The sequence below is a fragment of the Quercus robur genome, chromosome 5, assembly GCF_932294415.1.
Source record: "Quercus robur chromosome 5, dhQueRobu3.1, whole genome shotgun sequence".
NCBI classification, from domain to species: domain Eukaryota; kingdom Viridiplantae; phylum Streptophyta; class Magnoliopsida; order Fagales; family Fagaceae; genus Quercus; species Quercus robur.
Genome location: NC_065538.1, coordinates 4,930,789 through 5,001,648, shown reverse-complemented (window position 1 = coordinate 5,001,648; position 70,860 = coordinate 4,930,789). Strand labels below are relative to the sequence as shown.

The window sequence follows — 70,860 nt, the reverse complement described above, 5'->3', positions numbered from 1 at the left end:
GTCCAAAACTTGTATGATTCTTTTTAAGTAGTTGGTTTCCCCAGAGGCTTGGGTCCGAGGACCATGCAAGGCCTTGGTTCTGTCCAAAACTTGTATGATTCTTTTTAAGTAGTTGGTTTCCCCAGAGGCTTGGGTCCGAGGACCATGCAAGGCCTTGGTTCTGTCCAAAACTTGTATGATTCTTTTTAAGTAGTTGGTTTCCCCAGAGGCTTGGGTCCGAGGACCATCCAAGGCCTTGGTTCTGTCCAAAACTTGTATGATTCTTTTTAAGTAGTTGGTTTCCCCAGAGGCTTGGGTCCGAGGACCATGCAAGGCCTTGGTTCTGTCCAAAACTTGTATGATTCTTTTTAAGTAGTTGGTTTCCCCAGAGGCTTGGGTCCGAGGACCAGGCAAGGCCTTGGTTCTGTCCAAAACTTGTATGATTCTTTTTAAGTAGTTGGTTTCCCCAGAGGCTTGGGTCCGAGGACCATGCAAGGCCTTGGTTCTGTCCAAAACTTGTATGATTCTTTTTAAGTAGTTGGTTTCCCCAGAGGCTTGGGTCCGAGGACCATGCAAGGCCTTGGTTCTGTCCAAAACTTGTATGATTCTTTTTAAGTAGTTGGTTTCCCCAGAGGCTTGGGTCCGAGGACCATGCAAGGCCTTGGTTCTGTCCAAAACTTGTATGATTCTTTTTAAGTAGTTGGTTTCCCCAGAGGCTTGGGTCCGAGGACCATCCAAGGCCTTGGTTCTGTCCAAAACTTGTATGATTCTTTTTAAGTAGTTGGTTTCCCCAGAGGCTTGGGTCCGAGGACCATGCAAGGCCTTGGTTCTGTCCAAAACTTGTATGATTCTTTTTAAGTAGTTGGTTTCCCCAGAGGCTTGGGTCCGAGGACCATGCAAGGCCTTGGTTCTGTCCAAAACTTGTATGATTCTTTTTAAGTAGTTGGTTTCCCCAGAGGCTTGGGTCCGAGGACCATGCAAGGCCTTGGTTCTGTCCAAAACTTGTATGATTCTTTTTAAGTAGTTGGTTTCCCCAGTGGCTTGGGTCCGAGGACCATGCAAGGCCTTGGTTCTGTCCAAAACTTGTATGATTCTTTTTAAGTAGTTGGTTTCCCCAGAGGCTTGGGTCCGAGGACCATGCAAGGCCTTGGTTCTGTCCAAAACTTGTATGATTCTTTTTAAGTAGTTGGTTTCCCCAGAGGCTTGGGTCCGAGGACCATGCAAGGCCTTGGTTCTGTCCAAAACTTGTATGATTCTTTTTAAGTAGTTGGTTTCCCCAGAGGCTTGGGTCCGAGGACCAACCAAGGCCTTGGTTCTGTCCAAAACTTGTATGATTCTTTTTAAGTAGTTGGTTTCCCCAGAGGCTTGGGTCCGAGGACCATGCAAGGCCTTGGTTCTGTCCAAAACTTGTATGATTCTTTTTAAGTAGTTGGTTTCCCCAGAGGCTTGGGTCCGAGGACCATGCAAGGCCTTGGTTCTGTCCGAAACTTGTATGATTCTTTTTAAGTAGTTGGTTTCCCCAGAGGCTTGGGTCCGAGGACCATGCAACGCCTTGGTTCTGTCCAAAACTTGTATGATTCTTTTTAAGTAGTTGGTTTCCCCAGAGGCTTGGGTCCGAGGACCATGCAAGGCCTTGGTTCTGTCCAAAACTTGTATGATTCTTTTTAAGTAGTTGGTTTCTCCAGAGGCTTGGGTCCGAGGACCATGCAAGGCCTTGGTTCTGTACAAAACTTGTATGATTCTTTTTAAGTAGTTGGTTTCCCCAGAGGCTTGGGTCCGAGGACCATGCAAGGCCTTGGTTCTGTCCAAAACTTGTATGATTCTTTTTAAGTAGTTGGTTTCCCCAGAGGCTTGGGTCCGAGGACCATGCAAGGCCTTGGTTCTGTCCAAAACTTGTATGATTCTTTTTAAGTAGTTGGTTTCCCCAGAGGCTTGGGTCCGAGGACCATGCAAGGCCTTGGTTTTGTCCAAAACTTGTATGATTCTTTTTAAGTCGCTGGTTTCCCAAGAGGCTTGGGTCCGAGGACCAAGCAAGGCCTTGGTTCTGTCCAAAACTTGTATGATTCTTTTTAAGTAGTTGGTTTCCCCAGAGGCTTGGGTCCGAGGACCATGCAAGGCCTTGGTTCTGTCCAAAACTTGTATGATTCTTTTTAAGTAGTTGGTTTCCCCAGAGGCTTGGGTCCGAGGACCATCCAAGGCCTTGGTTCTGTCCAAAACTTGTATGATTCTTTTTAAGTAGTTGGTTTCCCCAGAGGCTTGGGTCCGAGGACCATGCAAGGCCTTGGTTCTGTCCAAAACTTGTATGATTCTTTTTAAGTAGTTGGTTTCCCCAGAGGCTTGGGTCCGAGGACCAGGCAAGGCCTTGGTTCTGTCCAAAACTTGTATGATTCTTTTTAAGTAGTTGGTTTCCCCAGAGGCTTGGGTCCGAGGACCATCCAAGGCCTTGGTTCTGTCCAAAACTTGTATGATTCTTTTTAAGTAGTTGGTTTCCCCAGAGGCTTGGGTCCGAGGACCATGCAAGGCCTTGGTTCTGTCCAAAACTTGTATGATTCTTTTTAAGTAGTTGGTTTCCCCAAAGGCTTGGGTCCGAGGACCATGCAAGGCCTTGGTTCTGTCCAAAACTTGTATGATTCTTTTTAAGTAGTTGGTTTCCCCAGAGGCTTGGGTCCGAGGACCATGCAAGGCCTTGGTTCTGTCCAAAACTTGTATGATTCTTTTTAAGTAGTTGGTTTCCCCAGAGGCTTGGGTCCGAGGACCATGCAAGGCCTTAGTTCTGTCCAAAACTTGTATGATTCTTTTTAAGTAGTTGGTTTCCCCAGAGGCTTGGGTCCGAGGACCATGCAAGGCCTTGGTTCTGTCCAAAACTTGTATGATTCTTTTTAAGTAGTTGGTTTCCCCAGAGGCTTGGGTCCGAGGACCATGCAAGGCCTTGGTTCTGTCCAAAACTTGTATGATTCTTTTTAAGTAGTTGGTTTCTCCAGAGGCTTGGGTCCGAGGACCATGCAAGGCCTTGGTTCTGTCCAAAACTTGTATGATTCTTTTTAAGTAGTTGGTTTCCCCAGAGGCTTGGGTCCGAGGACCATGCAAGGCCTTGGTTCTGTCCAAAACTTGTATGATTCTTTTTAAGTAGTTGGTTTCCCCAGAGGCTTGGGTCCGAGGACCATGCAAGGCCTTGGTTCTGTCCAAAACTTGTATGATTCTTTTTAAGTAGTTGGTTTCCCCAGAGGCTTGGGTCCGAGGACCATCCAAGGCCTTGGTTCTGTCCAAAACTTGTATGATTCTTTTTAAGTAGTTGGTTTCCCCAGAGGCTTGGGTCCGAGGACCATGCAAGGCCTTGGTTCTGTCCAAAACTTGTATGATTCTTTTTAAGTAGTTGGTTTCCCCAGAGGCTTGGGTCCGAGGACCAGGCAAGGCCTTGGTTCTGTCCAAAACTTGTATGATTCTTTTTAAGTAGTTGGTTTCCCCAGAGGCTTGGGTCCGAGGACCATGCAAGGCCTTGGTTCTGTCCAAAACTTGTATGATTCTTTTTAAGTAGTTGGTTTCCCCAGAGGCTTGGGTCCGAGGACCATGCAAGGCCTTGGTTCTGTCCAAAACTTGTATGATTCTTTTTAAGTAGTTGGTTTCCCCAGAGGCTTGGGTCCGAGGACCATGCAAGGCCTTGGTTCTGTCCAAAACTTGTATGATTCTTTTTAAGTAGTTGGTTTCCCCAGAGGCTTGGGTCCGAGGACCATCCAAGGCCTTGGTTCTGTCCAAAACTTGTATGATTCTTTTTAAGTAGTTGGTTTCCCCAGAGGCTTGGGTCCGAGGACCATGCAAGGCCTTGGTTCTGTCCAAAACTTGTATGATTCTTTTTAAGTAGTTGGTTTCCCCAGAGGCTTGGGTCCGAGGACCATCCAAGGCCTTGGTTCTGTCCAAAACTTGTATGATTCTTTTTAAGTAGTTGGTTTCCCCAGAGGCTTGGGTCCGAGGACCATGCAAGGCCTTGGTTCTGTCCAAAACTTGTATGATTCTTTTTAAGTAGTTGGTTTCCCCAGAGGCTTGGGTCCGAGGACCATGCAAGGCCTTGGTTCTTTCCAAAACTTGTATGATTCTTTTTAAGTAGTTGGTTTCCCCAGAGGCTTGGGTCCGAGGACCATGCAAAGCCTTGGTTCTGTCCAAAACTTGTATGATTCTTTTTAAGTAGTTGGTTTCCCCAGAGGCTTGGGTCCGAGGACCATGCAAGGCCTTGGTTCTGTCCAAAACTTGTATGATTCTTTTTAAGTAGTTGGTTTCCCCAGAGGCTTGGGTCCGAGGACCATCCAAGGCCTTGGTTCTGTCCAAAACTTGTATGATTCTTTTTAAGTAGTTGGTTTCCCCAAAGGCTTGGGTCCGAGGACCATGCAAGGCCTTGGTTCTGTCCAAAACTTGTATGATTCTTTTTAAGTAGTTGGTTTCCCCAGAGGCTTGGGTCCGAGGACCATGCAAGGCCTTGGTTCTGTCCAAAACTTGTATGATTCTTTTTAAGTAGTTGGTTTCCCCAGAGGCTTGGGTCCGAGGACCATGCAAGGCCTTAGTTCTGTCCAAAACTTGTATGATTCTTTTTAAGTAGTTGGTTTCCCCAGAGGCTTGGGTCCGAGGACCATGCAAGGCCTTGGTTCTGTCCAAAACTTGTATGATTCTTTTTAAGTAGTTGGTTTCCCCAGAGGCTTGGGTCCGAGGACCATGCAAGGCCTTGGTTCTGTCCAAAACTTGTATGATTCTTTTTAAGTAGTTGGTTTCTCCAGAGGCTTGGGTCCGAGGACCATGCAAGGCCTTGGTTCTGTCCAAAACTTGTATGATTCTTTTTAAGTAGTTGGTTTCCCCAGAGGCTTGGGTCCGAGGACCATGCAAGGCCTTGGTTCTGTCCAAAACTTGTATGATTCTTTTTAAGTAGTTGGTTTCCCCAGAGGCTTGGGTCCGAGGACCATGCAAGGCCTTGGTTCTGTCCAAAACTTGTATGATTCTTTTTAAGTAGTTGGTTTCCCCAGAGGATTGGGTCCGAGGACCATCCAAGGCCTTGGTTCTGTCCAAAACTTGTATGATTCTTTTTAAGTAGTTGGTTTCCCCAGAGGCTTGGGTCCGAGGACCATGCAAGGCCTTGGTTCTGTCCAAAACTTGTATGATTCTTTTTAAGTAGTTGGTTTCCCCAGAGGCTTGGGTCCGAGGACCAGGCAAGGCCTTGGTTCTGTCCAAAACTTGTATGATTCTTTTTAAGTAGTTGGTTTCCCCAGAGGCTTGGGTCCGAGGACCATGCAAGGCCTTGGTTCTGTCCAAAACTTGTATGATTCTTTTTAAGTAGTTGGTTTCCCCAGAGGCTTGGGTCCGAGGACCATGCAAGGCCTTGGTTCTGTCCAAAACTTGTATGATTCTTTTTAAGTAGTTGGTTTCCCCAGAGGCTTGGGTCCGAGGACCATGCAAGGCCTTGGTTCTGTCCAAAACTTGTATGATTCTTTTTAAGTAGTTGGTTTCCCCAGAGGCTTGGGTCCGAGGACCATCCAAGGCCTTGGTTCTGTCCAAAACTTGTATGATTCTTTTTAAGTAGTTGGTTTCCCCAGAGGCTTGGGTCCGAGGACCATGCAAGGCCTTGGTTCTGTCCAAAACTTGTATGATTCTTTTTAAGTAGTTGGTTTCCCCAGAGGCTTGGGTCCGAGGACCATGCAAGGCCTTGGTTCTGTCCAAAACTTGTATGATTCTTTTTAAGTAGTTGGTTTCCCCAGAGGCTTGGGTCCGAGGACCATGCAAGGCCTTGGTTCTGTCCAAAACTTGTATGATTCTTTTTAAGTAGTTGGTTTCCCCAGTGGCTTGGGTCCGAGGACCATGCAAGGCCTTGGTTCTGTCCAAAACTTGTATGATTCTTTTTAAGTAGTTGGTTTCCCCAGAGGCTTGGGTCCGAGGACCATGCAAGGCCTTGGTTCTGTCCAAAACTTGTATGATTCTTTTTAAGTAGTTGGTTTCCCCAGAGGCTTGGGTCCGAGGACCATGCAAGGCCTTGGTTCTGTCCAAAACTTGTATGATTCTTTTTAAGTAGTTGGTTTCCCCAGAGGCTTGGGTCCGAGGACCATCCAAGGCCTTGGTTCTGTCCAAAACTTGTATGATTCTTTTTAAGTAGTTGGTTTCCCCAGAGGCTTGGGTCCGAGGACCATGCAAGGCCTTGGTTCTGTCCAAAACTTGTATGATTCTTTTTAAGTAGTTGGTTTCCCCAGAGGCTTGGGTCCGAGGACCATGCAAGGCCTTGGTTCTGTCCGAAACTTGTATGATTCTTTTTAAGTAGTTGGTTTCCCCAGAGGCTTGGGTCCGAGGACCATGCAACGCCTTGGTTCTGTCCAAAACTTGTATGATTCTTTTTAAGTAGTTGGTTTCCCCAGAGGCTTGGGTCCGAGGACCATGCAAGGCCTTGGTTCTGTCCAAAACTTGTATGATTCTTTTTAAGTAGTTGGTTTCTCCAGAGGCTTGGGTCCGAGGACCATGCAAGGCCTTGGTTCTGTACAAAACTTGTATGATTCTTTTTAAGTAGTTGGTTTCCCCAGAGGCTTGGGTCCGAGGACCATGCAAGGCCTTGGTTCTGTCCAAAACTTGTATGATTCTTTTTAAGTAGTTGGTTTCCCCAGAGGCTTGGGTCCGAGGACCATGCAAGGCCTTGGTTCTGTCCAAAACTTGTATGATTCTTTTTAAGTAGTTGGTTTCCCCAGAGGCTTGGGTCCGAGGACCATGCAAGGCCTTGGTTTTGTCCAAAACTTGTATGATTCTTTTTAAGTCGCTGGTTTCCCAAGAGGCTTGGGTCCGAGGACCAAGCAAGGCCTTGGTTCTGTCCAAAACTTGTATGATTCTTTTTAAGTAGTTGGTTTCCCCAGAGGCTTGGGTCTGAGGACCATGCAAGGCCTTGGTTCTGTCCAAAACTTGTATGATTCTTTTTAAGTAGTTGGTTTCCCCAGAGGCTTGGGTCCGAGGACCATGCAAGGCCTTGGTTCTGTCCAAAACTTGTATGATTCTTTTTAAGTAGTTGGTTTCCCCAGAGGCTTGGGTCCGAGGACCATGCAAGGCCTTGGTTCTGTCCAAAACTTGTATGATTCTTTTTAAGTAGTTGGTTTCCCCAGAGGCTTGGGTCCGAGGACCATGCAAGGCCTTGGTTCTGTCCAAAACTTGTATGATTCTTTTTAAGTAGTTGGTTTCCCCAGAGGCTTGGGTCCGAGGACCATGCAAGGCCTTGGTTCTGTCCAAAACTTGTATGTTTCTTTTTAAGTAGTTGGTTTCCCCAGAGGCTTGGGTCCGAGGACCATGCAAGGCCTTAGTTCTGTCCAAAACTTGTATGATTCTTTTTAAGTAGTTGGTTTCCCCAGAGGCTTGGGTCCGAGGACCATGCAAGGCCTTGGTTCTGTCCAAAACTTGTATGATTCTTTTTAAGTAGTTGGTTTCCCCAGAGGCTTGGGTCCGAGGACCATGCAAGGCCTTGGTTCTGTCCAAAACTTGTATGATTCTTTTTAAGTAGTTGGTTTCCCCAGAGGCTTGGGTCCGAGGACCATGCAAGGCCTTGGTTCTGTCCAAAACTTGTATGATTCTTTTTAAGTAGTTGGTTTCCCCAGAAGCTTGGGTCCGAGGACCATGCAAGGCCTTGGTTCTATGCAAAACTTGTATGATTCTTTTTAAGTAGTTGGTTTCCCCAGAGGCTTGGGTCCGAGGACCATGCAAGGCCTTGGTTCTGTCCAAAACTTGTATGATTCTTTTTAAGTAGTTGGTTTCCCCAGAGGCTTGGGTCCGAGGACCATGCAAGGCCTTAGTTCTGTCCAAAACTTGTATGATTCGTTTTAAGTAGTTGGTTTCCCCAGAGGCTTGGGTCCGAGGACCATGCAAGGCCTTGGTTCTGTCCAAAACTTGTATGATTCTTTTTAAGTAGTTGGTTTCCCCAGAGGCTTGGGTCCGAGGACCATGCAAGGCCTTGGTTCTGTCCAAACCTTGTATGATTCTTTTTAAGTAGTTGGTTTCCCCAGAGGCTTGGGTCCGAGGACCATGCAAGGCCTTGGTTCTGTCCAAAACTTGTATGATTCTTTTTAAGTAGTTGGTTTCCCCAGAGGCTTGGGTCCGAGGACCATGCAAGGCCTTGGTTCTGTCCAAAACTTGTATGATTCTTTTTAAGTAGTTGGTTTCCCCAGAGGCTTGGGTCCGAGGACTATGCAAGGCCTTGGTTCTGTCCAAAACTTGTATGATTCTTTTTAAGTAGTTGGTTTCCCCAGAGGCTTGGGTCCGAGGACCATGCAAGGCCTTGGTTCTGTCCAAAACTTGTATGATTCTTTTTAAGTAGTTGGTTTCCCCAGAGGCTTGGGTCCGAGGACCATGCAAGGCCTTGGTTCTGTCCAAAACTTGTATGATTCTTTTTAAGTAGTTGGTTTCCCCAGAGGCTTGGGTCCGAGGACCATGCAAGGCCTTGGTTCTGTCCAAAACTTGTATGATTCTTTTTAAGTAGTTGGTTTCCCCAGAGGCTTGGGTCCGAGGACCATGCAAGGCCTTGGTTCTGTCCAAAACTTGTATGATTCTTTTTAAGTAGTTGGTTTCCCCAGAGGCTTGGGTCCGAGGACCATGCAAGGCCTTGGTTCTGTCCAAAACTTGTATGATTCTTTTTAAGTAGTTGGTTTCCCCAGAGGCTTGGGTCCGAGGACCATGCAAGGCCTTGGTTCTGTCCAAAACTTGTATGATTCTTTTTAAGTAGTTGGTTTCCCCAGAGGCTTGGGTCCGAGGACCATGCAAGGCCTTGGTTCTGTCCAAAACTTGTATGATTCTTTTTAAGTAGTTGGTTTCCCCAGAGGCTTGGGTCCGAGGACCATGCAAGGCCTTGGTTCTGTCCAAAACTTGTATGATTCTTTTTAAGTAGTTGGTTTCCCCAGAGGCTTGGGTCCGAGGACCATGCAAGGCCTTAGTTCTGTCCAAAACTTGTATGATTCTTTTTAAGTAGTTGGTTTCCCCAGAGGCTTGGGTCCGAGGACCATGCAAGGCCTTGGTTCTGTCCAAAACTTGTATGATTCTTTTTAAGTAGTTGGTTTCCCCAGAGGCTTGGGTCCGAGGACCATGCAAGGCCTTGGTTCTGTCCAAAACTTGTATGATTCTTTTTAAGTAGTTGGTTTCCCCAGAGGCTTGGGTCCGAGGACCATGCAAGGCCTTGGTTCTGTCCAAAACTTGTATGATTCTTTTTAAGTAGTTGGTTTCCCCAGAGGCTTGGGTCCGAGGACCATGCAAGGCCTTGGTTCTGTCCAAAACTTGTATGATTCTTTTTAAGTAGTTGGTTTCCCCAGAGGCTTGGGTCCGAGGACCATGCAAGGCCTTAGTTCTGTCCAAAACTTGTATGATTCTTTTTAAGTAGTTGGTTTCCCCAGAGGCTTGGGTCCGAGGACCATGCAAGGCTTTGGTTCTGTCCAAAACTTGTATGATTCTTTTTAAGTAGTTGGTTTCCCCAGAGGCTTGGGTCCGAGGACCATGCAAGGCCTTGGTTCTGTCCAAAACTTGTATGATTCTTTTTAAGTAGTTGGTTTCCCCAGAGGCTTGGGTCCGAGGACCATGCAAGGCCTTGGTTCTGTCCAAAACTTGTATGATTCTTTTTAAGTAGTTGGTTTCCCCAGAAGCTTGGGTCCGAGGACCATGCAAGGCCTTGGTTCTATCCAAAACTTGTATGATTCTTTTTAAGTAGTTGGTTTCCCCAGAGGCTTGGGTCCGAGGACCATGCAAGGCCTTGGTTCTGTCCAAAACTTGTATGATTCTTTTTAAGTAGTTGGTTTCCCCAGAGGCTTGGGTCCGAGGACCATGCAAGGCCTTGGTTCTGTCCAAAACTTGTATGATTCTTTTTAAGTAGTTGGTTTCCCCAGAGGCTTGGGTCCGAGGACCATGCAAGGCCTTGGTTCTGTCCAAAACATGTATGATTCTTTTTAAGTAGTTGGTTTCCCCAGAGGCTTGGGTCCGAGGACCATGCAAGGCCTTGGTTCTGTCCAAAACTTGTATGATTCTTTTTAAGTAGTTGGTTTCCCCAGAGGCTTGGGTCCGAGGACCATGCAAGGCCTTGGTTCTGTCCAAACCTTGTATGATTCTTTTTAAGTAGTTGGTTTCCCCAGAGGCTTGGGTCCGAGGATCATGCAAGGCCTTGGTTCTGTCCAAAACTTGTATGATTCTTTTTAAGTAGTTGGTTTCCCCAGAGGCTTGGGTCCGAGGACCATGCAAGGCCTTGGTTCTGTCCAAAACTTGTATGATTCTTTTTAAGTAGTTGGTTTCCCCAGAGGCTTGGGTCCGAGGACTATGCAAGGCCTTGGTTTTGTCCAAAACTTGTATGATTCTTTTTAAGTAGTTGGTTTCCCCAGAGGCTTGGGTCCGAGGACCATGCAAGGCCTTGGTTCTGTCCAAAACTTGTATGATTCTTTTTAAGTAGTTGGTTTCCCCAGAGGCTTGGGTCCGAGGACCATGCAAGGCCTTGGTTCTGTCCAAAACTTGTATGATTCTTTTTAAGTAGTTGGTTTCCCCAGAGGCTTGGGTCCGAGGACCATGCAAGGCCTTGGTTCTGTCCAAAACTTGTATGATTCTTTTTAAGTAGTTGGTTTCCCCAGAGGCTTGGGTCCGAGGACCATGCAAGGCCTTGGTTCTGTCCAAAACTTGTATGATTCTTTTTAAGTAGTTGGTTTCCCCAGAGGCTTGGGTCCGAGGACCATGCAAGGCCTTAGTTCTGTCCAAAACTTGTATGATTCTTTTTAAGTAGTTGGTTTCCCCAGAGGCTTGGGTCCGAGGACCATGCAAGGCTTTGGTTCTGTCCAAAACTTGTATGATTCTTTTTAAGTAGTTGGTTTCCCCAGAGGCTTGGGTCCGAGGACCATGCAAGGCCTTGGTTCTGTCCAAAACTTGTATGATTCTTTTTAAGTAGTTGGTTTCCCCAGAGGCTTGGGTCCGAGGACCATGCAAGGCCTTGGTTCTGTCCAAAACTTGTATGATTCTTTTTAAGTAGTTGGTTTCCCCAGAAGCTTGGGTCCGAGGACCATGCAAGGCCTTGGTTCTATCCAAAACTTGTATGATTCTTTTTAAGTAGTTGGTTTCCCCAGAGGCTTGGGTCCGAGGACCATGCAAGGCCTTGGTTCTGTCCAAAACTTGTATGATTCTTTTTAAGTAGTTGGTTTCCCCAGAGGCTTGGGTCCGAGGACCATGCAAGGCCTTGGTTCTGTCCAAAACTTGTATGATTCTTTTTAAGTAGTTGGTTTCCCCAGAGGCTTGGGTCCGAGGACCATGCAAGGCCTTGGTTCTGTCCAAAACATGTATGATTCTTTTTAAGTAGTTGGTTTCCCCAGAGGCTTGGGTCCGAGGACCATGCAAGGCCTTGGTTCTGTCCAAAACTTGTATGATTCTTTTTAAGTAGTTGGTTTCCCCAGAGGCTTGGGTCCGAGGACCATGCAAGGCCTTGGTTCTGTCCAAACCTTGTATGATTCTTTTTAAGTAGTTGGTTTCCCCAGAGGCTTGGGTCCGAGGATCATGCAAGGCCTTGGTTCTGTCCAAAACTTGTATGATTCTTTTTAAGTAGTTGGTTTCCCCAGAGGCTTGGGTCCGAGGACCATGCAAGGCCTTGGTTCTGTCCAAAACTTGTATGATTCTTTTTAAGTAGTTGGTTTCCCCAGAGGCTTGGGTCCGAGGACTATGCAAGGCCTTGGTTTTGTCCAAAACTTGTATGATTCTTTTTAAGTAGTTGGTTTCCCCAGAGGCTTGGGTCCGAGGACCATGCAAGGCCTTGGTTCTGTCCAAAACTTGTATGATTCTTTTTAAGTAGTTGGTTTCCCCAGAGGCTTGGGTCCGAGGACCATGCAAGGCCTTGGTTCTGTCCAAAACTTGTATGATTCTTTTTAAGTAGTTGGTTTCCCCAGAGGCTTGGGTCCGAGGACCATGCAAGGCCTTGGTTCTGTCCAAAACTTGTATGATTCTTTTTAAGTAGTTGGTTTCCCCAGAGGCTTGGGTCCGAGGACCATGCAAGGCCTTGGTTCTGTCCAAAACTTGTATAATTCTTTTTAAGTAGTTGGTTTCCCCAGAGGCTTGGGTCCGAGGACCATGCAAGGCCTTGGTTCTGTCCAAAACTTGTATGATTCTTTTTAAGTAGTTGGTTTCCCCAGAGGCTTGGGTCCGAGGACCATGCAAGGCCTTGGTTCTGTCCAAAACTTGTATGATTCTTTTTAAGTAGTTGGTTTCCCAGAGGCTTGGGTCCGAGGACCATGCAAGGCCTTGGTTCTGTCCAAAACTTGTATGATTCTTTTTAAGTAGTTGGTTTCCCCAGAGGCTTGGGTCCGAGGACCATGCAAGGCCTTAGTTCTGTCCAAAACTTGTATGATTCTTTTTAAGTAGTTAGTTTCCCCAGAGGCTTGGGTCCGAGGACCATGCAAGGCCTTGGTTCTGTCCAAAACTTGTATGATTCTTTTTAAGTAGTTGGTTTCCCCAGAGGCTTGGGTCCGAGGACCATGCAAGGCCTTGGTTCTGTCCAAAACTTGTATGATTCTTTTTAAGTAGTTGGTTTCCCCAGAGGCTTGGGTCCGAGGACCATGCAAGGCCTTGGTTCTGTCCAAAACTTGTATGATTCTTTTTAAGTAGTTGGTTTCCCCAGAAGCTTGGGTCCGAGGACCATGCAAGGCCTTGGTTCTATCCAAAACTTGTATGATTCTTTTTAAGTAGTTGGTTTCCCCAGAGGCTTGGGTCCGAGGACCATGCAAGGCCTTGGTTCTGTCCAAAACTTGTATGATTCTTTTTAAGTAGTTGGTTTCCCCAGAGGCTTGGGTCCGAGGACCATGCAAGGCCTTAGTTCTGTCCAAAACTTGTATGATTCTTTTTAAGTAGTTGGTTTCCCCAGAGGCTTGGGTCCGAGGACCATGCAAGGCCTTGGTTCTGTCCAAAACATGTATGATTCTTTTTAAGTAGTTGGTTTCCCCCGAGGCTTGGGTCCGAGGACCATGCAAGGCCTTGGTTCTGTCCAAAACTTGTATGATTCTTTTTAAGTAGTTGGTTTCCCCAGAGGCTTGGGTCCGAGGACCATGCAAGGCCTTGGTTCTGTCCAAAACTTGTATGATTCTTTTTAAGTAGTTGGTTTCCCCAGAGGCTTGGGTCCGAGGACCATGCAAGGCCTTGGTTCTGTCCAAAACTTGTATGATTCTTTTTAAGTAGTTGGTTTCCCCAGAGGCTTGGGTCCGAGGACCATGCAAGGCCTTGGTTCTGTCCAAAACTTGTATGATTCTTTTTAAGTAGTTGGTTTCCCCAGAGGCTTGGGTCCGAGGACCATGCAAGGCCTTAGTTCTGTCCAAAACTTGTATGATTCTTTTTAAGTAGTTGGTTTCCCCAGAGGCTTGGGTCCGAGGACCATGCAAGGCCTTGGTTCTGTCCAAAACTTGTATGATTCTTTTTAAGTAGTTGGTTTCCCCAGAGGCTTGGGTCCGAGGACCATGCAAGGCCTTGGTTCTGTCCAAAACTTGTATGATTCTTTTTAAGTAGTTGGTTTCCCCAGAGGCTTGGGTCCGAGGACCATGCAAGGCCTTGGTTCTGTCCAAAACTTGTATGATTCTTTTTAAGTAGTTGGTTTCCCCAGAGGCTTGGGTCCGAGGACCATGCAAGGCCTTGGTTCTGTCCAAAACTTGTATGATTCTTTTTAAGTAGTTGGTTTCCCCAGAGGCTTGGGTCCGAGGACCATGCAAGGCCTTAGTTCTGTCCAAAACTTGTATGATTCTTTTTAAGTAGTTGGTTTCCCCAGAGGCTTGGGTCCGAGGACCATGCAAGGCTTTGGTTCTGTCCAAAACTTGTATGATTCTTTTTAAGTAGTTGGTTTCCCCAGAGGCTTGGGTCCGAGGACCATGCAAGGCCTTGGTTCTGTCCAAAACTTGTATGATTCTTTTTAAGTAGTTGGTTTCCCCAGAGGCTTGGGTCCGAGGACCATGCAAGGCCTTGGTTCTGTCCAAAACTTGTATGATTCTTTTTAAGTAGTTGGTTTCCCCAGAAGCTTGGGTCCGAGGACCATGCAAGGCCTTGGTTCTATCCAAAACTTGTATGATTCTTTTTAAGTAGTTGGTTTCCCCAGAGGCTTGGGTCCGAGGACCATGCAAGGCCTTGGTTCTGTCCAAAACTTGTATGATTCTTTTTAAGTAGTTGGTTTCCCCAGAGGCTTGGGTCCGAGGACCATGCAAGGCCTTGGTTCTGTCCAAAACTTGTATGATTCTTTTTAAGTAGTTGGTTTCCCCAGAGGCTTGGGTCCGAGGACCATGCAAGGCCTTGGTTCTGTCCAAAACATGTATGATTCTTTTTAAGTAGTTGGTTTCCCCAGAGGCTTGGGTCCGAGGACCATGCAAGGCCTTGGTTCTGTCCAAAACTTGTATGATTCTTTTTAAGTAGTTGGTTTCCCCAGAGGCTTGGGTCCGAGGACCATGCAAGGCCTTGGTTCTGTCCAAACCTTGTATGATTCTTTTTAAGTAGTTGGTTTCCCCAGAGGCTTGGGTCCGAGGATCATGCAAGGCCTTGGTTCTGTCCAAAACTTGTATGATTCTTTTTAAGTAGTTGGTTTCCCCAGAGGCTTGGGTCCGAGGACCATGCAAGGCCTTGGTTCTGTCCAAAACTTGTATGATTCTTTTTAAGTAGTTGGTTTCCCCAGAGGCTTGGGTCCGAGGACTATGCAAGGCCTTGGTTTTGTCCAAAACTTGTATGATTCTTTTTAAGTAGTTGGTTTCCCCAGAGGCTTGGGTCCGAGGACCATGCAAGGCCTTGGTTCTGTCCAAAACTTGTATGATTCTTTTTAAGTAGTTGGTTTCCCCAGAGGCTTGGGTCCGAGGACCATGCAAGGCCTTGGTTCTGTCCAAAACTTGTATGATTCTTTTTAAGTAGTTGGTTTCCCCAGAGGCTTGGGTCCGAGGACCATGCAAGGCCTTGGTTCTGTCCAAAACTTGTATGATTCTTTTTAAGTAGTTGGTTTCCCCAGAGGCTTGGGTCCGAGGACCATGCAAGGCCTTGGTTCTGTCCAAAACTTGTATGATTCTTTTTAAGTAGTTGGTTTCCCCAGAGGCTTGGGTCCGAGGACCATGCAAGGCCTTGGTTCTGTCCAAAACTTGTATGATTCTTTTTAAGTAGTTGGTTTCCCCAGAGGCTTGGGTCCGAGGACCATGCAAGGCCTTGGTTCTGTCCAAAACTTGTATGATTCTTTTTAAGTAGTTGGTTTCCCCGAGGCTTGGGTCCGAGGACCATGCAAGGCCTTGGTTCTGTCCAAAACTTGTATGATTCTTTTTAAGTAGTTGGTTTCCCCAGAGGCTTGGGTCCGAGGACCATGCAAGGCCTTAGTTCTGTCCAAAACTTGTATGATTCTTTTTAAGTAGTTAGTTTCCCCAGAGGCTTGGGTCCGAGGACCATGCAAGGCCTTGGTTCTGTCCAAAACTTGTATGATTCTTTTTAAGTAGTTGGTTTCCCCAGAGGCTTGGGTCCGAGGACCATGCAAGGCCTTGGTTCTGTCCAAAACTTGTATGATTCTTTTTAAGTAGTTGGTTTCCCCAGAGGCTTGGGTCCGAGGACCATGCAAGGCCTTGGTTCTGTCCAAAACTTGTATGATTCTTTTTAAGTAGTTGGTTTCCCCAGAAGCTTGGGTCCGAGGACCATGCAAGGCCTTGGTTCTATCCAAAACTTGTATGATTCTTTTTAAGTAGTTGGTTTCCCCAGAGGCTTGGGTCCGAGGACCATGCAAGGCCTTGGTTCTGTCCAAAACTTGTATGATTCTTTTTAAGTAGTTGGTTTCCCCAGAGGCTTGGGTCCGAGGACCATGCAAGGCCTTAGTTCTGTCCAAAACTTGTATGATTCTTTTTAAGTAGTTGGTTTCCCCAGAGGCTTGGGTCCGAGGACCATGCAAGGCCTTGGTTCTGTCCAAAACATGTATGATTCTTTTTAAGTAGTTGGTTTCCCCAGAGGCTTGGGTCCGAGGACCATGCAAGGCCTTGGTTCTGTCCAAAACTTGTATGATTCTTTTTAAGTAGTTGGTTTCCCCAGAGGCTTGGGTCCGAGGACCATGCAAGGCCTTGGTTCTGTCCAAACCTTGTATGATTCTTTTTAAGTAGTTGGTTTCCCCAGAGGCTTGGGTCCGAGGACCATGCAAGGCCTTGGTTCTGTCCAAAACTTGTATGATTCTTTTTAAGTAGTTGGTTTCCCCAGAGGCTTGGGTCCGAGGACCATGCAAGGCCTTGGTTCTGTCCAAAACTTGTATGATTCTTTTTAAGTAGTTGGTTTCCCCAGAGGCTTGGGTCCGAGGACTATGCAAGGCCTTGGTTTTGTCCAAAACTTGTATGATTCTTTTTAAGTAGTTGGTTTCCCCAGAGGCTTGGGTCCGAGGACCATGCAAGGCCTTGGTTCTGTCCAAAACTTGTATGATTCTTTTTAAGTAGTTGGTTTCCCCAGAGGCTTGGGTCCGAGGACCATGCAAGGCCTTGGTTCTGTCCAAAACTTGTATGATTCTTTTTAAGTAGTTGGTTTCCCCAGAGGCTTGGGTCCGAGGACCATGCAAGGCCTTGGTTCTGTCCAAAACTTGTATGATTCTTTTTAAGTAGTTGGTTTCCCCAGAGGCTTGGGTCCGAGGACCATGCAAGGCCTTGGTTCTGTCCAAAACTTGTATGATTCTTTTTAAGTAGTTGGTTTCCCCAGAGGCTTGGGTCCGAGGACCATGCAAGGCCTTGGTTCTGTCCAAAACTTGTATGATTCTTTTTAAGTAGTTGGTTTCCCCAGAGGCTTGGGTCCGAGGACCATGCAAGGCCTTGGTTCTGTCCAAAACTTGTATGATTCTTTTTAAGTAGTTGGTTCTGTCCAAAACTTGTATGATTCTTTTTAAGTAGTTGGTTTCCCCAGAGGCTTGGGTCCGAGGACCATGCAAGGCCTTGGTTCTGTCCAAAACTTGTATGATTCTTTTTAAGTAGTTGGTTTCCCCAGAGGCTTGGGTCCGAGGACCATGCAAGGCCTTAGTTCTGTCCAAAACTTGTATGATTCTTTTTAAGTAGTTGGTTTCCCCAGAGGCTTGGGTCCGAGGACCATGCAAGGCCTTGGTTCTGTCCAAAACTTGTATGATTCTTTTTAAGTAGTTGGTTTCCCCAGAGGCTTGGGTCCGAGGACCATGCAAGGCCTTGGTTCTGTCCAAAACTTGTATGATTCTTTTTAAGTAGTTGGTTTCCCCAGAGGCTTGGGTCCGAGGACCATGCAAGGCCTTGGTTCTGTCCAAAACTTGTATGATTCTTTTTAAGTAGTTGGTTTCCCCAGAAGCTTGGGTCCGAGGACCATGCAAGGCCTTGGTTCTATCCAAAACTTGTATGATTCTTTTTAAGTAGTTGGTTTCCCCAGAGGCTTGGGTCCGAGGACCATGCAAGTCCTTGGTTCTGTCCAAAACTTGTATGATTCTTTTTAAGTAGTTGGTTTCCCCAGAGGCTTGGGTCCGAGGACCATGCAAGGCCTTAGTTCTGTCCAAAACTTGTATGATTCTTTTTAAGTAGTTGGTTTCCCCAGAGGCTTGGGTCCGAGGACCATGCAAGGCCTTGGTTCTGTCCAAAACATGTATGATTCTTTTTAAGTAGTTGGTTTCCCCAGAGGCTTGGGTCCGAGGACCATGCAAGGCCTTGGTTCTGTCCAAAACTTGTATGATTCTTTTTAAGTAGTTGGTTTCCCCAGAGGCTTGGGTCCGAGGACCATGCAAGGCCTTGGTTCTGTCCAAACCTTGTATGATTCTTTTTAAGTAGTTGGTTTCCCCAGAGGCTTGGGTCCGAGGACCATGCAAGGCCTTGGTTCTGTCCAAAACTTGTATGATTCTTTTTAAGTAGTTGGTTTCCCCAGAGGCTTGGGTCCGAGGACCATGCAAGGCCTTGGTTCTGTCCAAAACTTGTATGATTCTTTTTAAGTAGTTGGTTTCCCCAGAGGCTTGGGTCCGAGGACCATGCAAGGCCTTGGTTCTGTCCAAAACTTGTATGATTCTTTTTAAGTAGTTGGTTTCCCCAGAGGCTTGGGTCCGAGGACCATGCAAGGCCTTAGTTCTGTCCAAAACTTGTATGAATCTTTTTAAGTAGTTGGTTTCCCCAGAGGCTTGGGTCCGAGGACCATGCAAGGCCTTGGTTCTGTCCAAAACTTGTATGATTCTTTTTAAGTAGTTGGTTTCCCCAGAGGCTTGGGTCCGAGGACCATGCAAGGCCTTGGTTCTGTCCAAAACTTGTATGATTCTTTTTAAGTAGTTGGTTTCCCCAGAGGCTTGGGTCCGAGGACCATGCAAGGCCTTGGTTCTGTCCAAAACTTGTATGATTCTTTTTAAGTAGTTGGTTTCCCCAGAAGCTTGGGTCCGAGGACCATGCAAGGCCTTGGTTCTATCCAAAACTTGTATGATTCTTTTTAAGTAGTTGGTTTCCCCAGAGGCTTGGGTCCGAGGACCATGCAAGGCCTTGGTTCTGTCCAAAACTTGTATGATTCTTTTTAAGTAGTTGGTTTCCCCAGAGGCTTGGGTCCGAGGACCATGCAAGGCCTTAGTTCTGTCCAAAACTTGTATGATTCTTTTTAAGTAGTTGGTTTCCCCAGAGGCTTGGGTCCGAGGACCATGCAAGGCCTTGGTTCTGTCCAAAACATGTATGATTCTTTTTAAGTAGTTGGTTTCCCCAGAGGCTTGGGTCCGAGGACCATGCAAGGCCTTGGTTCTGTCCAAAACTTGTATGATTCTTTTTAAGTAGTTGGTTTCCCCAGAGGCTTGGGTCCGAGGACCATGCAAGGCCTTGGTTCTGTCCAAACCTTGTATGATTCTTTTTAAGTAGTTGGTTTCCCCAGAGGCTTGGGTCCGAGGACCATGCAAGGCCTTGGTTCTGTCCAAAACTTGTATGATTCTTTTTAAGTAGTTGGTTTCCCCAGAGGCTTGGGTCCGAGGACCATGCAAGGCCTTGGTTCTGTCCAAAACTTGTATGATTCTTTTTAAGTAGTTGGTTTCCCCAGAGGCTTGGGTCCGAGGACCATGCAAGGCCTTGGTTCTGTCCAAAACTTGTATGATTCTTTTTAAGTAGTTGGTTTCCCCAGAGGCTTGGGTCCGAGGACCATGCAAGGCCTTGGTTCTGTCCAAAACTTGTATGATTCTTTTTAAGTAGTTGGTTTCCCCAGAGGCTTGGGTCCGAGGACCATGCAAGGCCTTGGTTCTGTCCAAAACTTGTATGATTCTTTTTAAGTAGTTGGTTTCCCCAGAGGCTTGGGTCCGAGGACCATGCAAGGCCTTGGTTCTGTCCAAAACTTGTATGATTCTTTTTAAGTAGTTGGTTTCTGAAGGTTTAGCTCCTCAAATAAGGTGGGGGGAGCTGGCTCGGTGTTTGAAGCCCCTAGGCTTGTCCATGTCGTTGACAACGTGGAACGTAGCCCCTAGCAAGAGCTTATGTTGGAGTATCAGCAATATGTCGTCGGTGATATAGGCACCTTCATAGGCCCTTGTTCGAGAGAAACTCAACTTCGCCACCGCTCGAGCTAACATGCAAGCTTTCCCACAGACGGCGCCAATTGTAGGGACACGATTTGCGTTGGACCACAGTAGGGTTGGGTTCGCACGTAAATGGACCCGTGCAATATCATTTGTAGAGAGTGGGATCAAAAGGCTAAGTCATATTTACTCGGCTGTGGTTTTGTTAAGCTGTTCATGCATGATCTAGAGGTGTTCCCCCTTTCTTCTTGGTCCTTTTCTTTTCGGAAGGATCCCCTTTTTAGGTTGCAAATTTTCCTTTTATATTAGCATGCATTCAATTTCCTTCGTCCACGTGTAGGGTTGAACTTTCCTAACCTGACACTTGTCCCATCAGTTTAAGACCTGAGCTGTTGGGAGTGGTTGAGTAGGCTAAAGAGACACGACTCTGTGAGAGGCAAAGCTCCGTCTAGGGCAGGTAGTTTGGGCAGCCTTTCCTAGATATTTTAGATTTCTTACAAGATTATCCCTATGCCGCTTTTACCCCTTTCCTTAGTGTGGCTCTGGGCTAGCCGAGGGCTGTACCTTCCTCGGCGGTTTCTATGGCCCATTGGTGCTTTGCGTTTATTGGGCTGGGACTACTATCCTCTTCGGCCTGGGCCTTAAGTATTCCTGTGAATAGGTGGATCTGGCCCATCTGTTGTCGGGCCCCACATCATATATTTACATTTTTTTATAACTCAATATATTCAAGTTTTTTTTTTATTAAATTTTATTTAATTTAAATTTCTTAAAAACTCCTTCAAAAATATTTCTAAAGCTGCTACTGATTCTGTTCATGGAAATGGTTAACTATTCAACTGGACCATAATTGATAAATTATTATAGGGCAAAACTTAGGTATAGTACCTTAGGTTCCCTACTTAAAATTTTGACATTTGTCCAATTTAATACCTCAAGCAAACGACATTAAAAAAGAAAAGAAAAGAAAAGAATATATCATATCTCTCTTTCGGTGAGTATTTGCTTCCTTTCTTCTTTTCTAATCTATGATTCTTTCTCTCTCTCTCGGTGTGTGTATGTATGTGTATCTATTTCCTTCTTCTTTTCTGATCTATAAGGCTTTCTTTGTTTCTGATCTATGATTCTTCGTTTATGATCTATGATTCTTCGTTTATGATCTATGATTCTCTCTCTCTCTCTCTCTCTCTCTCTCTCTCTCTCTCTCTCTCTCTCTCTCTCTCTCTCAGTGTGTATGTATGTATGTGTATTTGTTTCTTTCTTCTTTTCTAATCCAGGAGTCTTTCTTCATTTTTGATCTATGATTCTTTCTCTCTCTCTCTCTCTCGGTGTGTGTGTATGTATGTGTATCTGTTTCCTTCTTCTTTTCTGATCTATGATTTTTTCTTCGTTTTTGATCTATGATTCTGATCTATGATTCTTTCTTCTTTTCTGGAGATTTTAAGCCAATGGGTTCTCTTGCAGTTGCAGTACAGGAAAAAGAAGGAAGAAGAAAAAAAAAATAGTTTTAATGCCGTTTGTTTGGGTTATTAAATTAGATAGATGTCAAAATTTTAAATAGGAAATCTAAGGAACTGTACCTAAATTTTATCCATTGTTAAAATTGGTAATAAGTTGTACATAGGGGTCTAGATAACTTTTTTCACCTTCCTAGAGGTCATTTCCTCCCAGAATTCGTCAATCACAAAAAGTCCAACCGTCAATTCCATGACGGTTTGACTGCAGTGAACCTCATTGAGTATATGGCTTTGTGATTTCAAATTCAATAACACTCTTTTGTGATTGATAGAAGAGTTGGACAATTGAAGGGTAATTTATCATGCACTTGGCATGTGGTCTTTAATGATCTTGACTAAAAGATGCAACGAATGCACAAGATTAAGGACCAAGGAGATTTGGAAGCTAAAGAAAAGCCGATATTTGGAAACTAAAGAAAAGACTTGATGTTAAGTTGAATCTCCCTTGGTATTACAGACTATAGTAAACTTTATTTTCAACCTATTTTCTTTTTTCTTTTTTTGGAGAAATGGATTTATCTTTAACTTATTGAGATGTTCTTTGTTATTATAGTGATATTAACTTGTAACTCCATACATATATATGCATAAATATACTTAAAGATATACAATAAGATTCGTAATATAATTCCTATATATATCATTTAAATAATATTGATAGTCATTTTTATATTTTGTTAACTCTTTAAAAATTTTTGAAATGATATTATTGGGTATAAAATGTAAATTGTTTGGTTTTTTATTTTTTTATTTTTATTTTTTTTATACGATTCATTTATTCTAGACTCTTTGATTTTTATACTTAATAACTAACTTGGATGAATATTTATGATGTAATCTCATATTTGATTCTAAAATTAAGAAATAAAACTTTTTAAGAATAAATAATTTAGGACACATGACGCAAAATTGAAACTCTAATTTAGAATTCTAATTTGAGTTTCTCTCAGTTTCACCAATTATTATTTATATAGATTATAAAAAATTCCCAAGGGTTTGTGATATGTTTGAGGCATTTTACACTTTCATTAAATTATTATTATTATTAGGAAATGGTATCCGGCTAGCCTTTGGCAAACTATTCCTCTCTCTTCTCATGAGATACCAAAAAACCCTATAGACTAATAATTTGATATATTGAACTTAAGATTTCCAAATTTATGTCATACCCTTCATAAATGAGTCCACCACTCAATACTTGTGGGGTCTCTTTCATTATTTATGAATTATGTATTCAGGTCACAGTTGTCTTGTCCCATAATATGTATTTGTATATGTAATCATACTTTAAGACTTGTGAGTCTTCCATTATCGAGGGGGGAAAAAAAAAGACTCATAAGTCTTCCATGGACTCATGGAGCACCTTTCAAGTCCGAATTCAAAAAGTACTACACTATGGAAAGTATGCACTATTCACGGAAGACTGGTCAAAAGTTGCAGCTACTGTTCATGTACAGCGTGTGAACAATAGCCGCTTGTTGGGGAAAACGTGTGAAAAAAAAAAAGAAAAAAAAAAGGGAAAACGCAGGAAACTAAACGCAGGAAACGCAACTTTGTATCCAAACTCCACCTAAGTGTTTCCAAAAAAAAAGAAGGAATAGTTAAAAATATAAGAAAAAAAAAAAAAAGCGCGGCTTAGCACCTGCTACATATAAAAATTAACCTTAAGCAATTGGAGTCCAATTTGGCAGGCTTGAAATTAGCCCCTTCCAAGTATTAAAATAAAATTTTCATATAAAGTTTCTCGGAAGATAATCCCTAATATTAGTATATTACCCTTATCTTTCCGAGTAAAGACCAATTCCTAGATTAATTTTAATCGTTCATGTGAAATCTGAACCCAAATCTTCCTAGATGAAACTGTCAATGATTCTAAAACTTCCATGCTTTCAGATACGGACCCAGCTAATTAAGCAATTTGAGAATGCATGGCCCAGATTACCTAATCTCTTCGGTCAACCTTTCACATAAGCACGAGGTAGACTTTCAGATCTTGGACGTCATATATGTTGACGTTATAGATGTCTAATATTTATTGAGTTTTACTAACCTATTTCTTTAGAGTATATATTAATAACTATTTTAGGGAATTTTTTTATGAGAAAATGAAAATGTAACTAAATATTTTGATAATTTTTTAAATTTTTGATAATTAAAAAAAAAAAAAAAAAAAAAAAAAAAAAAAAAAAAGATGATTATCGTATGTCCGAAGGACATAAATTAACCAGACCTCTATTTAAATTATTAATTTAAAAAAAGGATTCTTAATAATTCCGAGGTAGCTTCCTACTTTTGAAACGTGGTCTAGATTTTAGAATTAAAAAACCTAAACCTATAACTATACAATACGAAATCTTGTCTTGTATAAAGCATAATACTCATCCGAGTCAACTAATCATTGGTGTACGTACATCCCATGAGTCAGTCAACAGGTTACTACCGCTCATCAGCTCTCATATAAATAGACACTACGACCTCATATTCCAAAAACACAAATTCATATCATATATAGATCCTATTATAACTTTGCCATTTGTTTCATAATATCAAACATGAAGGTATTCTATTTTTCCCTCCAAAAACATGGCACTTGCATGAAATAATAGTACTAGCTTTTTAGAAGTAAACACTATTTTTGTTTTTGTTTTTGTTTTTTTTTTTTTTTTTTTTTTTTTTTTGTTTTTTTTTTTTTTTGTTTTAGAAGATACTATATATTTCTTTACATGTAATATATCCAATGGTGCAGAAGAAGCTAGTAATAAAGGTGCAGATGACTTGTGACAAATGTAAAACCAAGGCCTTGAAGCTTGCTGCAGGGGCAGAAGGTGTGCAATTGTGAATCAAATTTAAAATTCTCTTATGCTTTTGAAAACTATAAGTTAAGGGACTAATTCGATTTATATGTTGCAAATTTTTGTATGATTACCAAACAGGTGTGACTTCCGTGGCAATCGAAGGAGAAGATAAAAGTCTGGTGGTAGTGATAGGAGATGAAGTTGATTCGGTTTGCTTGACCCGGTCACTGAGGAAGAAGGTTGGCTATGCCACCATAGTGAGTGTGGCACAACTGGAAGAAAGTGATGAGAAGAAAGATGAAGACAACCCAACTACAACTATATGCTATTCGGGTTATGGACAATATCCACAGTGCCCTTCGTACTATAGAGTGGTTTCTGATCCATGGCCTAGCAATTGCTTCTTCATGTGACACATTTGGCATATTGCAACCTGATCCGTGAGAAGTAAAATTTTTCTTTAGTTAAGTTGGTTATGCTTCTTGTTTCTAGTGTATCCTATATATGACTTCTCCTGATCTAATAAAGTTATATACATGTATTCTAAGACAAAGGGTGAGTGCATCAATTTTTACTTTTTGCTCTTAAATAATTTGTTTGCTGCGTATTGTCCTGAGGATTTGGTTCCTTTCCATTTGAATTAGTTTCTATTCAATAGAAGTGCAACTAAAATTATCAATAACGCCGGAGTTTACTCCACAAGTATAAGTGCTTGTAGGGTATGAGAGGTAAGGACCATAATTTAAGTCTCTAGAAAAGAGTTTCATACACATATATACTTAAATTGGTTAGGCTAGAATAAATTTTTTATCTAATATAAATATATATAGCGAAAATCAAATTACTTCAAGTGATTTATTGACCTTCTTTATATACAAGAGTATATGAGTTTATTTTCACTCATGCATGTATTTCTTTTGATAATTATTATAACAATCAGCCTATCATCATGAATCTTAGATATTTTATATGATTTTTTGGAATTTTAGATTTATGCTGTTATTTCCTTAATTTATGTATTTTTGATATTTTATCATCATTTGGTATCATAGCAAAGCTAGTTAGTAAACTTAGTATCATGTCATGGCATGTAAAGGAGCATGTGGAGGACAGCATGCTACCAAATATAGATTACATGTATAAACACAGAGTTTAAACTAGAGACACACGTTTAGTGGAGGAAGAGTGGTTTGATGCGATTTTAGAGCTGCTCGTTGCCTTAGCTATTGTCAACTAGCCTAAAAGGTCCATCCAAATCCAAGTTCCACGGAAGAGGAGGAAGAGTAGTTTAATGTTGAGGATGATCACGTCAAAAGAGTTTCATCCGTTAATTTGGATTCGTCGCAAGCCTATGATGAGTACTTCGATGATGGTGAAGATATGTTGGAGGTGAGTTGCGTAATCAAGGAATCATACAAGAGAGTAATATACGCAATATATTTGATGAAACTTGTAAGAGTTTTCTTATGCACATAAAAAATTTGCATAAACATGCTGATTTAAATAACCGCTAAAATGTTTGGTGAAGTTCCAATTAAAGAGAACGATTTTAATGAAGGTGGATGATTCCACTTGGAAGTTGGAAAGAAATGATTTTAAATTGTTTCGAATTAAATCAACATAACATTAAATTGTTTGGATTTTTATTTTTGAAAGAGTTAAGAGCTAGATTTGAATTTATTTGGAAAGAATTAAAGGAACAACATTCAAGTCGATGAGATTCAAGAGATGAAATGATTAGTTTTCACAATCCTTTTGAAGAACTCAGTTAAAACCGAAATAGGTAATGTCGTTCTTAAGCATGATACTTTCTCTTTAAAGTGAGGAGAGTGCCATATGATCTAAGCTAGCAACAGATTTGTGAATGATATAAGCATTAGGATGCAAATGTTTTCATGCATATCATCAACTCCACTATCCAAAACTCTCATAAATAAATTCTTTCTCATCACGCATATTGCACTAGGTGAAGTGAGATCTCGGAATTTTCCATTTCAATTAATTAACCTGTATGAATTACCCATTTATTTTATCTCGTTCTAAATTTTGACTCATTTCACTTTATTCCACTAGTTTTGGTTCATTCTATTAAAATCTATCCGGTATGGTGATTATGGCCGTTATGTAAATGAATCATTATTTTTTTTCTAAACCCATTTATTTTTTATTACTTCACTCACATATGACATTTTATTATTATTTTCTTTTAACAATGTGTTTTTCTTGTTTACTTTACTCACATATAATATAGCTTTTTTTTTTCTTCATTATATTCTTTATTTAGCAAAGATATTAAGAATGTGTATTATTTGATAATTTGATACGGTATAATGTCATGTGATGCAAACTTAAATATATAAATTTTGTAATATATATTACAAAATTTTTATATTTTAGCAAAAATCTAGAAACAATACACCCAAATAGTCTTGGTATCGACTATCGAAATGGTCCGTTCTAATGCACAAACCCAAACGGGTCTAAAATGGTATTCGAACATTATTGTAGATAAAAACCTGAAAAGTGAAGTTAAAATTCTGTCATTTGATGTTCCGATCTTGGAACTCAACCAATCTTCTCGTCTTCACTTACAATCTCATTGAAGTCTCCCATTACACTAACCATGGCAAATTATCTTGCGAGTGTAGCTGCCTTAATAGTTTCAACAAAACACCAGAGACATGTTTCTACATTTCTTACTAGAACACCAATGTGTGACCAGAAGAAAATGTTTTTAAGACGACTTCAACTTTATCTGACCAAAGCAATGCAAGTCCACCTCCTTATCCTACTCTATTTACAAAAACACCTCCTCTCATACCAACCCTATGAGAAATGAAAGAATTGGGAAAAACTGAATTATCATTGAATTAATTTAGCTTGTGCCTTTATATACAGCATCAAGTTCAGCTAGGATCGAAAAACAGAGTGCTGAGCTAACAAACTAAAATAACAAACTAACAACCACTCTCACGTGTGACTAACCATCCTACTCACTTGTGAACACTAATGAAAGAAAATAATACTAAACTACAGGTCGTATATTGTCTATAATACAAACACAGCAACTAAGCTACAAGTGCTTCAAATATTGCTTCTTGAAACTCTGCTATCCGTGTTGAATCTTGCTTCTTCTGCTCTAAATGCTTGCCTTGATCTTGATATTACACGAATCCTTTCCATATGACCAGGAATCCAGGATTGGGTTGCATTTCCATCAGAAACATGACACAGAGATCTCGCTGCCTGAGTAGGAAATGGAGCTCACATACTTTCTGCAGGTTCCCAAGCTCACGGCAGTTCAAACTTAAGTGCATCGTCATTGTGATTGGTGGGGCTGTAGGACACCCTTTGCCGATGAAGAAGAAATTTTAGCTTTTACTGCCTCCCTAACCTCATGCTTATTACATTTAGGAGTGAGGACTTCATTACCACAACTGTCATGCTTCTTCTTCTGTAGCTGAGTCATTTCTTGATCTTCTAGGCCATCATTAGAATATATCACCTTCGCAAGCCCATCTCTTCCACATCCTAAGACTGTTGGGTTTTTTTAGTTAAAAACTTACTTGGGCCGATCTGAGTAAGTTAATGAAGAATATTGGCCCAACGTTTGATTATTGCTCTTAATCTCTTGCACGGACTGGTTAGTGGTTATTAATTTTCCAATCAAGCATTACTAGCCAATGTTGTCGATTCCGTTCCGGTAGCCACTTCAATTTATCAATTGGAATGGAATACTCCCTCCGTCTCACTTTTTTTGTCCTATTTGAAAAGTCAAACTTTTTAAGGGAACATCATTTATTGTCTTGTATACCTTTTAAAAATGTATAAGTTTCCAAAACTACCTTTAAAAAAATTTATCAAAAAATTGAAGTAGTAAATTAATAGGGGTATAATAGAAACATTAGTAAATTAATGACTTTTATTTTTAGAAACAGGATAATATTTTGAGACATCTCAAAATGGAATAGAGAACAAAAAAAGTGGGACGGATGGAGTATTTTGGTATCTATTTATTAGAGCATTCTCATTAGCTCTCTTATAAAAAATGCTATTTTGACACACCAAAAGCCTACTTTATTATTTTATCACATCATTTTACAATACACCATTTATCAAATGTTCTATTATTTCATTCTAAATATTAAAATAATATATACAACACATTAAAATAATATATTTACTCAAAACCCAACAATATACAATCACACAACCCCGTGACAGTCACCACCAACCAAGAACCAAGAACCACTGCTACAACCACTGCCACAACAACAACCACTGCGACAACCACCGCCACAAACTACAACCACAATCACCAGTCATCCAACAAATTCCAAATCCAAAAACCTCAATATATATATATAGAGAGAGAGAGAGAGAGAGAGAGAGAGAGAGAGAGAGAGAGAGAGAGAGAAAACCCACCGACATAGCACAACCCGCCACCACCATACCCAAGCACAGCCCATCACCACCACCCACAGGTACATCCCGCCACTACCAACAAAAATCCACCAGCTGCCACCACCACCCAATACTACTTAAAAAAAAAAAAAAAAAAAAAAAAAAAAAAAAAAAAAAAAAAAATCCCCAAAATCAACACAAAACTATCCCAAAAAAAAGAGCTTGAAAAAGAACCAACTCACCCATAATCACAATCAAGTGGAATCCACAATTGAAGAAAAAAAAAAGAAAAAAAAAAAGGGAGATTAGAATCAGAGATCTTCACGGCAACGGCCTCATCGGTGAGGTTGAACTCCATGACAAGGCCGAACTCCATGGCGACGGTCGATCTTAATGGCAACGGCCTAGGTGGAGAAAAAAAAAAGATAGAGAGGGAGAATGACAGGGAAAAAAAAAAGGATAGAGAAGGCGTAGAGAAAGTGACAGAAAAGGAAAAAGGGGGGAAAAAAAAGAAAGAAAAGGGAGAGGTGGAGTTTCTAGAGAAAGAAAGAAGAAGAAAAAAAAGGGAAGAGAGGTGAGAACTGAGAAGATGAAGTGAGGCGGAGAAAGAGAGAGAGAGAAGAAAGAGTCATAAATGAAGAGAGAGAAATGGAATAAAAAAGTTTTTTTTTTAGCACATCTGTCTGTACCGTTCCAAAGATGGAACGGTACTGTTCACGTGTGTCAAAATTATAGGATATAAAACACCTCATGAGAAGAGTTTTTTGGTGTTTGGTTTGCCAAATGCCAAATATTTGGCATACCTGATGAAAATGCTCTTATGCCATACAGTTTCAGATCTACCAACTAGAGTTATACACACACACACACACACACACACACACACACACACACACACACCATATCAAATTATTAATTCAAAATCAATTAATATATATTCTTAATATCATAATATATAATACAACATGTCTTATATGAGTAAATGAAGAAAAAAAAAAAAGACATATTCTTAATGGGTTGGGCTTGTATCTAGTGGCCAATTCTACTGAACACGTTGAAATGTGGACACGTTTCTAGTTTTGGACACGTGTCCATATCCTAATATGTCTAATGGAATTGGCCACTGGATACAAACATCTCCCATTCTTAATGAGAGAGAGAGAGAGAGAGAGAGAGAGAAAAAAACTCATATTATATCACATATGTGTGTAAGGTAAATAAGAAAAACTCATTTCTAATTAAAAATAATAATAAATGACATATTAAATTAAGTAATAAAAAAATAGGTTTAGGAAAGAAAATAATGATTTGTTTACATCCCGGTTAAAATCATTGTGGGGAGCCAAATTTAGTTGCATAAACCGAAATGAGCTAGAATTTAAAAGGTGATGATATAGAGGGGTGATTTTAATTAGTTAATAAACGGAATAGAAAATTCTAGCCATTCCAAGTGGAATGGAACAAAATTCATAACATTGGTATTAGCCTTCAGCTGCCTCCTTTTGTATAACTTCTCTTTTGAGTGCCACCTAAGTTCCCTCTTTCTTATTCGAGCTAAGCTTTTTCCCCGTAGAGCTTCATCAAGCGGCTTCATGTCCAACTGCTAGTGAGCCAGAGAGCCCCCAGAAAGAAAGCCCAAGTGAGCCGAACAATATCAGAAGAGCCTGCTACTACTATTCTGAAATCTGAATGCCAAGGCCCAAAAGCACAACAAAGTTCTTTGAATTTCAATAACCTTTATGACATAACATGTATCCAGTCCCAGCCCCAAACCTTGACCATAGTAGTCTAATTACCCCTATCTCCAATTTCTTTTCCAAAAACAAACTTGTGCAGAGACATTCCAACCTAGAAAAAAACCCGCTCCAAACAAACCCCCAAACACCAGCCACGGTTTAAAAACATTCAAAAGGCAATTTGTGTCATTGAAAAAAAGCAAGAAAAGAATGGCTCTATAGTTATGGTAAGAGTGTAAAGAGGTACACTGGGCACATGCAATTCAACTTGATGGTACGTTTACATCTAGGCTCGCTGCCTACAGCATTACCCCCTTCGATTTCTCTACTCTCAAGCCGAACAAATAGAGCTATAACAAAGGACCAAGGCATTCACTGAATTTTACAAAAATGGGCATTAGCTTGCTTAAAATGCTAGGCTTAATTCGTGATGAGATCACCCAAACAGAACTTGCTCTACTCAAGGTGGTGTTGGTGATGAATTCACGAGGCGTGATCTCCAGCAGCTCTTCAAAATATTGTGGTGCTGAGGTTTAAAATGGATTTCAGTTGATTTGAGTGAAGGTTTTGCAGATTTGGCCACCTGCCGCGCGAATGGCATGATTGGGGATCGAGTTTTTGAATAGGGAAGGAATACCAACAAAAACGAAAGGAAGTTGCCTATTTCTTCTCCAGGTTTATTGCCTTCTCGAGTATCAAAAAAGAGAATTGAGCGGGGATTTCTGCAGCTTCGCAATAAATTTTGTAAATTTTTACCGCCACCATGACTAAGAGTAGAACTGGCATCATGTTCATCAGCATTATAAGCAAGCCGCTGATCAAAGCTTGCATTTGATCGCAACCATAAATCTCGCAGAGCACTAGGGAAACTACATGTCTTTTCCTTCCCGTTAGGCTTTCTTTCCACCACCTGTACCAAGTTGCGGCTGATCAACTGTCTCAAAATATTCCTTGCAACTAATTCAGGAGGCTCTTGCTCAACGCCACTTGGTGTTACCAACCCTTCTGCAACCCACAAAGCGACTAATTTCCTTGCTGAAGTTTCAGAGTCCTTGGGGAAGAGTCCAAAATAAGAAAGACATTGCCTTAGATGTAGTGGTAAGTCTTTTACATCAAAATCCATAATTTCCGTCCATGGTGTTTGGTTATGATCAATATGGTCAAGCACCTTCAACAACTCCTCATAAGTCACATTCTTCGTCCCAGAAAATAGATACCCAAGACGTAAGATAGAAAGTGGCAAGCCCCCACACCTTCCTACTACTTTACGTGCGAGGGAATTCTTTTTTTGTGCTTCTCCTGCTTCTGGAGAAACTTCGGGCTGGTCAGAAGTTTCAGACGGAAGGTGGACCATCTGTCGAAACAAACTCCAGCTTTCATCTTTGGTTCGTAATCGAACTTGGTGGGAGTTCTCAGCATTTGAAGCTACACTTTTGTATCGTGTGGTAATCAAAATTCTGCTCCCATTTGTGCTATCCTGGAATGCTGCTTTTAGACTCTCCCAGGCTTCTGCTGATGATATGTTGTCCAGAACTATAAGGTATTTCTTACCTTTCAAAAACTCATTCAGCTCCTTGATCGAGTAATCTTTTTCCTTCCTATCTGTATTAGTCCCTTCCTCTTTTTCCTCCCCTTCCTTATTCGTTGCCGGTGAAGGCATGACCTTTTGTCCTAATCTTTTCAGGAGTACATTCTTTTCCTCATCCGCTTTATCAGTTAGAGGCACCCAGTATTTGGATTCAAAATGGTTCTGAATAGCTCTATGGTTGAAAACCATCTGTGCCAGTGTTGACTTACCAATGCCTTTCATCCCGACAATAAAATGTGTGGAGCAATTCTCACTATTGGTGATCAGTCGTGAGACTACTTCATGTACGTCTTCATCCATGCCAACTACCAAGTTTCTCTCTCCCCTCAGTTCAATGCGATATATCCTTATGCATCTCTCAAGAAGTCTGAGAGCTTGATTGAATCGCGAAATATCTTTGAACATGGACCCAGACTCTGTCTTGTTTTTATTTTCACTCCATTTTGAGCTTGAACTTTCTCCATGGGATTTCAAAGATTTTTCTGCATCTTTAATAATTTCCTTCAGTTGATTTGTCCAAGCCATTCTTGAATGGTCTATGCCTTCAACTTCTTTTGCATCCATGAGAAGCTTGTGTAGTCTCTCGAAAGTCTTGTGTAGTTGTTTGTAGTCTTCCGCGGTTTGCCCCTGACTGACCTGATTGTGAAAGTTGTTTAGAAGAGAAGAAATACCTTTGTCATCAGTTGTGTCCTGAGACGAAAACTTTTTCTTTTTTTGGGACTGATGACCAGATTTTAATGGATCTCTAATAAATTTGAAATGACATACGCTCTTGTGTAAAAGGAGGACCCATAGATTTCTGTCATACAACCTCTGCTTCTTCTTGAGCTTACGCCTTGCTATCCAATTACCGATATAGAAAATCCAGTTCATTCTATTTGCTATTTTCAGTATGCCATCCATGTCTTGTAGCAGTTCGAGTATGGTCTCCTCCACAAGCTTCACCCAGGTCTTCTCCGTTTTAGTGTTTATTCTAAGCCCATCTAAATCTTTCAGGAAAGCAAGCAGAAGCTTCACCCGAAACTCAATGTTGTACTGTATGTCGTCTTTCTTGTCACGTACTAAATCTGGCTTTCCATGGATTAGGTCCTTCAATTTCTCTTCAATTGAATGAGTTGGTGGCAGTCGCACAGCTCGATCATAAGTATAAAAGTTTTGTTCCACCAGTGGTCTGTCCTGCAGGCTTCTAACATTAGACCTTGACCTCTCTAGTGATCCATAGATCTTAAAACATTTCCTGGAGAGATGATCAGACAACTCATAGATCACCCCATCCATTTCATTGTCGAGGCTACGGATTTTTCCGAAATCCATTAAGACAGAGTAAACCCACCTCAGAAATTGTCTTCTTCTACTCAGTTTCTTGTAGGTTTCAGAGCTAGACTTTGCTTTGCGAACCACGGCTTCGATTGAATTTACCCATTCTTTCTCAACATCACTTAGTTGTACTGTCGCTCCCGGTCTCAGTTGTGAATCCCAAAGTTGATGGGCTCTCTTATCTATTTCTTTCCCCAATTCTGAAACGTATTTAACATCTTTTACGAGAGCATTCAAAAACTTCCGTTCCATTCTGAGCCACTTGTACTGCTCCTTCAACAGTCGAAACCTTCTGTAACTAAAGAAGATAATAGCCAAGTATGCAAGCCCAAGGACTATGGATAAATATAGAATGGAAAAAGCACGAAGTCGAGGACGAACATGACCATGAAACAATTGACTGACACCAGGTACAACATGGGCATAAAATTGCTTAGAAATCACAAAGAAAGTGGCCATGTTTGCTCACGAAGCCACGCTGAACTTCTTCAAAGTTCACAGTGGCTTTAATGAAAACAAAGAGGCCATTACATTGTTCAAAAGGTGATCATTACTGAATCTTGAAGAATAATAAAGGTAGAACAAGTATAATAAATTTGAGCAGAATCAATGGCAGAGCTAATGAGAGTGAACAAGTGTAGGGATGGATCATGGAGGTGTGGTTTTTTCTCAACTCAAAATTCTATAGTTAGAACAAGGGGATCAGACATTTTTGATAAGGGTCCGTTTAGATATCGCTTATTGCTGGAAACTGAAAACTGAGAATACTGTAGTAAAATAATTTTTAAATGTGTGAATAGTACCGTGAGACCTATTTTTAATAAAAATTTTGCTAAAAAAAAGGTTTGTGGGTCTCGTGAACAGTGCACGGGATCCACCGATAGACACATTCCAATGAAAATTTTGCTGGTCAAAGAGGTAATGGGTCCCGTGTACAGTGCACGTGACCCACTAAATAGTATATAATCACGTGAAATGCTATAATAAAAAACTTTTAAGAAAAAAAAGAAAAGAAAAGGCCAAAACGCTATATCCAAACAAGTACTAAATCTAATATGAGTTTGACCCGAAATTGCCCGTACCATGCATGCAAAATGTTAAATTAAATTTTGAAATTATACATTCAAATATTATATGAAATTATATTCAATGTTGCATATGTAGCTGTGAGGATTGCATTGGTATCATATATTTGGAAGGAAAATGAAAGAATTATATTGTCTAAAATACCAAATTAATATTTAAATAAAAACTCTACAAACAAATGATGCTGAGATAGTTTCTCTCTCTTCAATTGGTTCAAGCTAGGAAAAGACATGATAAAAGATATTATATAAGTAACATGCCAAATAAAACTAAAGAGCATTATAAAATACTTGGAATTTGTAGCAACTGTACATAAGCTCACTAAATTATAAGTGACTACTAAATACACATTCTAACAGCACATGCTAGTATATATTCTTAGTTTTGTAAACTTTTGTATAGCCCCTAATATTAAAGTTTTAAAACCCTTAAAATCCTTTTATTGAAACTTTCAATTCCAACCATACTATGTATTTCTTTGAAGTGATTAAAATCCTCCATGGCCATTGCAGGGAGAAGAACCACCACATACATATATATATATATATATATATATATGACTAAACAATAAAGGAATCCTGTTTCAAATACTATATAGATAAAACCCACTTGGTATGGTATTTACTCATATGAAGTTCCAAATCTACACTTAGAAAAATCTCTTATGTAAAATTATAAGATAGTACCAATTAATTAAGAAAGTACTGCTATACCCTATTAAATCAAGTAATCAACACTTCTACAACTACAAAAGGGCCTAATAAGTATTAATGTTTACTAAAAAAAAAAAAAAATCAACACTTCGTTTGAAAAAACTAATTACCAAGTACTAGTCAAACATGTAGAAGACATTCAACTTTTTCCAAGTAAATAAGTGGAGTATTCTCTCATATGCCAAGATTATGTGGCCAAAGAGAAAAAAAAAAAAAAAAAAGACTGATATAATAAATGAATTGAATTAACAATATGTGGCCGGAAAGTTAAAATATATAATGATATGCAAAAGCTAAGCTAAACGGTAAAATAACTATATTCCACAAGATTCATCAATGCCTTCATATAGAATCCTCTTCGTAATTTTTTAAGGGAACAAATGAATTAATGATTTTAAAAATAGAAAATTATGTATCAAATAATTCAAGTATAAAATTCAAAGAAAAAATCATAGGAACTAAAGATTTGGTTCTAGAATTAAACAAATAAACCAAACAGTTAAAAAAATTGGTTTTAATAGAAAACAAATCTTCTAAACTGAGATTTGGAACAAATTTTACCTGGATTGGTAAATACATGATTAGTACGAAACTCCAGAATATTATTTTGAAGGTAAACTTATAAGTGCGAAATTGCCAAACCGGAAACTTTCATATGAAAGATCAATACACACGTTTTTTTTTTTGAAAGCAAAGATCAATATACACGTTAGTTAGACAAAAACAATAGAATTATTTGAGAAAATGGACTAGAGTTGACAATCTTGGTGTCTTTGCATGCATTGATGGGAGCCACCGCCCATGAACTTGAAGAGGAAGTATATCCATCAACAGAAAGGCAGAGTTGATAAATTAAAAAATTAACATCCAATTGAAGGAGAAGTTGGGAGGGAGGATTTGTATTCTTGCATGTAGGGATAAGAATTTAAGTTTTTAAGACAATAAGTCTATAACTGAAGAAAAGAACCAAAAGGTTAGAGTAATCTCAAACGACAACCAAGTTTTAATTACCCATACGAAGGAAATCTTAAAATCCTAAAAGAAACGGTAATAAGCATATTGAAGAGCCGAATTTTTTTTTTTTTTTTTCATGATATTTTCAACATGAATTCAGCACAGGCCTTTGTGGGAATTATTTGGATGAGTACAATTTGTAATGCCCTCTCTCTTGGCAATAAAAATTTATCGTTTGACGACAATTGAAATAGAAATGACAATTACGGCTGAAATAGAAATGACAATTACGGTCCTTATTAATTTAGGTCCTCTATAAATTTCTAGCTTATCCCCCAAAAAAAAAAAAAAAAAAAAAAAAACTTTTTAGAAAAGGGAAGTAAGCACAATTAAGGTTTTTTTTATTACATATTATATATATATATATATATATAAAATTAGATTACATTTTTCATTATCAAATGGTCAAATGTGAATAGTAAATAGTAAAAAAAATATTAGTAAATAATATATAAATGCACCATCACTTTTAAGAGTATTAAATACAAAATATGTGTAACATACCATTAATTTATGATTAAAAATAAAGGAGTTCATTTTGTAATCAAATGTATTGACGCAATTAAGATGTTTTATGATACAGACAAATTGCTACTTGCTATGTGTTACTATTTGTCCACATCATTCTAAATAGATAAAAGATTGCACAACTTGTCATTGTTGTGTGCATCCATTAGTAGTGGAACCCAACTTTTATAATATACTGGTAAGTTACCTATGCGATGCATGTATATAATGTTGTAATATTTTATGTAAGATGATTTTGGAGAATGCTGTACATGTATTATAGCATAATTATTATAGAACTTTATTAAAAATGAGTTTATCATAAAAAATCAACAATTATAAATTGCACACACATATTCATTATAATTATTCAATTGAAATAAAAAAAAAAAAAAAAAAAAAAAAAAAAAAAAAAAAACTCTGGAGGAATATTATAAAATAAAAGTTTATATAGAATGTGTCTTTCTCTTTCTCCTTAATTTTAAAACAAAATACATATCCCAAACACCCATAGTCAATCACATCATTTATAAAACCCACAAATCCACGATGTCCAATTTTTTGTTAATGTTATGTAGTTTGTATTAGTTTAGTAACAATAGAGTGAGATTTTCTTTTCTATACTTAAACAATCAAATTGGTAATTAGATGTATTTTTAATTACGGATTGTAAATCACATAATTTTAGATTTTCCATGAGAATATCAATTTCTTCATCCAAAAAATATTAGGAATGCTTTCATATGGAAGATATATAAGGAAAAATATCAAAACAAAAATTATTGTTAATTATAATATTGTTAAGCATAAGCATCCGTTCTTTCAATGCTTTATCCTGAAATTAAAAGCAAATAGCATACGATACATGCTTTTTCAATGCACAATCAACTTAGCCCTTGCATGACCCTTTGAAATTTGAAACTGCTCAGTTATACCAAAATGTGCCGAAAGGAGCCAGACATGAGTGATCAGCTCTCCACCTCGAGTGAGTTGTTGAGCATGATGGTTCCATCGACACTTATTGGCAGCATAACAGAGCATTTCCACCCATACATGACTTACCAATTCCCACTTCTGTTCAATCTCGAGGTGTTGCAAAGATTCAGCAAGTCGACATCCTTCAAATAACAGTGACTTGCTTCTATCTCCCTTCACTTTAGATGGAGGAACTTCAGTGCTCACTTCAAGTAAACTTATGCGAGCATGATCTCCAACACACACTGATTTTCTCTCCTGAAAAAATTCAATGGCCTCAGCACATGTGTCTTGGAACCTGATTTGTCCAATTCCATTGGGAAGCATGAAAGGACGCATGACTAGAAGATATAACATATAGTCTGATAACAATTTGCTGGCTTCACAATTTGGAATTTTAATAGAGTTTGGGGATGTGTTCCAATCACCATGATAACAAAGGTTTGTTGCAATATGCCAAAGAAGAATGCTTTGGTCAAATTCTTCCTCAACGCTCTGTTCGATTGTTGTACGGTTTCCTTTACTGAGTTCAAAATGGCATTTTGCATTTTGAAGAGCCGGATCGAATTCTACCTCAACGCTCTCCTCCTTTGTTTTACTTTTTCCTTTCTTAATGCAATCCTGGCATTTTGCGTTTTTAAGAACACGGTCACCCCTACAAGCACATAATTCCTTGCATGCTTTGAGATCTTTGGCAAACTCTGATTTCTTTTGAAGCTGCTCAAATATCAAGTTCTTCAAAACCATAGAGACTTCCGCTGAATCTTGGTATCGAAGCCTCTCTAGCAACTCAGACATGCATAAGAACTTCTGGATAACACTATACTTGGTTGGCTTCTCTTTAAGACAATATTGTATTAGATTGTATTGTCCCATGGTATTGGACCACCTCTTGTTTCTGTACAACGGAATTGATGAAATGGTAGTATACAAGAAATCCACCACAGAATTTTTGTGCTTACTCAGCCAAAGCAATGTCCAGTCTGAGGTAACAAGTAATAACACTGCATATATCTCTAAGAAGATTGCTCCAACCAGCAATGCATAAGTGATAATTATGTCCGCTGTTGAGAAGGCGTGCTTATCCATGATCAAAAAAACCAAAAGCACAACCACGGTGGAAGAGAAACTAATGAGACGTAGAAGACAACCCTTTAGAGAATAAACCAGGAAAGCCTTAGTAAAAAACACGTCAAACATGAATCCGAGCTCAACCTCAATCACCTTGAAAGCTTCTGAAGAACATAAGGTAGCAGAGGATGAAGCCATTTCTGGTGATGAAGACGAAGAACTTTTAGATGCTATCAGACTTGCAAAAGGCAAGATGAAAACGGTGTCGTAGTGAGAAGAAGTCATAATTACTAAAACTCAATGCAAAACGCAGCGTTTAGTTAAGTCAGTCAGTTAGGCTTAATGCAGTTATATTCAAATATGTTAATGGTGGTTAATTAGATATAACAACCTCCATGATTTACGCTTTCTCTCACTCTCTCTCTGATTATGTATATAAGCTTAACACAGCTCAGTGATGTGTGTTGGGGATTACATTTTCAGAAATAATAGAACTCTCTTTTCTTCTTTTTCTCTCAATTTCTCTTTCTCTGTTTTCTTCTTTGTTTCTCCGTTCAGCTTCCTCACAAGATGCTTTCTGAAAGAATGATTGGCTGTTCACCTTATCTTGGATGCTTAGGATCAGATCTGCAAATAGTTGCTTGAAAGTCTTGAAAAACATGTTGGCATCTTGTAGCGTGGCAGCATCTGGAATCATGACATTTTCTGGGGCTGTTAAGGAGATATCCCCTACAACCTGAGCTTCACTGAACTTACCAGCTTTAACGTCAAACCCTTCCTCTTACTTTGAGCGGTATTCTTCCATGTATCTTGCATAATTAGGACCCGGATCAGGAGGAGGAAGCATGGATGCTTTAAAAATTTCACTGCTCGCAGACCTCAGAACCCAAACTCTCTCCCATATCTTGATTATCCCTGGAATAAACATTGGAATTGACAGAAAATTCAGAGCAGCGCTTGTCCAGGCTCTGAGGAAGACATAGACAGCCACTCCCACCTGGATAGCTAGCGTTAGAGAGTGCCTCCGCCACAACTCATTGTCTTCCAAGGATTACGCGGTAATGATGTCTGGACCACCAAGGTGCAGCAGAAAAAATGGAGCCCAAAATGCTGTTATCAAAAACTTTGGGTCTATTTTATTATCTCCAATACTCCCGGCATTGTTTGACAGTACACTCAGTGAGACTGTTGCAGACCAGTCTGCAGACAGGTAAGCGATCCACATAATGATACTGAGCTTGTCACTGGTCCAATACTTCCTCTTATTTCCCATTACAAAAAGGATGATTTCTAAGCTAAGGCTAACTAAAACCAAAGCCTGAATCTCCCTTTCCTCCAAAAATGTTCTGAGTCTTGGTGGGAAAATCTCCATAACCTTTCTCTTCCTTGTGGAGATCAAACTGCTATCTACGGAAGAAAGACACAGATGCATTAATTTGTTACTAACTTACTATGTAGCATATATAACAGAACATGATAATCAATGACAAAATGCACAAATGATGAATAGGCTATTACCTTATCAAAGCTCTATCTGACCTCTACAAGTAATGGTAAGGATAAATGATAAGGATAAACGATAAGCATGTCTTCAAAAACTTGAGTTCTTGGGGATCACTTTTAAATGTGACAATTTTTTCTTCTTATAAAAAAACAGAGACAATTTTTTATATTTAAAAATGAATTAAATAATATTTCTTTAACTTGTGATTTTTTTATTTAAAATTTATTTTTTATTTATACTTTTTTATGTGTAAAATTATTAATTAAGTTTTTGTATTTTTAAGTTTTGTTAACATTTTATTTTTAGAACATAATTTTGGTATAGTATTTAAGTACTATTCCTTAAGTTTCTCTTTTAAAATTTTGCCATGTGAATTTTTTTTCGTTAGATAGAAATATATTTTTTAGTTAAGTAGTCATATAGCTAAATTTTAAAAAGAAAACTTAAGAAATAGTACCTAAAGTACAGTACCTAAGTTTTGTCCTTATTTTTAATTAACAATATGGGTAATCAATCAACATTTTTAATATTTCTTGTGACAAAATAGATCTTAAATAGAATTTTATCAAGGCTCGTTGCAATGCTCTTGAATTTGCTTTGGATATGAATTTCATTGCTTGGTGACATGATGCAAGTTTTGTGGGTTATGCTTTAGTTCATTATGCTAGACATATTTCTTATTATATTTTCTAGATTGAGGACTCTCCTCCCATGCTACGAAGGTTTTGTATTCCAATTTGGCTCATTTGTAGTTATAGATGATTTTAGGGTCATATTTTCTATATAATTAGCAAATTCTTTGATAAAACGTACTTTACTTGTAATTTGGGTAGATCTAAGTTGGGTTTAATACATATCAAGTGGTTGTATTGAAGATATTGAAGATTAATCTAGGAAACAAGTGAAGAAAAACTGTTTTACTAAAACTCAATAGAAACCTTCTATCAAGAGTTAATGGGCAACTCGACACAAGCTCGATCTATTGAGCTTTGCGAATTCAAAATTTTCAGATCTGAATTTCGGTTCATGTTGAAGTATTTATTTAGGGTTTCTTTTCTCATAACTTTAGACATATATAAGACTTATCTTAAGAGTCGTCACAAATGAATACAGAGACCAAGAATTTATTTTTCTCTATGAGGAGCTACTACGTTTATACGCTATAGGTTTTTGGAACCAAGTGTTTCTTAATCTTCATTTTTTATGAAGTGAAGAACTTCGTAGCCAATAACAACTATTCTTGCATTGTGTAAGACAAATGAATAGCATATATTTTATTAATCAATAATGGGACCTTCTTGCATTGCCTATTGATTAAAATTTGGAAATCTTTTTATACTTAATGAGGGTTTGGATACACGTTTGCGTTTAAAGTTTGCATTTTTTTTTCAATGTGTGAACAGTAACATCACATGGGTTCACTGTGTAGAGACAAAATGCACTGTTCACACACTGTTCACAGGTCCCACGGCACTATTCACACACTAAAAAATTATTTTGTTACAATATTTTCAATTTTCAATTTCAATAAAAATAAATTGTATCCAAACAGATCCTTAGAGACCCTATGCAATTCATTTACTCACTTTTACTATAGAGTCGGCCCTAGTTCTTACATGTCACATCTACAACCTAGCGAATGAGCTAATCATGTAACAGTGACTACATACTTACAATGTTTCCACCTTCAAAAAAAAAAAAAAAAAAACTAATTACTATTTTTGAAGAAATATCACATCTATAAAATCCAAAACAAAGAGGAGGTTAGAGTACAGGTCTATCTGCGACAAAATGTAGCAACCATAATGCACCTAAAAAGTTGTGTTAAATAATTGATTGATCGTACAATGCAATGTCCAACCTTTTGACAGGAAAGATTCTTTTTTCTCTCCCTTCGTAGGAGTTCTGTTTCTCTCGCCTTGCACGAGTCCTTTTCTCTCGCATAGTTTGAGTTTTTCTCCCTTCACCACTACGGGTTATCGCTGGGTTTTCTAAGCCTTAGGGCTTGAATAACCCCCATGGATATGGATCAATCAATCATCAACAGAATTCAACATCTTCAGCTCACTAAAGAAGAAGAAGAAAGCATCTCCATCTCAAACACCAGCAGATCAGATTTAATAGAAGAGTGTGCTCTGAGCTTATTTGGTCGGCTTCTAGCAGATCGGCACCAGAACATGCGAGCTTTGAAGAGTACCTTACGGTATGCTTGGAAGATGGGTCAGGATTTAAGGATTGTAGATGTTGGGAATGGTATTCTTCAGTTCAAATTTAACTCCAAATACCAAATGGAATGGGTTGAGCGTAATGGTCCATGGAATTTCGATAATAATCTATTACTCCTGTGTAGGTGGACAAAGGGGTTATCAGTCAACAATATTTTGTTCACCCATTCCCCATTTTGGATACAGGTATGGGGTCTCCCATTTGAAAGCATGTCTGAAGAGGTTGGTAGGGACCTGGGTAACAGCTTGGGGAAATATATTAAGTCAGATAAGAGATCTTGGCTTTCAGAGCAAGCCAAATACATGAGAATACGCGTGGATTTACCCATCAACAAGCCGCTGCGGAGGGGTGGTAACATTGTCAATCAGGATGGAGGTAAGTTCTGGGTTACCTTTAAGTACGAAAGACTTCCTAGCTTTTGCTTCCATTGTGGCCTTCTTGGTCATGATGAAAACCATTGTAATGGATTTTCAAGCAATTCTGAAGCTCCCAAGCAGTATGGTGACTGGTTAAGAGCAAATGGAGGTTCGAAGAGTGGGCCTGAAAAAGCTAGAAAGATGGGCAGTGATGGATTTGAGGTGCGGAAAAATGATAGTTCAGTTGCTCGGCAAACTCCGATGACTTCCAACTCGGCAGATATGGAGGCGGAGCAGGTGACTCCATCAACTCTACAAAGCCACACGAATTCCGAGAATTTGAATTTGAACTCAGGACAAGATGGCCAGATACGCAACCTGCAGAAAATCCGGAGTTACGTGATAAGGTACGCCCATTGAGCCTTGAACCTTCTCCTGTTAAGCATGCACGTGATCTCCATTATACGGGTGGGTTGGGAAAAGAGGCAGGAGATGAATCCTCTATAGTGGGCCGCCCAAAACTTTCACCATCTGAGGCCCATGAAGTCACTAGCCCACTGAAGGCTTTTAAAACGTCCACTAGTAACTTGGAAACTACCAACACGCAATTAAGCCCAATAAGAGGAAATTGGAAGAGAGTTGCCAGAGCCCAAGGAAAAAAATTACAAAATATTGACCCACATACACAAAACGTGAAGGAGCTTTCAGGCTCTAAAAGACCAGGCAGACTTGATTTTATGGATGAAGATGAAGGTACGCCTCTGAAAAAATTGCGTGACTCAACCCTTACTGATGCATTCAACAACCAAGAGAGATCGGCGGTGGCTGCTGAGCAGCACCGCCGGAAGCAATGAATTCCCTCTGTTGGAACTGCCGGGGAATTGGGAACCCCCGAACAGTTCATGCGCTTGGCGATTATGTCAGGCGTTGGAATCCCAAACTAGTCTTCCTTTCGGAGACTAAATTAAAAGTTAGACGTATGGAGAAGGTGAAATTTAGACTGGGTTTTCCAAATGGGTTAATTGTTCCTAGCAGGGGTCGTAGTGGGGGCCTTGCTCTGCTCTGGTCTGTTGATACTAATTTAGAAATCAAGAGCTTTTCAAACCACCATATTGATGCAATAATCACTGAGTCAGGAAATGGTCTCTCATGGAGATTTACTGGGTTCTACGGGTACCCAGAAACCCACCTCAGGGAAGAATCTTGGAAGCTACTTTATTTTCTCTGTAACCAATTTAATTTACCTTGGTTTTGCTGTGGTGACTTTAATGAAATTCTCTCCATGAATGAAAAAACAGGGGGAACACAACGTTCACAAAGCCAAATGGATAGCTTCCGTAATGTTGTTAATTTTTGCGGCTTCAAAGATCTAGGTTACTGTGGTCCGGAGTTCACCTGGTTTAATATGAAAGAGGGGTCGGACAGAATATCTCTCCGTTTGGATAGAGCATTTGCTACCTCAGATTGGCTTGAATACTTCAAGAGTCCTAAAGTTCATTATTTGGTTGAGTCTACATCTGATCATTGCATCCTCACTATTACTGACTCTTCCCCTCCAGCCCGCAAAAATAAGTGCCGTTTTCATTTTGAAGCCATGTGGGTCAAAAGGGAAGATTGTCGTGAAGTCATTAAAGCTGCCTGGAATTCTGGTGCCTTGTTTGTCACGCCTGAGGGGGTAGCATCCAATCTTAAAAGATGCGCAGATGCGCTTACTACCTGGAATCAGAATGTTGTGGGAAATATTTCTAAGCAAATTCAAGAAAAAAGGAAGGCTCTCAACTCCCTTACTATGAATGACCAACATGGTTCTCGAGGGGCAGACATCAACTGTCTTAGAAAGGAGATTAATGATCTCCTGGACAGCGAGGAGACCATATGGCGGCAACGCAGTAAGGTTCACTGGTATAAGGAAGGGGACCGGAACACAAAATTTTTTCATGCTCGAGCGTCAGAAAGGAGGAGGAAGAATACTATATTGGGGCTATGGAATGATAATGGTGAATGGTGTGAGAGTAAGGAAAGTATCACAGCCGTTGCAATATCTTATTTTGAGAACATATATTCCACCTCCTTCCCCACGGGTATTGAAGAGATCACTAATGTTGTTCCTAGACGTGTTACAGAGGAGATGAATGCAGAGCTCACTAAGGTTTTCACAAGAGACGAAGTCACTAAAGCGCTTCAACAGCTCCATCCCACCAAGGCTCCTGGTCCCGACGGTATGTCTGCAATTTTTTATCATAAAAACTGGGATATTGTGGGGTCAAATATCACAAATATGGTGTTAAATGTTCTGAATTCCAATCTACCTATGACTAAAATTAACAAAACCAATATCTCCCTCATCCCAAAAACAAATCATCCCACAAAAATGACAGATTTTCGTCCCATTAGCTTGTGTAATACCACATACAAACTCATATAAAAAATCCTAGCCAATAGATTCAAAACCATTTTACCAAGCATTATCTCAGAAAATCAAAGTACTTTCACCCCTGATCGCCTAATCACAGATAATGTTCTTGTGGCTTTTGAATTTATGCATTATTTAAATCATAAAAATAATGGGAAGGAAAATTACATGTCAATTAAACTAGATATGAGCAAAACTTTTGATAGAGTTGAATGGAATTTTATTAAGGGAGTGATTGTGAAATTGGGTTTTGCTAATAAATGGATTGATCTTATTATGCATTGTGTCTCTTCTGTGTCTTACTCAGTGATCATAAACGGTGAGGCTAAAGGAAACATCATCCCTTCAAGGGGTATTAGGCAGGGAGACCCCCTTTCTCCCTGCTTATTTCTCCTCTGTGCTGAAGGTCTCTCCACACTCATTCATGAAGTAGCTCGTAACCAACAGATTAATGGAATTGCAATTTGCAGAGGTTGCCCAAGAATTACTCATCTCTTCTTCGCTGACGACAGTCTCCTTTTTTTGCAAAGCAATGGATCAAGAATGCCAAAATCTTGTCAATATTCTCAATAACTATGAAGTGGCTTCAGGTCAGAAAATCAACACTGATAAGTCATCAGTCTTTTTTAGCCCAAACACCCCCCAAGAGGTGAGGGAGAGTGTTATGTGCATTCTTGGTCCTATGCAAGATTCCAGGCACAACAAATATTTGGGGCTCCCATCCATCATTGGGAAATCAAAATCTCAGGTGTTTGCTGAAATTAAGGATCGGGTTGCCAAAAAACTAGCTGGTTGGAAAGGAAAACTCCTTTCAATTGGTGGGAGGGAGATCCTCATCAAGGCAGTTGCCCAAGCAGTGCCTACATACACTATGAGCTGCTTCCAACTTCCTAAGACACTATGTAAGGACTTGGAGAACATGATGCAAAATTTTTGGTGGGGGCAAAGGAATGAGGAGAATAAAATTGCATGGGTTAGTTGGAGAAGAATGTGCAAATCAAAGTTTTATGGAGGAATGGGTTTTCGAAACCTCCAAGCCTTCAACCTTGCCATGTTGGCCAAGCAAGGATGGAGAATCCTAACAAACCCAAATTCTCTAATGGCTCAAGTTTATAAAGCCAAGTACTTTCCTCATGTCGATGTGCTCAATTCCAAGAAAGGCAACAACCCCTCCTATGCTTGGCATAGTATTCACAATAGCCTTGAAGTTGTCAGAAAGGGCACAAGGTGGAGGGTAGGCAATGGGCGAAGAATTCATATTTGGGATGATAGGTGGCTGCCAACTCCTTCTACGTACAAAGTGATCTCGCCCCAAACAAATTTTGAAGGTTTCCCCCCGGTGTCTTCTCTCATTGATTACGACACTAAATGGTGGAAAGTTGAGGTGGTAAGGTCCATCTTCTTGCCTTTTGAAGTCAATATTATTTTGAAAATCCCTCTGAGTTATAACCTTCCTGATGACAGCCTCATATGGATTGGCAACAAAAGAGGCACATTTATAGTCAAAAGTGCTTACCATATTGCCTTAAGTATGGTGGACCTAGACGAGGATGGAGAATGCTCATCTGGTAATGAAAGGACCTCTCTATGGAAGAGAATCTGGTACCAGAAAATTCCACCAAAACTAAAAATATTTGCTTGAAGGACATGTGTCAATGGCCTTCCTACTATGTTTAATTTGAATCATAGAGGTATCCACTGTTCAAGTTTCTGCCCTCTTTGTGACAAGGCCATTGAAACCACAGCCCATGCACTTTTCCACTGTGATCATGCTAAGCTGACTTGGGCTCATTGGCATAATTGTCCTATTGATTTATCCCACTGTACCAGAGAACCAGTGGACTTTGCATTGGCCATTGCTGAAAAAGACTCCTCCTTTGCATTGGAACTCTTCTTTGCTGTTGCTTGGTCCATTTGGTGGAATCGTAATCAAGCTCTTCATGATGATTCTGGTGCCCCTCCAAGACAGATTTGGGATATGGCTAATCGAATCCTTGGTGAGTATAAGGAAGCATGTTCATTCTCTAATCTACCACAGGTCCCTTCTTTGACCAAATGGAGTGCCCCCCCTGCTGGTTTCTTCAAAATAAATGTTGATGGCGCCGCCTCGGATGATGGTAAGCCATCTAGCATTGGCGTGATAATCCGAGACTGCCAAGGCTCCCCCACTGCAGCCTCCAGCAAGGTCCTTTCATCGCCTTTTTCAGTTGAGATTACAGAAGCTTTGGCTTTACAAGAGGGTGTGCTGCTAGCATCAGAGATGGGGCTCTCCAAAGTTATTTTTGAAGAGGGTGTGCTGCTAGCATCAGAGGTGGGGCTCTCCAAAGTTATTTTTGAAGGTGATGCCCTCTCCATTATACAAGCTGTCAATGAAGGTAACGTAGGTGGTGACTTTGGGCACATTATTCAGAACATAAAGGACCTTTCTTTGTCTTTTTCTTGGTGTTTATTCCAGCATCTGAATCGGAATGGCAACAGAGTTGCCCATGATCTTGCAAAAGAAGCTAGGCGGTCTGGTGTATCTCAAGCTTGGAAAGGTGTTGTTCCAAGTGTTGTTGAAATTCTCATTTGTAATGAACGTGGTTTGTAACTGCTTTGCAGTATTGCTCTCTGTTGTAACTTTGTTTCTATTGAATGAATGCTTATATTTTCCCATCCAAAAAAAAAAAAAAAAACCTTTTGACAGGAAAATATAAGTCCTCTCATGTATCACAAGTCACGACTAGCCTGTTGCTCGCTTTGATTTGAAATTGGAGGGACCAACGGAGATGAGATTGTTTGAATCCTTGAAAAATGAAGAATCCACCGAATATGAAAACAATTCGGAAAGAAAAAGCTCTTTAATGTTAATAAAAGAAAGTGGTAATTACAATATGGTTTAACTCAAATTTAACTTATTTATATGTGATTTTATTTTTGATATTTTCCCCCTCATAATTTATTCTTTTAATGCTCTGTTACCCATCTCTCAATCTACCGTTATTCTAACACGTTTGATCCCAAAATAAAAAAACAAAACAGATCAAACACTCCTCTCTCCTAACAACTCTCTCTCTGTCTCACACTTGCTCACCCATTGAGGATGCTACCCACCTGAGTTCTTAGACCTGTTTAGTGTTTATGCTTGGGATCCTCTGGGTGATTTCTAGCAAGGAAACCGTGGAGTTACTTAACACGTTTCATAAAAAAATCAAACAAGAAATCAAACACTTCTCTCCCATATACTCTCTCACGCTTCCTCACCCATTCTAAACCCTTGATTCTACATTGCTACCCACCTGATTTTAGACTGAGAAATCGAGTAGGTTTTGTTTATGCAAGGACACCAAGGAAGAAGACCCACGGATTCTAGAAGAAGGAGACCACAGATTCGTGTTTTGGAACATTTTGGGTCTTGAATCGATTGGGTTTTGTTCGTGTTTCTCTTGAATCCATTTGTGTTCCTCGCCCTCTTATTCTAGGTAGATTTAACGTTTGAAATCTAGGGTTTTCTTTTTTCTTTTTCTTTTTTGAAATTGGGTTTCTGCAAAGTGGCCATTGAACCAGAATTCGGACATTAAATTAGCCTAGTTATTTAAGTGGTGTGTGATATTTTGATCCTATTTCCACAAGGCAAGGTCAGGTGGGAACATTAACTCTAAAATATAGGATTAGCTACAGAGTGAACTAAAGCATGTAGTAGATTTAATTTCTATCAAAGAACCACCTATGTTAGGCTATTATTACTGTCACTTTGATTTTTTAACACTAAAATTTTTGTTGGGTTTCTGCTATAGATACCTGCAAAGTGGTGTTTTTTTTTTTCAAGTTTATATGAGTGGCTGGTTTGAAGTATTAGGATTTCTGCCAGGTTTGAGTGGCTTTTTTTTTTTTTTTTTTTTTTTTTGTATTCATCAATGTGGGGCTGCTAAAACGTGTGTATCTATGGTCCCTTTCCATGTGTTTGTCTCCCACAAACTAAACAAAAACTTTTTAATAATATTGTTTGTTTGTGTGGACCACAGGATTCTATTTGGTTTGAGAATAATTTATATGCAGGTGTAATATATTTCATCTTTCTCAATTAAAAATAAGCAATGCCACTATACTAAGTCTGGGTTACATTTGACTTTATGGGTTTTATTTTTTATTTTTTAGCTTTAGATGATACTGTAGATGATACTTTATTATTTTAAATTGATTTAAATTTGATAGACTTTAGACTTTAGATGATACTTTATTGTTTAAATTGTTTTAAAGTTGATAGACTTTAGATGATACTTTATTGTTTTAAATTCGATAGATTGAGACTTTATTGTGTTGTATTTTATATGCAGATGGTTGACTCGAGTTTCCTCGAATTTCATTTTTGAGATTCATCATGGTGGCAACTTTGTGTGGAACCCAAACTTAGTATATTTAAGTGGCAGTATTTTTATTATTGATGAGGTTGACCTTGATAAACTGAGTTACTTTGAAATACAAGATATGTGTAGTGAGTTGGGGGCACCTAGTATAAGTAGATTTCATTACCTTATTCCTGGAGGTAATTTGGAGTAAGGGTTAAGACTTATAACTGAAGATAAGGATGTAGTTTATGTGTGAGATTCATGGTGCATGGCCAATAGATAGGTTAACACTATATGTTGAGGGTGTTGAGGAGCCACTTGTAGTTGAAGAGCCACTTGTAGTTGAGGAACTTGGGCAGAATGTAGAAGTTAATGAAGGAGTAATGGGGCAGAATGATGATGATGTGCATGAGGTGCGTGAAGGTAATGTGAATGCTAAAGGAGGTGATGATGTAGTAGATGAGTCAAATGTGTACAAGAATGTTCAAATTTTGATTGGTTGGAGGAAGGATTTGAAGGGCCAGATTTTGATGATGATGTATTTGGAAATATGGATGCTGGGCCTTCTACACATGATGGAGTTAGTGACAATGCAAAAGCCCCACATAGGCCTACAACAGCTAAAAATGACATGGAATTAGCAATTAGGTCTAATGCAAGAGACAGTGGGTGTTTGGAAGAGTATGAGTGGATTGAACCACCTATTAAAGATGACATGGAAAGTCTGGTAGGGTCTGATGATGTGCCAACACTAGCTGTTGCAAAAGAACCAGTGTTTAATGTCCAAACTGACATGAGAAAACCAGTGTTAAAGAAAGGAATAAAGTTTCCTAACTCTAAGGTTTTTAGGGAGGCCTTGAGGGAATATGCTAGAAAAAAGCCGGTAGATATCAAGTTCAAACTGAATGAGAAGAAGAAGATATCAGTTGCATAAATGAATGTGGATGGAAATGTTATGCATCTCAAATATCTAGGGAGTTGACATTCCATCCAAAGTGCACCTGCCCTAGAACCTTCCAACACAGCCAAGTGACTGCAGGTTATGTCGCAAGAATGCCACTTGGACAATAGCTAGTGTTAAACATCATGTGAGGCAAAAAATTAAAGTTGGCATAAGTATCAGTCAAGTGTATAGGGCAAAAAGGAAAGCTATTGATTTGATTGCTGGGGATGAACAACTGCAATATAGGAAGCTTAGAAGTAGCGTTATTTTGCAAACTGAAATGGAGGATGAAAATGCACAACCTAAATTTAAGAGAATGTATATTAGATATAATGCACAAAAAGTTGGTTTTTCGAGAGGTTGTAGATCAATCATTGGATTAGATGGGTGCCACCTGAAAGGGAGATTTGGAGGGTAAATACTTTCTATCACAGCTAGCGATGGAAATGATAACACTTTCCAAGTTGCATTTGCTGTTTTTAAGCAAGAGAACAAAGATTCATGGGTTTGGTTTTTGCAGTAGCTTTCAGATGACATTGGGAATCCAGAGCAACTTAATCTGGTCTTTATCATTGATAGACAGAAGGTATGAACTAGAATTTTAAGATTTTATTACTAATACATGCATGAGTTCATTTGAACATGTTTAACTAACTTATTGATTAAATTTGTGTTGTATCTGAAATAGGGCCTTATACCTACAATTGAAATGTTGTTCCCAACTTGTGAGCATAGGTACTGTGTAAAGCATATCTACAATAATTTTAAAGCGGACCATAAAGGGTTGGAGTTGAAAGATGCATTATGGAGATGTGCTGGAGCCATAACAGTTAGGGAGTTTGGGACGAGAATGCAGCAACTGAAGGATCTGGATGTCAAGGCTTGGGAGTATCTTGCTTCCATCAACCTTGCATAATGGTTTAAGTATCATTTTAGTAGTAAAGCTTTGAGTGACTATTTTGCTAATAACTTGAGTGAGTCTTTCAATTCCATGATCTTAGAAGCTAGGGATAAGCCCACTTTGGCAATGCTGGAGTGGATCAGAGTTAGGTTAATAACTAGACTCTACAAAAAGATGAAAGGTATAGAGAAATACACTGGAAAAGTGTGTCCTAGTATTGAAGACAAATTAGAGAAATTAAAACAAGAATCTATACCTTTTTGTGCTACTCCATTTGGTAGGTTCATGTATGAAGTTGATAATGCTCGTGAGAGGCATGTGGTTGACTTGATAAAAAGAACATGCAGTTGTTGGATTTGGGATTTAACAGGAATTCCTTACAAACATGGGATCTGTGTTATTTTTAATAACTTAGAGAAAGTGGAGAACTATGTGCATCCTTGTTACTTGAGAGAGGCATATGTTGAAACTTAGAAAGAGATAATATAGCCAATGTCTGCCCAATTTGAGTGGGTTCAAACTAACCAACCTGTTCTAATTGCCCTTCATGTGTATAAACCACTTGACAGATTACCAAAGCAAAGAAAAAAAGATCCTGAAGAGCCAAAGAATCCTTATAGAGTTTCTAGGATGAACAAGGGTATCAAGTGTGGGAAGTGTCATAAAGAAGGGCACAATGCAAGAGAGTGCAAGGCTAGTATCACTGGTGAAACTCCATGGTAGAGAAGACAAAGACTTGGTAAAGAAAAAGCTGTAAGTATTTCCAGATCTTGAACTCTAGTAATTTCCTCACATATTTGATGTATATGTAACTTGTACAACCTTTGATGTAGGCACAAGGTAGTAAATCTACAAGAACCAAGCAAACTGCTTCTGGGGCAACACCTCAAACTGTATCTCAGCTTGCACCAAGTACTAGATCTCAGCCTGCATACCAACCTTTTGGTCACCATTCATCTCAACCTGCACCAACCACTAGGCCTACACCAAGTACTTAACCTCCAGCTGCATCTAGGGCCAACTGGTTCTCTTCCTCCTCACAACCAAGTTTCTATACCCCTAGAGAGACATGTGATTCCTTACCATCATCATCCCAAGTATTGCAGCTTATCAACCTCTACTTTTTTTTTTCTTTTTTCTCTTACTTGATATTATTGGACCATCCTACTAACTGCTACATTTCATTATGTAGCCAACAAGTGCCTCTGGGAGCACTACTGGTGTAGCTGGTCAAAGAAGTGGTGGTGGTACTACTATGGGGTTCAATGGCAGAAAGTTTGTTGTATCAAGGCCACCAAAGTTTCAACCACTTGGTGGAAAGGGCAAGTAGGCCAACAAGGGCATCAAAAGCAGTAAATGAAGCAAATCATCAAATATATATATATATATATATATATTTGTTATGGTTCCCATAGTTAATGTAACTAGTATCTAAATTGGTCAAGTACCAAAAACAATATTTACTGTTATGGTTGGAAGATGTGTATGTCTGATGTGTGGTGGACTAGTGGTTAGGTTTTGGTTGTAATCTTATATGCATGTGGCTTAAAGACAAAACTGGTTGTCTTTACTTTTGGTAGATGATAACATTATATATGTTTAGTCAATGCAGTAGATTTTATTTGTATTATTGAGTTTTATTTAATGTAGCAGATTTTCAATGCATCAAATTTTCAGTGCAGTAGAATTTTTTTTCAATGCATCAGATTTTCAGTGCAGCAGAATTTTTTTCAATGCAGCAGCTTTTATTTGCAGCAGAAATTTGTATAGCAGGGAGGATTTTTATTTAATGCTTTTTATAACAAGCAGCAAGCAGAAATTTTAGCAGGCAGAAAGTTTTAGTAGCAAGCAGCAAGCAATAGACTAATCATATTTTCTTGCAAGCAGCAGGCAGTATGCTTGACCCAAAAGATGACTGCCTTTTCACTATTTTTTTTAGAAACTTTCATTCTTTGATACTTACGATAATTAGGGAAAATAACAGGTTTTCATTTGGAAAGATACTTGTTGTTTAATTAATGTGTATTGGCAGATTTTGTATTACCGAGCTTTGCTGTCAAAGCAAGAAGATTTTGTATTAATGAGCTTTGCTATCAAAGCAGCAAGAGAAAGTATGCTTGACCCAAAAGATGACTGCCTTTTCACTAGTTTTTAATATTTTTTTTTTTAAGAAACTTTCATTCTTTGATACTTGTGTTAGTTAGGGAAAATAACAGGTTTTCATTTGGAAATATACTTCTTGTTGTTTAATACATGTGTATTGGCAGATTTTGTATTGCTGAGTTTTGCTGTCAAAGCAGCAAGAGAAAGTATGCTTGACCCAAAAGATGACTGCCTTTTCACTAGTTTTTTTTTTTTTTTTCTTTTTTTTTTTTTTTTTTTTAAGAACTTTCATTCTTTGATACTTGTGTTAATTAGGGAAAATAACTGGTTTTCATTCGGATAGATACTTCTTGGTGTTTCATTTGGAAAATAACAGGTTTTCATAAACACCTTAATGTGCTATACAATATGAAAAATGAATTTAAAAAAAAAATTACAAAAGAGCCAAAAAGGAGGACACAAGAACAGCACAATAAAGCAATCAACAAAATGACGAGCAATGCATATAACATTAACATACATTAGAGCTTTCACATGTATCTATTACATATAGACCTCCATGACAATAAGAATGGAACTTAAATTGTAACTTACAATAAACAAGGACTTAAATCTGTCCAAATAGGGTTGGTATACCACCAAAATGAATTTAAATACCCCACAAGCATCATGGCAGACTAAGGTTCTTCACCCTTATATTGTTGTACATTGAGGCAAAACACAACAACAACATGACAAAAATGAAAGATAATCATGACACTACTAGTGCTAGCTTGTACAATATCTCACTCTCTAACCCTCATAACTTTCTCCCTAATCTCACAATTCACAATTAATCACAGCTAATAATTTGAACTTCTTGGATGGTTGACCATAGCCTGAACTGGAAAGCCCACTGATCCACAGAAACAGCATTTGCTGCTAAGCAAAGGGGGCTTTTTTTTATTCAGCAAGCTGCAGAGACACCAACTAGAGACTTTCCAGCACCACAAGGTAGCTCTATAATGCCAGATCTTGCTCTACCTACAATTAAATAAGTTAATGCAAGAGTAATATATTTGTCTTGCCAAAGCCATCAGAGAGCTTGAGAAAATCTAACAATGAAAAAATTGTAAAATTGTTAATAAGAATTAAATCCAGTCATTATACTGAGACTTGAATTAAAATATCCTAGCATGTCTATTACATAGGTAAGGAATTATGGATGGTGTATGCACCAAGAAGTTTGGTCTTGTAGAATTTTAATAGAATAAATACATGAACAGTGACAGTGGAAAAATGCAATAGTTCAGAAAAGAAAGAAACTTGCAAAGGAAAAATAATGGTCAGCATGCATGTAAGGTAGTATTTAATTAGAGAATGGAAAGTGTTATGACCTTAAAAATTCGATACTTTTTTACTTTTAATTTCCTCAAGCATAAAATTTTGAGATCAACCAATTGCCCAAGTACATGGTTATTCCTCTGCTCGTGTTATTATTACTTGAGGAACAATTACTCATACAATTCTATTTTATTGTCCATTTTATACGACCCTTCAAACAAGTTTTGAGATAGAAACCACACCTCGGTTACGGCCAAGCAATCCTGTTTTGACAAATAAAAGAATAAAATCAGCTTTTGGGGAACTTAAAATTAAATCTAGTCATTAGACTGAGACTTGAATAAAAATATCCTAGTATGTCTATTACATTGGACTCAGATGGAATTTTCAACCATCTGAGTCCAATTTTATATTCTCAGTGGAGAATCTATACAGAGCAACACAATTTCATATAGACATATCAAATCCATAATACTTCAAACGAAACACCACTTTGCAGAAACCTAATTTCAAAAAAATTAAATTAAAACCCTAGGTTTCAAAAATTAAATCTACCTAGAATAAGAGGAAAAGAGCAGATGAAAAAAAATAATAATAATAAAAAATTCAAGCTCAGAAAGTCAAGAACTCACCCTATAGAGAGAAACACGAACAAATTAAGATCCAATTTGTCCACAAAAGATCACGGTTTGGTAACAATCAAAACCCTGAATCAATAGTTCAGTAACTCCACAGTTTCCTTGCTAGAAATCACCAAGAGGATCCCAAGCATAAACGAATCTAAGAACTCAGGTGGGTAGCATCCTCAATGGGTGAGCAAGCGTGAGACAGAGAGAGAGTGTGTTGCTAGGAGAGAGGAGTGTTTGATCTGTTTTGATCTTTGATTTTGGGATCAAACGTGTTAGAGTAATGGTAGATTGAGAGGTGGGTAACGGAGCATTAATCGAATAAACCACATATGAATAAAATGTCAAAAATAAAATTATATATAGATTAAGTTAAATTTGAGGCAAATCACAAGTAGTAAGATATAATTACCTCTAAAAGAAATCCACCAAAGATTTCTACAATGTTCAACCGCTCTTTTGAAGTGAAATTAGGCCTAAAACTAATAAATCTAGTCCTTAGAGGTTGGGGTACTTTTTTAAAGTAGAATGAGGCCTAACATAGTCTCTTTTATTCACTTACATACAGAACATAAAAGAGATAGAGTCTCACTTCTTTCTAATATTTTTTTAATTAGAATTTATTTTTAAATAAAAAATTGCTACATGATTTACTAACTAAATAAAAGTTGAAGAATAAAATTCACTATCACTTGTCATTGTGTATTTAAAACAAGAGGAAACATCCAATTAAAAAAATATTAAAGGTTTAGGGTTTAGGGTTTAGGGTTTAGGGTTTTAATTGGTCGTTGTTACTTTGTTCGTCGAAGAACTCCGTTCTGAGGCTAGCGAGTCCTACTTCAACCGAGATGACTGCTTCTATTCCGTAGGTTAGATTGAACGGCGTCTCTCCCGTTGGCGTTCATGCTGTAGTTCTAGAGGCCCATAGAACACTTGGTAATTCCTTGGGCCATGCTCCCTTTGTCCCCACTAACCGGGTCTTGATGATCTTTAGCAAGGTCCGGGTCGTTACTTCCATCTGTCCATTGGCCTGAGGGTGTCCTAGTGACGAATACTTGTTCTTGATGCCTAGGCTCGTGCAGAATGTCCTGAATCCGTGGCTGTCGAATTGTTGACCATTGTCTGAAATGATCATCCATGGTATCCCAAACCTGCAAACAATATTTTTCGCTTCTATGATCGTCGCTAGTGCTTCTGCTTCTACCCATTTCGTGAAATAGTCTATCGCGACAAGTAAAAACCTCATCTGTCTCTTTCCCTGTGGTAAAGGTCCCACAATGTCAATTCCCCATTGTGAAAATGGCCAAGGTGAGGAAATGGTCGTCATCTTTTCCCTCGGGACCCGTTGGACATTTCCGTACCTCTGGCAACGATCACATCTTTTGACAAAATCCATTGCGTCCTTCTGCATTGTGGGCCAGAAATAACTTGCCCTCATCGTCTTTTGGATGAGGGATTTTGCCCCCATGTGGTGGTCGCAAATTCCCCCATGCACTTCTTCTAGAACATACTTAGCTTCTTCCTCTTCTATGCACCTCAAGTAAGGCTGGGAAAAACCCCTTTTGTAGAGCTCGTCATTGAGTATGGTGAACCTGACAGCTCGCTTCTTGATCTTCCTGGCTTCTTCCAGGTTCGATGGTAATTGCCTGTCTTTAAGGTAAGACAGAATAGGAGTCGTCCACCCTGAGCGAGTGTGTACAGCGAAGGTCTAAAATTGTTCAATGCTAGGGAAATTTTGTTCTTCCAATCTCCAATCATATGCCCTTGATTGATCCTCTGCGGATGCAGCCCGTGTGACTTCGTCAGCCTCAACATTCTGGCTTCACTGGATCTGAACAAATTCTGTATGATCAAAGTTGCTTATTAGCTGGTTCGTAAATTTGAGGTACTTCTGCATTCTTATCTCCTTTGCTTCAAAATCTCCTCTAACCTGTCCCATGACGAGCTGTGAATCACTCCTTAATGAAATGTTTTTAGCTCCAAGTGCCCTAGCAATTCTTAGTCCTGTCAATATAGCCTCGTACTCCGCTTGGTTATTTGTTGTAGGGAACCTGAGCTAGACACTATACTTCAAAATGTCTCCTTCTAGGGAGGTGATGATGACACCTGCTCCACCTCCCTTCTAGGTCGACGAGCCATCCGTATGGATCATCCAAAGTTCTTCGTGGTTTTCTTCATGCTTAGAGTCGATGAATTCTGCTATGAAGTCTGCTAGTGCCTGAGCCTTGATGGCTGTCTGGGGGCGGTATTCTATATCAAATTGACTAAGCTCAATAGCACACTATACCATTCGTCCAGCAGCTTCAGGTTTTTTCATCGCTCTTTTGATAGGCTGGTCCATCATTACTATGATCTGGTTAGCTTGAAAGTATGGCTGGAGTTTTCTCGAGGCCAATATTAGAGCGAAGGTAATCTTTTCTATCTTCAGGTATTAGGCTTCAGCTCCTTGAAAAGCCTGACTGATGTAGTACACTGGAAGTTGTATCCTGTTCTCCTCCCTAACTAAGGCTGCGCTGATTGCAGTTACGGATACTGCCAGGTAGAGGAATAAATCTTCTCCTTCCTTAAACGGACTCAAGAGTGGGGGATTGCTCAGGTAGTGTTTTAATTCCTAGAATGCTTCCTCGCATTCCTCCGTCCATACGAAGGCCTTTTTTAAGGTCTTAAAGAAAGGAAGACACTTGTCCGTCACCTTTGAGATGAACCGATTGAGGGTAGCTACTCTTCTTGTAAGGGATTGCACTTCTTTCACCGTCTTTGGAAACGACATCTCGAGGATAACCTTCACTTTTTCAAGGTTTTCCTCTATCCCTCTTTGCAACACCATGAACTCAAGGAACTTCCCTGAGGAGACTCCAAAGGCACATTTGGATGGGTTTAGCTTCATGTTGTACTGTCTAAGCATGTTGAATGTCTCCCTGAGATCGTCCAAATGGCTCTCTTCTTCTTTGCTCTTGATGAGCATATCATCAACGTATACTTCTACGTTCCTCCCGATCTGCTTGCTGAACATCTGGTTCACCAATCTTAGATATGTGGCTCCTACATTCTTCAAACCAAAAGGCATGACCCTGTATTAGTAGAGCCCTTGGCTGGTGATAAAGGCTATTTTTTCGTGATCTTCCTTTGCCATTTGTATTTGCTTGTACCCAGAGAATGCGTCCATGAAGGTGAGGAGCTTGTGCCCGACAGTTGAGTCTACCAACTGGTCGATTTTTGGTAAGGGAAAGCTGTCCTTTGGGTAAGTGTTGTTTAGATCAGTGAAGTTAACGCATATTCTCTATTTCCCATTCGCTTTTTTGACCATAACGACATTGGCCAACCACTCGGGATAATAGACTTCCCTGATGAAGTTGGCAGCGAGCAGTTTGCTCACTTCGTCCATGACGGCTTTGTTCTGTTCAGGGGCAAAAACTCTTCTTTTTGCTGGACAAGTTTCTTCTCGGGTCTACTTTTAAGCGGTGTTGGATGATGTTGGGTGGTATACCCGGCATCTCTTTGTGGCTCCATGTGAAAACATCTAAATTATTTTTTAGGAGGCCAATGATCTCTTTCTTCATCTGGGGATTTAGGCTCGTCCCTACTCAAGTCGTCTTTGTAGAATCCCCTTCAACCAACTCTATCGTCTCCAGCTTCTCAACAATTTCTTGCGTCTTGTCTTCAATTATCCACGTGTGGTTCTCCTTTGAGGCTAGGATTGCCTAATAACACTCCCTTACCAATACCTGGTCTCCTCTTATCTCGCCAACCCCTTGTTCTGTTGGGAATTTCACTTTCAAGCAGTAGGTGGAAGTGGCTGCCTTCTAGCGATTAAAGGTAGGCTGTCCTATAATCACATTGTAGGATGAGGGTGAGTCTACTACCAAAAAATTATGCTTGTTTGTTACCTGGAGGGGATGCGAACCAGCTGTGACTGTTAGTGTCACTCTTCCCCGGGGATACACCTTATCTCAACTAAAACTGAAGAGGGGGGACTCAAAAAGATGAAGTTTCTTTGGGTCCACTTTGAACGGCTGGAATGCAGAAAGGTAAATAATGTTTGCCGAGCTCCCATTGTCAACCAGAACCCTTCTGGTATTGAATCCTTCAATCATGATCATAATGACCAACGGGTCATCATGAGGCTGCTTTACTCCCTTGGCATCTTCTTCTAAGAAATACATGTCTTGGTCAACCCGTCTTTGTTTCAGAGGATGCAAACTATGGACACTGTTCACCTGTCTTTGGTATGATTTCTTGAGGGAATTGAACGACCTTCCCTTGGATGGCCCCCCCGTGATGGTCCTTATTTCCCCTATTGTACTTTGTGGACGAGGTTGTATGTTATCCTCATCTCTCTGAGAAACTTCATGTTGATCTCTACCTCTGTCCCTATACCTGCTCGAATCTTCTCTTTTCACGTACTTGTGCAATTTCCCCTTCCATATGAGTTCTTCTATTTGCTCTTTCAGGTCTCGGCAATCCTCTATGTAATGCCCGTGATCTTTGTGAAAACGGTAGTATTTCCTCTTGTTGCACACGTTGGGTGACGAGTGTAATGGCCTAGGCCATTTCAGGTATTTCTTGTCCTTAATCTCCATCAAGATCTGGTCAACGGGCATCACTAGAGGCGTGAATTTCATTGGACGAGGGTTTTTGTCATCCCTGTTTCTACTTCCTTCAATATTCTGCCGATCCACTCGATCCCCTTTTTGTCCTCTTCGGTCATCTTCTTTCTTCTTTTCCTTGGGCTTCTCTATCCCATCTATGGCTGCTAAGGCGTCCTTAGCATTCATGTACTTCTATGCCTTCAGAAGCGCCTTTGCCATTGTCTTAGGGGGTTTTTTGCCAAGGAGGCCACAAAATCCCTGGACTTCAACCCAGCCTTGAAGGCCATTAGTTGTACTTTGTCGTCTGCTTCGTCTACCTCTAAAGTTCCTCAAGTGAAACGTGACACATAGGACCTCAAAGTTTCCTTCTCTCCTTGCTTGATGGTGAGCAAATGGTCGTCCTGCCTTTTTGGGTGCTGCCCACCAACGAAGTGACAAACAAAGGCACTGCTTAGCTGCTCGAAGTTGTCAATAGAGGATGTTGGTAGCTTGGTGAACCATTCCCGGGCTGCCCCCTTAAAGGTGGTAGGAAATGAGCGGGCATAGGATCTCATTAAGGGGCTGTTGGAAACCCAGAGTTATTTTGAAGGTGTTGAGGTGATCCAGTGGATCCTTCAATCCGTCAAAGGGCTCGAGTTGTGGTAGATGGAACTTGGAAGGCACCGGGCATTCATGGACAACTAAGTGAAAGGTGAGTCCGTCTTTTTGACCATTCTATCCAGACTTTGATATGTTTTTCCCTTGATGGCATTTCTCAGTTCATCTATCTCCTTTCTCATCTCCCTAAGGATATCTGAGCTCGCACTTTCTGGGGTGCTGGGTCGCCTCCTGTGACTATTCCCCTCATCATCCCTATTGGTCTCTAGACAATTACCTTCCTGTTGCATCATCTCTTGATTCTACCTAGTAAGCTCTTCCATAATGGCTACAAGTGACTGAATTTGTAAAACCAATGCGGTAGGATCTGGGTTAGTGCTGGACTCCATTTGGACTTATTAAGAATGGAGTTGTGTTCTCGAACTGGGTGCTCAAGAATTGCTAAGAAGTTCCCCACAGACGGTGCCAAACTGATGATGCTTAGATCGTCAGTAGAAATGTTCATCTTGAAGGGAATCGTCCTCAGCCAATCCTGATCCTGCAACAAGTCAAGCTATGAAAAGAAAGAAAGTGGTCACCAGTGTGGCGCCTGCCACAAGGTCTCTGATGCCAAAGTTAGAATGGCTAGAATAACAGAATGTTTGACGTAGAATGTTTTGAGTGCATATGTACCTTTTCTTTTGGACCTTATCGGTAGGTATTTATACAAGTGTTTTCCTCTTCCTTCTAGCCGTTGGGGCTACCTTAATGGTGATTTTATTCTCATATCAGTAACACCTTTATAGAACATTAATGGTGGGTTATTTCCCCAACGGTATAGAAATTCATCATTGCTTTGTAACGCTTCATTAATGATTGGACGGACGAGTTTGTTCTAGCCTGATGACGATCATTGGTTGGACGGTTTCCAGGATTATCCTTGTCATTTCTTTGTCCTGTAGACGAAGGTATAATTAGGATCATCAATTCAAGTACCTTATAAAATTGAGGAAAACTCATTGATCTTTTAATGTTGCCCTTAGTGGCTCGCAGTGTGCTACTTCTAAGCTTAACTGGGCCCAGCCTCCACATCTAGGCCCAAATATTTATGGGCAAACAACCATGATCTACTGCAAGGTTTTAAAATGAGTTTGGAGGGGGTTCAACAACCAGATGAGCCTCTAATGGGTCTCTTCCCCAGGAAGGTAAATTTAGGACAGACTTCAATCTGCGAAGCATTCAACTTAAGCCCACAATGAAGGTAATATCTATTCTGCTCTTGATCTTGTTAAACTATCTCAAATTGTTGAGGAGACCAGCCTTATTAAGCCCCTAATCTCGCTATGATTTCTATAGCATGGAACTGCATGTAGATAGGCTAACTGGATCTTGACAGTTAAGAGCACTAAGGGCAATAATAAAAAGAGTACAACTCAGAGTGCCTAATTGAAACTAAAGCCAGTGTGAGTAGAATACAATAGATTAAAAGAAAAATGAGATTTCAAAGTTGTCACGTTGTGCAATTAGAAGGATTTGTAGGAAGCTTAACCCAATTATGGAAGGGAGTGGACATTAAGGTGATCAAGTCCAATGAAACTTTAATTGTTAGTGATATCATTGCCTTGGGCTTGGGCCTTGACTATTAGACTTGATTTTTCTAACATGAGTTAGCATAGAAGTCTAAGGACCATGAACCAAGTTAGATGTCTTTGCATCTACGGATCTCCGTATGCACATCTAACTAGGGCTAGGCGGATAGCAATTTTTCCTAGATATGGCAAAACGGGTCAGAATTTACTGACTCGAACCTGAATTTTTTGACATGAAGCAAAAATGAATAAACTCGTGACTCAACCTGTTTTTTTGCAGGTCAACCTGACCCGACCTATTCAAATTTTTTTATTGCCAATAAGAGTCACATGACAAGTTGACTACCCATTTATTAAAATTAAAAAAAAAAAAAAAAAAAAAAAAGATAAAATGAAAGGAAAATTGAAAACATTTAAACAAAGCAAGATATTTGATTTGACTATATATGCACTACTCTAACACTACTAAGTTGCTAACACAGTAACACTACTGGTCTACTTACACAAAGTGACAAAACAAGTTGAAGCTACTAAACTTAAAAAAAAAAAAAAAAAAATCCAAACAAGCAAACCTAATGCCTAATCTTCAAACCACACTTACATCTCCACTGCTCCATAGTCAAGCAAAGAGCTTTCTCTAGCCTTCCTGTAAGGACCCGTTTTGCAGCCTAAGCCCAAAGTGTATGATCTTGGCCCAGTGAGCCCAGTATAATGAATTTGTAGAGAGTAGGTTAAAGAACTAGGCCTTAATGAGTTGTACAACGACTAGTACTAAATTAAATGACAATCAAACGCAAATAAGAGATTCTAATATCAATGAACTTACAGTTCGAGGAGGTCTCACTTTTATAAATTGATGATTGCTACAGTGTTCTCTCTCTATTTTTCTAATCCCTTCCTTTTGGAGGGTCTCTTACATTATATAGCTCCTTCTGGGCCATCTTGATCCTACACTTATTGATCATTTGAGCCCTTACTTGAGTACCTATCCCATCAGACACCTTTTTTGGCTTTCTGTGAGTTGTGGTAGTCAAGGCAGCACTGTTCAGGGGTCTCTTCAACATAAATGCGGCCAGAAAAGCAGTTGTAGTATATTCAATGCGGTGGTAGCAGCTTTCCCTTCGATATTTTTGAGTTCCCATCTCCTTTGTATGCTTATGATGCACGTCCTTATCACTGGAGCTTCTTCGAAGGTCACCCTCATTAGTGAAATGTATATTTGAACTGGATTTATAATGTCCGAGGAGAAAATTCCTCCTCGGACCATCTTTAACTCATTTTTTCTTACAATATTCTAAATTTGTATCACCCATAGTGATAGGCCATAAACTGAATGACCCCTTGTGATATAAATAAATTAATTAATTAGCTAAGTTATTAATTAATCAATTTATCATGCAAACGTGTGGTAACACAAACAAATCACCAATAAACTAAATATGTAGCGGAAAATAAATAACACGGTAATTTGTTTACGAATGAGGAAAACATAACGGCAAAAACCCCACCGGGTAATTTTCAGGTCACCATTCCTGAAACTCCACTATTATCACAACAAGCGGTTACAAGTAAAGGAATCTAAGTACCTTACCAACCTACAGTTGAACCCTTACCCCAATACCCAATTTGACTTGTTCTATAATGACAGTTCCCCTTTCAGATGCACGACCCCTAGTACGTGACTAACCAATTGTGCGGATCCCAGTACGTGACTTTAATCACCAACTAAGAAGGTTGTTGGTTGTAAAGTTCTTCATTTCATCCACATGATGAAGATCAAGAAGATGCTTGGTCACAAAACCCTACGGTGCACATACACAGCAACATCTTTAAGAGAGAGAGATGAACTAGGGCAAGAACTTCGTCTCCGGTCACAATTTGCTTAAACAGAGTTTGCTCAAAACTTGTGCAACTTGTGAACACTTTGACGGCCTTTAAACTGATCCTTTTATATGTCTACTTTTAGGAGAAAAGAAGAACCAAAGACACATTCACGGATCCCAAGAAAATTAGATTGAAATTCTGAAAACCTTAAACCTCAACAGATAGCAAGTGTCGAGCAGCTGTCAAGCACACTGAATGAAGAACAGCTTCCTTAAGCTTGATAGATGCAACTGTCGAGCCAGCTATCGAGCTTTAATGATTTTGCACTCTGAACTTGTTTTCTTGAACAGACTTGAAAGCTTCAATATTTGATCTTGAAACAAGATTTCTTGAAGTATTTAAAACATCCTAAATCTACCCAAATACAAGTAAAATGTGTTGTCAAAGGATAAGACAATTACATAAAATCATGACATATGGTCTTAACAAGTGAAACACATATGTCCTAACAATCTCCCCCTTTGGCAATCCGTGACAAAACCACAACAAACAAATGAACATATGAGAGAAGTCATAAATCACTCAACTCATATTCACTTGTTGAATACAATAAAATCTATCCTAACACAAACTCTTGAAAAACTTTGCAAGAAGAGTTTATGGCAAGTAGACTTTGACAACCTGTATTTCTGAAACATTTTAAACAAAACTCATCAAGGCATCTTTGTGTGAAACAGAAATAATAGATTGCATACAAGTATAAGAAACATGTATATAAAGAGAGAAAAGAAACAACACATGAAATGGTAGGTGAAATAAAACATACATCAATATAAATAAGGAGATAAGTACAATGTATGTCTATAAATGGTCACAAGACCTCATGTACAAGAGTAATGTATCTAAACAGAAAGAAAAGAAAAGATACATACTATCCTCACTACATCCCTCAAAATGTATCAACACTCCCCCTAACAAAATGGTCCTATACTAACTCTCCCCCTAAGATGGACTACTCTCATACCAAAACTACTCCCCTTTTTTGTCACAAATGACAAAGGGTAAGAGTGTCAAGTAGACATCTCATCGGCAGAGCTAGCATCTCCATCATCATCATCGGAAGCATCATCGTCATCACCATCATCATCATTCTCATCCTCAGAAGTAGAAGCCACGGGAGAAGGTGGTAAAGGAGTAGCCTCAAGAGCAAAGCCAACCATAGACGCCTGTCATCGTGCAATACGATCGACACGAACGTTCACCTAATACAACTCCATAGAGAGTGTATCGAGGCGAGGATCCATGAGCTGCAGCTGCGCCATGATATCTCCTAGAGACACATCGCCCGAAAAAGAAGGAGGAGCTGATGTGGATGGAGCCGAACGGGATGGAGCGGAACAGGAGGAAGGAGTTGCTGAATCCGATTGCCGCAACCGAAGCTAGGCCTCGCTATGTTTAACGGTAGCGTAATCTATGGCACATATGATGGTAAAATGGTCGGAAGAGGGAAAAGGAACAGAAAAATGACGTAAAATCCTCGTGAAAGTGGAAGGAAAGATGAGCTTATCAAGGGTCGCCGAATCTAGATGAACATCTATAATAGACAGAATGAAATAAGAAGGGAAGTCTATGGTAAGATGCTCAAGAAAAGACAACAAAAACCAAGCACGAGGCTCTATGATGGAGTTATAGTGAGAGAGGGGATGCAAAACAAAAGTCATCACCATGTTCATGAATCTAGAATCTTTAGCAAAAGGTCGACATGGTGTAAAAAGACGCTCACCCCAAGCAGTAGGGCGCTTATAGAAAGCAGACATGAGCTCATCCCTGGACACAGTCCTTAGATGCTCACAACCAGGATAGTCAAGAAACTCTATCCTAGGGACCCGAAGCACATCCGCAACCAACTACGGTGTGATAGGAATACGCATACCCCGAACACGAGTGAAGAAAAGAGGTATTGACTAATTAATCCCGTGCATGTTGGAGTAGAACTCCTGGATAAGCACGAGAGGACAGGTGACCAGGACGTCACACAGTGACTCCCATCCCTTACTATGAATGACAGAGGGAAGCTCGGTGTCTGCAAAATCTGTCAAGATGACTTGGCGTTCCAAATGAATGCCTCGTCTAGAAAAGTTCTCCAAAAATGCCTTAAAGGCATCATCATCATGGAATCGGATATGAGATAGGGAAGGATCAAACGAAGAGGAAACACCGAAATGAAGAGGGTTCCGGGCTGGGGTGGATTTACGCTTAGGTGCCATAGACACGACTAACGTAAACTAACAGAGAGGGAGAGAAAGAATGACAATCAAAAAAGTCCCAAACATTTTCAAATATATCAAATATATTGGAAAAAAAGTACGTATGCATGGGAAATGCATGAACATGTGACATGCAAAGGAAATTGCATCATGGGCTCAGCCCAATCCAAACCTATCAATACACAAACATATAGCACACATCTAAATGCATGGTAATACTATTATAATGCTAATGTGATGCAATGTATGAGGTTTTAAACACATTTAAGTAAAAACCCAACCCAAAATTTCAATGAAATCTCATCAATTTTGAAAAACCCAAAAAATTTCCAAAAACCCCAAATCCTAGGTTTCAAAACATGAAATGCATGAATGAGAAGGGATTAGAAGCTTGCCAAGTGAAGAAAAAACTTGAAAAACCTTGTAAAATCCTTGATAACCAAGAAAGGAGTGAGATTAGAGTGTTTTTGGGAGAGAAACAGAGAAGTATCGAGAGAGAGATCGATGGAAATGAGATCCGGATTGCGCAGAGGCTTTATATAGGAAAGCCAGTAAATCTCGACAGATGTAGGTATTGACAGGTATCGAGAGATTTGTCGAGGAGATGTCAAGGAAATACTCGTCGACAACTGAAGTGTCGAGGAGGTATTGAGGATCAACACACCAGAATTTAGAGCAGAAGCTCGATCGATCCACCAGGTATTGAGAAGCTATCGAGCATACGAACCCAATCTTGAGAGATCCACCAGGTATCGAGGTGCAGGCGAGATTGTGATAAGAAAAAGCTTAAGGAAGCTCGACAGATAACCAGCTATCGAGGAGGTGTCGAGTCAGCTTTTAAAAACAGTTTTTCTAGATGTGAAAAGCACAGTCATTAATGCAATCCAACATGCAACTCAACCAATGATCTAATCAACATATTAAGCTCTCAAAAACATCTCTCAAATGAAAAAAATTAAGCACATGGATCTTCAAAAACACACATACACACTAAACATGTCTAACCAATTTTATATTTCAAAATAAGTCTAGACAGTTTAGTGAGCATACATTAATACATGTAAAACCTCGTGATGGCCAAATCACATTGTACCTGCACATGTATCAAGAATAGCAAAGAATATTGTGTGTTGTGTGTGAAAAATATCGCAAGATTGCATAAGTGTATACATGTTATGACGATTTGAGATATGAGAAAATCACTTTAACTCACACACAATCATAACTGCTTGATGGGGACTATCACCTTTGAGGTACATCCTATAACTCCCACATCTCCTAGAATACACGCTTGCAATCATGTTTAAAGCATTTTTTATCATTTTGCTTTTGATTCTTTGCATATTTTTCTTTTAAGCATATCATGCATAGGCATATTAGAGAAGGAAAAGAAATACCCAATGATATTTGAAATTTTAATTTTGCTATGCCTAAGCATATAAATGTCATTGACACTGCACTTTCGCTATGCCGAAGCATACATGTGTCAAATTATGATTGATGGGCAACAGTGGTGAGATGGTTATTTATGCCTTTCTCATAGGATTTTTTAGTCTTTCCTGTCAAAAAAAGTGATATGCGTGTTAAGTTTAAAAGACAACTTAATCGTACTCATCACAAACATGAACCACAAAGCTCACTTGCTTAGTTGTGCATAGAGATGCTCATCTAAGCTACAAGTGATACAAACTTTAGAAGACTTGGTTTCAATGGCCATCCAAGGTATACAAGTACCAATGTACATAAAACACACACTGTTTTTGTATTTTCTGATTTTTCAATTTTTTTTATTTTTATTTTTATATGAAAAACAAAACAAAGCAAAACTGAAAAGTAACCAAACAAAAACATGTTAAACAAACAAAGTATAAAAACTAGACTGACTCAAAACATGAAAGCAAAACACATAAGTAATGCACACATAAAAACAATAAGAGAGAGAGAAAAGTGACAGAATCACTTGGAGCTCTTTTCCTTCCACACCTTGGAAGAACCTATCCGTCTAGCAAACCCTTGAATCGGCAGTGAAGGGGAAGAATTAAAACCGTTCAAGTTCGAAAGGAACATGAGGGCTTTGAGAAGATCACCAAGGGGAGCGAGAGAGGATTGAAGCTAATTCTAGTTCCCAGATGCTATCATGCCATTGCTCTATTGAGTGGCAAGCCACTTGTAGCAATTTGGTCGAGTATGACCAGCAACTCCACAATGATGACAAAGATGCTGCTTCTTTTATTTAGGCTTTTGAGAGTTAGCCTTCTTAGCCCTAGGGTTTTTAACATCTTTCTTCTCAGGCTTAGGGGGTGCTCCTAAGATAGATTTACCCTTGTCTAAGTTCTCACTAGCTAATTCAGTTTTAATCTCAATGTTCTCAATTTTAACATTATTAGCAAGAGGAACAAAAACAGTAGTATTAGAAGAAGCAGTATTAGAAGAAGAAAGTCCATACCCTAAACCTGTTTGATCTGAAGCAGATTTCTGAATGCTCAGCATCTCATCCAGCTTTGCGCTTGAAGTCCTCTCCAATTAAGCTCTAACTTGAAACAGTTCCGCTTCAAGCTTCTTGGTCTTCTCAGCCAAGAAATTTTTCTTGAATCTCAGTGCTCCAATAGTCTGATTGGCCTCATCAAAATTTGTGGAAAGCTCCTCACGGTCAAGTTCCACATCACTGAGCTTCTTGGTGGTTAGCCTATATAATTTCTCATGCTTTTCAGAAAGCTTATACAGCTTCTCATAGGCAGTATGGATGTCATCTTGATCATCCATCTTCTTAAACTTAGATTCCACCAGTTCCTCTTCTTCAACCACATCTTCAACAATCCCATCAGTAGGATTGATCGGGGCCGTGAAGGCATTTAAGATTTCGTCATCCTCATTGTCGAAATCATCCTCAGGTTCAGTGTCGCTCAAGGTAACAGCAAGTGTCTTGCTCTTCCCAATGCTTTTGAGGTATGTAGGACACTCATGCTTCATGTGACCGAAGCCTTGACACCTAAAGCACTTAGGTCCTGAGGGAACAGTGTACTGACCACCTTCCTTAGCATCCTTTTTCCCTTTGTCTTGGCCTTTAAACTAAGTAGAACTGGATTACCTGCGGTCCTTGTTGAAACCCTTTCCATTGGCGTTCTTCATAAACTTCTTGAACTGCTTGGTGATGTAGGACTTCATCTTGGAATCTTCATCATCAGAAGATTCATCTGTTTCATTGCTCTTGCCCTTTCAGTGCCATACTCTTGCTTTTACCCGACTTGCCTATTCTTGTCAACCCTAGCTCGTAGGTCTGCAAGTTTCCAACCAGCTCAGTTAGAGGAATCTTGTCAATATCCTTTGATTCCTCTATTACCGTAATCTTAGCATGAAATCTCTCGGGCAGAGATCTGAGCACTTTCCTCACAATCTTGGGTTCAGGAATGGTTTCCCCAAGAGTGAAGGATGAGTTCACTATGTCCTTTAGCTTGGCATAGAACTCATCGAAAGACTCATCCTCCTCCATCTTTATCTCTTCAAAGCTTGTAGCGAGCCTCTGAAGCTTTGAGTTCTTGACAGCCTTAGTACCCTCATAGGTTGTCTGGAGAATGGTCCAAGCCTCCTTGGCAGTTTCAGTGGAGGATATCTTCTTGAACTCCTCATTGGTGACAACACTGAACAATGCATTCAAAGATTTGGTGTTGAAGTTTGCCGCCTTAATCTTGGCATCATCCCAGTCGGCTGGCACTTCTGTAGGCTTAGTCCAGCCTATCTCCACAGCTTGCCACACTTTCTAATCTAAAGACTGCAAGAAAGCTCTCATGCGTACTTTCTTGTATACATAGTTAGTGCCATCAAATAAAGGAGGTATGATTAATGACTATCCTCTATCCATGACAAACAGGGGTCAATGGATCAATACAGCAAAGATTAAACCCTAATTAGAGTGTGCCTGCTCTGATACCACTTGATAGGCCACAAACTAAATGACCAATTGTGATAGAAATTAATTAATTAATTAGCCAAGTTATTAATTAATCAATTTATCATGCAAACGCGTGGTAGCACAAACAAATCACCAATAAACTAAATATGCAGCGGAAAATAAATAACACGGTGATTTGTTTACGAATGGGGAAAACCTAACGGCAAAAACCCTATCAGGTGATTTTCAGGTTACAACTCCCGAAACTCCACTATTATCACAACAAGCGGTTACAAGTAAAGGAATCCAAGTACCTTACCAACCTGCAGTTGAACCCTTACCCCAATACCTAATTGGACTTGTTCTGTAGTGACAGTTCCCCTTTCAGATGCACAACTCCTAGTACTTGACTAACTAATTGCGCGGGTCCCAGTATGCGACTTTAATCACCAACTAAGAAGGTTGTTGGTTGCAAAGTTCTTCAGTTTATCCACACGATGAAGATCAAGAAGATGCTTGGTCACAAAACCCTAAGGTGCACATACATAGTAACTTCTTCAAGAGAGAGAGATGAACTAGGGCAAGAACTTCGTCTCCGGCCACAATTTGCTTGAACAGAGTTTGCTCAAAGCTTGTGCAACTTGTGAACACTTTGACGGCCCTTAAACTGATCCCTTTATATGTCTAGGTTTAGGAGAAAAGAAGGCCCAAAGACACATTCACTGATCCCAAGAAAATCATATTGAAATTCTAAAAACCTTAACCTTCGACAGATAGTAGGTGTCGAGCAGGTGTTGAGCACACCGAATGAAGAACAGCTTCCTTAAGCTCGATAGATACAGCTGTCGAGCCAACTGTCGAGCTTTAATGATTTTGCACTTTGAACTTGTTTTCTTGAACAGACTTGAAAGCTTCAATACTTGATCTTGAAATAAGATTTCTTGAAGTATTTAAAACATCCTAAATCCACCCAAATACAAGTAAAGTTTGTTTTGTCAAAGGATAAGCCAATTACATAAAATCATGACATATAGTCTTAACAAGTGAAACACATATGTCCTAACACATAGTTATTTATTCCTCTTTGGACAACTCATGTCCTCAGCCAAAGCCAAAGGCCCAATGGATGATTTGGGCCTTCAACCCCATAGTACACTCAAGTTATATTAAAATGTTGTATTGTAGACGCAGATACTAATGAAATTGGCCAACTTAAGTTAAAATTCGCAAGTATGAATATTTGCAGTGCTAATTTGC

At 39.8% G+C, this 70,860-nt stretch overlaps 5 protein-coding genes and 1 long non-coding RNA gene across 6 annotated transcripts; 2 read left to right on the top strand and 4 right to left on the bottom strand.

Annotated features, from left to right (window-relative positions):
• Positions 1 to 23,677: 23,677 nt before the first annotated feature.
• On the top strand, positions 23,678 to 24,148 carry LOC126727700 (heavy metal-associated isoprenylated plant protein 47-like). The gene is made up of 2 exons (XM_050433625.1): positions 23,678 to 23,765; positions 23,874 to 24,148. The coding sequence occupies exons 1-2, from the start codon at positions 23,678 to 23,680 to the stop codon at positions 24,146 to 24,148; spliced, it is 363 nt and encodes a 120-aa protein (XP_050289582.1).
• A 6,187-nt stretch (positions 24,149 to 30,335) lies between these two features.
• LOC126727699 (uncharacterized) lies at positions 30,336 to 33,239 on the bottom strand. The gene has a single exon (XM_050433624.1). The coding sequence runs from the start codon at positions 33,237 to 33,239 to the stop codon at positions 30,336 to 30,338; it is 2,904 nt and encodes a 967-aa protein (XP_050289581.1).
• A 3,734-nt stretch (positions 33,240 to 36,973) lies between these two features.
• LOC126727698 (uncharacterized) lies at positions 36,974 to 38,431 on the bottom strand. Its single transcript, XM_050433623.1, has one exon. The coding sequence runs from the start codon at positions 38,429 to 38,431 to the stop codon at positions 36,974 to 36,976; it is 1,458 nt and encodes a 485-aa protein (XP_050289580.1).
• A 5,132-nt stretch (positions 38,432 to 43,563) lies between these two features.
• Positions 43,564 to 46,927, top strand: LOC126724903 (uncharacterized). Its single transcript, XM_050429331.1, has 2 exons — positions 43,564 to 44,451; positions 44,953 to 46,927. Exons 1-2 carry the CDS (start codon positions 43,638 to 43,640, stop codon positions 45,216 to 45,218), a joined length of 1,080 nt encoding a protein of 359 aa, XP_050285288.1. The 5' UTR covers positions 43,564 to 43,637; the 3' UTR covers positions 45,219 to 46,927.
• Positions 46,928 to 53,481: 6,554 nt separating this feature from the next.
• LOC126728992 (uncharacterized) lies at positions 53,482 to 55,168 on the bottom strand. Its single transcript, XR_007656448.1, has 3 exons — positions 54,876 to 55,168; positions 54,486 to 54,506; positions 53,482 to 53,943 (listed from the first exon to the last, which is right to left on the bottom strand). It is a non-coding gene; the product is annotated as an uncharacterized LOC126728992 (long non-coding RNA).
• Positions 55,169 to 58,819: 3,651 nt separating this feature from the next.
• Positions 58,820 to 59,644, bottom strand: LOC126727697 (uncharacterized). Its single transcript, XM_050433622.1, has one exon. The coding sequence runs from the start codon at positions 59,642 to 59,644 to the stop codon at positions 58,820 to 58,822; it is 825 nt and encodes a 274-aa protein (XP_050289579.1).
• Between the last annotated feature and the right edge of the window lie 11,216 nt (positions 59,645 to 70,860).

What these genes read in the sequence shown, in the direction of transcription:
- LOC126727700 (XM_050433625.1), top strand. Translation starts at nt 23,678, where the DNA reads ATGGTGCAGAAGAAGCTAGTAATAAAGGTGCAGATGACTTGTGACAAA. An exon ending in GCTTGCTGCAGGGGCAGAAG is followed by an intron (nt 23,766 to 23,873) that starts GTGTGCAATTGT and finishes ATTACCAAACAG; the next exon opens with GTGTGACTTCCGTGGCAATC.
- LOC126727699 (XM_050433624.1), bottom strand. Translation starts at nt 33,239, where the DNA reads ATGGCCACTTTCTTTGTGATTTCTAAGCAATTTTATGCCCATGTTGTA.
- LOC126727698 (XM_050433623.1), bottom strand. Translation starts at nt 38,431, where the DNA reads ATGACTTCTTCTCACTACGACACCGTTTTCATCTTGCCTTTTGCAAGT.
- LOC126727697 (XM_050433622.1), bottom strand. Translation starts at nt 59,644, where the DNA reads ATGAATGCTAAGGACGCCTTAGCAGCCATAGATGGGATAGAGAAGCCC.
- LOC126724903 (XM_050429331.1), top strand. Translation starts at nt 43,638, where the DNA reads ATGAAAGAGGGGTCGGACAGAATATCTCTCCGTTTGGATAGAGCATTT. An exon ending in CAAGGCTCCTGGTCCCGACG is followed by an intron (nt 44,452 to 44,952) that starts GTATGTCTGCAA and finishes TGTCTTACTCAG; the next exon opens with TGATCATAAACGGTGAGGCT.